Source organism: Anabrus simplex, chromosome 7 (assembly GCF_040414725.1).
Source record: "Anabrus simplex isolate iqAnaSimp1 chromosome 7, ASM4041472v1, whole genome shotgun sequence".
Taxonomy (NCBI): domain Eukaryota; kingdom Metazoa; phylum Arthropoda; class Insecta; order Orthoptera; family Tettigoniidae; genus Anabrus; species Anabrus simplex.
In genome coordinates, this window is record NC_090271.1 from 256200727 (window position 1) to 256272815 (window position 72089).

The 72089-nt window shown below is 39.8% G+C and overlaps 1 protein-coding gene across 1 annotated transcript; it reads right to left on the bottom strand.

Annotated features, from left to right (window-relative positions):
* Positions 1-19844: 19844 nt before the first annotated feature.
* Positions 19845-57239, bottom strand: Trc8 (TRC8 ring finger protein). Its single transcript, XM_067151665.2, has 2 exons — positions 56814-57239; positions 19845-23387 (listed from the first exon to the last, which is right to left on the bottom strand). Exons 1-2 carry the CDS (start codon positions 57082-57084, stop codon positions 21556-21558), a joined length of 2103 nt encoding a protein of 700 aa, XP_067007766.1. The 5' UTR covers positions 57085-57239; the 3' UTR covers positions 19845-21555.
* Positions 57240-72089: the final 14850 nt, after the last annotated feature.

A 72089-nucleotide genomic window follows, 5' to 3' on the forward strand; every position in this document is an offset into this window, starting at 1 on the left:
GGCCAAGGAAGAGAAGGTAGTACAGTAGGAGAATTTGGACTGGGACAAAGGGACGAAAGAGGAAGTCGGCTGGTTGAATTCTGCACTGATCATAATTTAGTCCTTGCCAATACTTGGTTCAAACACCACAAATGACGGCTGTATATGTGGACGAGACCTGGAGACACTGGAAGGTATCAAATAGACTTCATTATGATTAGGCAAAGATTCAGAAACCAGGTGTTGGATTGCAAAACTTTCCCAGGAGCAGACGTGGACTCTGACCACAACTTGTTGGTCATGAAATGCCATCTGAAGTTGAAGAAATTGAAGAAAGGAAAGAATGCAAAAAGATGGGATCTAGACAAGTTGAAAGAAAAGAGTGTGAGGGATTGTTTCAAGGAACATGTTGCACAAGGACTAAATGAAAACGCTGAAGGAAACACTATAGAGGAAGAGTGGAGAGTCATGAAAAATGAAGTCAGCAGGGCTGCTGAAGAAATGTTAGGAAGGAAGAAAAGATCAACTAAGAATCAGTGGATAACTCAGGAGATACTAGACCTGATTGATGAACGACGAAAATACAAGAATGCTAGAAATGAAGAGGGCAGAAAAGAATACAGGCGATTAAAGAATCAAGTGGATAGAAAGTGCAAGATAGCTAAGGAAGACTAGCTGAAGGAGAAGTGCAAGGATATCGAAGGCTGTATGGTCCTGGGTAAGGTAGATGCTGCATACAGGAAAATCAAGGAAACCTTTGGAGAAAGAAAATCTAGGTGTATGAATATTAAGAGCTCAGATGGAAAACCACTTCTAGGGAAAGAAGACAAAGCAGAAAGATGGCAGGAGCATATCCAACAGTTGTATCAAGGTAAAGATGTAGATAATTTGGTTCTGGAACATGAAGAGGCTGTTGATGCTGATGAAATGGGAGACCCAATTTTGAGGTCAGAGTTTGACAGAGCTGTGAGTGACCTAAATAGGAACAAGGCACCTGGAATTGATGATATTCCCTCCGAATTACTGACTGCCTTAGGAGAAACCAGCATGGCAAGGTTATTTCATTTAGTGTGCAAGATGTATGAGACAGAAGTCCCATCCGATTTTCGGCAGAATGTTGTTATACCTATTCCCAAGAAAGCCGGTGCTGACAGGTGTGAAAACTACCACACCATTAGTTTAGTATCTCATGCCTGCAAAATTTTAACACGTATTATTTACAGAAGAATGGAAAAACAAGTTGAAGCTGAGTTGGGAGAAGATCAATTTGACTTCAGAAGAAATGTAGGAACACGTGAAGCAATCCTGACTTTACGTCTGATCTTAGAGGATCGAATCAAGAAGGACAAGCCCACATACATGGCATTCGTAGATCTAGAAAAGGCATTTGATAATGTTGATTGGACCAAGCTATTTATAATTCTGAAGATGATAGGGATCAGATACCGAGAATGAAGAATTATCTACAATCTGTATAAAAATCAGTCTGCAGTGATAAGAATCGAGGGCTTTGAAAAAGAAGCAGCAATCCAGAAAGGAGTGAGGCAATGCTGCAGTTTGTCCCCTCTCCTTTTCAATGTTTACATAGAACAGGCAGTAAAGGAAATCAAGGAGAAATTTGGAAAGGGAATCACAGTCCAAGGAGAGGAAATCAAAACCTTGAGATTTGCCGATGATATTGTTATTTTATCTGAGACTGCAGAAAATCTCGAGAAGTTGCTAAATGGTATGGATGAAGTCGTGGGTAAGGAGTACAAGATGAAAATAAATAAGTCCAAAACAAAAGTAATGGAGTGCAGTCGAACGAAGGCAGGTGATGTAGGAAATATTAGATTAGGAAACAAAGTCTTAAAGGAAGTAGATGAATATTGTTACTTGGGTAGTAAAATAACTAATGATGGCAGAAGTAAGGAGGACATAAAATGCAGACTAGCACAAGCAAGGAAGAGCTTTCTTAAGAAAAGAAATTTGCTCACTTCAAACATTGATATCGGAATTTGAAAGATGTTTTTGAAGACTTTCGTGTGGAGCGTGGCATTGTATGGAAGTGAAAGATGGACGATAACTAGCTCAGAAAGAAAGAGAATAGAAGCTTTTGAAATGTGGTGTTACAGAAGAATGCTGAAGGTGAGATAGATAGATCGAATTACGAATGAAGAGATACTGAATTGAATTGGTGAGAGGAGATCAATTTGGCTAAATTTGACGAGAAGAAGAGATAGAATGATAGGCCACATCTTAAGACACCCGGGACTTGTTCAGTTGGTTTTTGAAGTAAGTGTAGGTGGTAAGAATGGTAGGGGTAGACCAAGGTATGAATATGACAAGCAGATTAGAGCAGATGTAGAATGCAATAGTTACGTAGAAATGAAAAGGTTAGCACAGGATAGGGTGGCATGGAGAGCTGCATCAAATCAGTCTATGGACTGATGACTCAAACAACACAAATGCCTCATAAAATAGTTCCTACTAGGAGAAAATGGCACAAACTGACCCCTGTTAAGTAGAAATCAAATCACTAATGTTTCGCGTAGGTTGGCTGCAATGATAGGCTGCGGCAAAAACGCGCCGGAATCTCCATTAGAACAGCACATCTCTACTGTGCCTCTGATTGGCTTCCTCAAGGCCAGTCAAGTGGGATTTGGAGTGTTTGGTCCGCTATGAGAGGGCGTCCTGCTGCGCAGGGCCAGCAGTGCTTCGGGCCGCAGTACAGTACAACTCGCGCTCCAGCACCTCAGAGTCTCCGAAAACAATCAAAAGGTAGTTAGTGGGGCGAAAAAGCCAATAACAGTATTATTTTTAACACCCTCCTTACCTTGCAATGCAGCTTCAACATTGTCACCAGAACTCCTGCATATTTTGTTTTGTATTGCATGAACACATATGCACACTACGTCGACGACAATACTGTTAGCATGTACTGTACTTGTCTCCTCCACTGGCTGTCACGTACTGTATGACGCATGGCACAACGTACCCCCAGTCAAATACAGTTAAAGTAGGACCGAGGATCACCATCAACAAAACAAAATTTATCACCATCATCAGGGATGCACCCAACTCAATGCCTCTTGGAGACGAAAGACTAATTCCGTCAAATACCTCAAAGAACGGATAACCCCGAACATCAAAAAGGACTTGGCCACGAGCTACAGGTGCACAAAGCTCTGTAAGAACATGTACAGATCTAAATCTCTTTCCCTTACCGTCAAACTCAGACACTAGACACTGTATGCCACAGAATGCCTGACCATGGTCAGAAAGGGACAACTCTGAAAACTGGAACTGAAGGATTGAAAGAAAAATCTTGAGAAAAAAAATCATGGTTCTCATCAGAAAGGAAGATAAATATACAATCAGGCACAAGGAACTCTGCCGACAATTAGAGAGCATTACAACAGCTATGAGAAAGAGGAGACTAATCTTTTATGGCCACATAGTCAGAAAGGGCAACAAAAGTTTCGATTCAGGAGTCTTCAACACCATCTCTAGAGGTAAAGCGACAAATGACAAGTGGACGAGACTAGTTAGAAACTACACAGAACAACTAGAAATTGACCACGGTGAGCTCTACAACAGAAATAAGTACAGAATGTTGATAAGAACATCAGGCTCTTTTCTGTCAATAACAGCCAAAACAATGTACACTGGGAGAGGGGTGAAATGGGCTCAGGAATGTAAAGACATTCAAAACACAAAGATGAGAGAGTACTGGGCTAAGTAGAAAGCCAGCTAGAGTTAAGAACCACATGGTCCATAGTCATCCTAAAAATAATAAAATACAATAATCTGAGCCCTAATGGGTTAAATACATTTTAGAAGAAAGTTTAACTATTGAAATTGTTTGTAAACCCGAGCCAGACTGATATTTCCATTGTCATATTTGTGTTTAATACAGCACAGAAAATCACCACAGATAGGTTTCATTCACAAGACGCTTTTTGTTTAAAGGGGCCTAACATCTAGGTCATCGGTCCAAGATAAGTTTAATTCATGTCATATAAAAATACTGTGTTCACTATTTCTCACTTGAGGAAAATATTCATATACATTGGATCTTTGAAGGAAAAACCCCCAGGATATATCCCTGACAAACAAGTCTGAGAAATCTGATTTGTAACTGGTTGGGCAATCATAAAAATAGTTGTTATTTTGTGAGGAAAAAAAAGTAAGTTTTAAGAAAAGAATTTAGAACAGAAAGTAAAATATATTTTTAAAAGAATAATTAAAAAGTAGAAAATCTAACACATTTAGTACTGAAATAGAAATGAACACATTAACAGGGATAAGTTCCACTTCATGGGTCCTACATCTGGCACAGTATACAGTATTGAAGATGGTTATGAAAACAGAATGGCCTTCATGAACTTAATTGCAACATATGGTAGATTAACCACCGTATACTGTTAGGCAAAAATCTATAAGATGACTCAAATGCTAATAGTAATCATTTGTCGAATTCCGAAGTCAGTGTAGTGGTTGGAGGAAACAAAAGAATGGTCCATCCCAGGCTGTGTTCTTGTCCCAACCCTCTTTATTCATACAAATGATCAGCCTCTCCCAGAAGTGTTATATAGGGTATAACAAAAATAAAACTATTACAACAAAAACTGTTGAAATGTGCAACCTCCTTCAATACATGGTCTGCAACAATGTGCCATTGTCGAATAAGTGTTATGGTACAATACAAATTAAACTTATTCCTTTCAGAATAACATTAAATCACGGTACATGTTTTGTCCTCTTTGGAGGATATCTTCAACCATCAAAGTTCAAATATATATTTAAATTTTTAAAGATATGGAATATCAGTCACTACTGATCTGCATTTAGGGCAGTCGCCCAGGTGGCAGATTCCCGATCTGTTATTTTCCTAGCCTTTAATTAAATGATTGCAAATAAATTGGAAATTTAATGAACATCTCCTTTGGTAAGTTATTCCAATCCCTAACTCCCTTCCTATAACTGAATATTTGCCCCAATTTGTCCTCTTGAATTCCAACTTAATCTTCATATTGTGATCTTTCGCACTTTTAAAGACACCACTCAACTTATTCTTCTACTAATGTTATTCCATGCCATCTCCCCACTGACAGCTCGGAACATACCCCTTAGTACAGTATAGTGTAAAACAAAAGCTAAAGGTTTCCACCTATTCAATACTGTTCTTTTATTTTTTTATATCATGAAACAAATGGACATCTCAAACTCTTTCCCATCATCATCATTCTGTTCATACTTGTTTCAGCTGAGCTGAGTTCTAGAAGATTCCTCAAGTGCTGGTATTTTAAGTGCTTCTTCAAAGATCCATATTGGAAACAAATGAACATCTCAACACTCCCATCAACATCATGCTGTTCACACTTGTTTCAGCTGAGCTGACTTCTAGATTTCTCAAGTGCTGATATTTTAGTGCTTCACCTGGTCTCCTGTAAGGTGCAGTCTTTAAATTGGAGGAAAGCTGAGAGCTTGCACAGTACATGTGATTGTGATGAGTGTTTTTCCCACACAGCTGATTATCTTACCAAATAATTACCAATCAGCATCAGCGCTATCCTTTTCCGGTCTGTACACTCCAAAGACATCAACTTGGCTTATCCTTTGAGATGAGCCTTGCACCTAGGATTTAATGTTTGTCATCTTTAACTTTTTCGTAGCTTACAAATTCTTCTTTCATCAGAATGAATACTCTTCCCTCCTACCCTACGTCTTCGATATATACTCCAGTTGAAATTGATGTTGATTCCCATAGGGAACCTGAAATATTTGTCCCGAATGAGTGACAAATATTTCAGGTTCCCTATGGGAAACAACATCTATAAGATCTGATGGCCAGGCAGGCATCAATTTTTGGAAATGAGACAAAGTCCCTCATAGTGTATAGGCACTGTTGGCGGCTCCAGTAGCGTACGCAGTGGCCTCCACGGTATGCACTAGTCATGCGTCGGTGGTTGTGCTATCTACCAACTGATGAGCCCAATTTAGCACACTAGGACGAAACGCTGGCAACCAGGAATGAGTTAGCTGGAAAATTTATAATGTCCAATGACAGACCAACTACATTGGTATTACATACTCCAGTTCTGTGAAAAAATTTCTGATTCTATATATCGTATCTCAGTCACAATTCAACTCCTATTTCAATATCTGGTAAGTATGTATCTATTAAATTGCTCAGTTCTATTCCTTTCTTTACAATACTTCTACAATCCAACATTTTTATGTCATTCCTACTTGACTTCCAGATCCCCGTACCCTTATCACCACTCCTTACACCACCCCATATCTCTGAATGTACCTCCCTATAACTCTTCTAAGCCAATTTCCTAATTTATACGTACCACTGCGGTTTAAGTGAAGACCATCTGAGTGCAGATCCCTATCTCCTACTCACACATTCGGGTTTCCCACATACTCACTCCATGTTGTTGTTGTTTGAGTCATCAGTCCATAGACTGGTTTGATGCAGCTCTCCATGCCACCCTATCCTGTGCTAACTTTTCATTTCTACGTAACTATTGCATCCTACGTCTGCTCTAATCTGCTTGTCATATTCATACCTTGGCCTACCCCTACCGTTCTTACCCCCTACACTTCCTTCAAAAACCAACTGAACAAGTCCTGGGTGTCTTAAGATGTGTCCTATCATTCTAACTCTTCTTCTCGTCAAATTTAGCCAGATTGATCTCCTCTCACCAATTCGATTCAGTATCTCTTCATTCGTGATTCGATCTATCCATCTCACCTTCAGCATTCTTCTGTAACACCACATTTCAAAAGCTTCTATTCTCTTTCTTTCTGAGCCAGTTATTGTCCATGTTTCACTTCCATACAATGCCACGCTCCACACGAACGTCTTCAAAAACATCTTTCTAATTCCGATATCAATGTTTGAAGTGAGCAAATTTCTTTTCTTAAGAAAGCTCTTCCTTGCTTGTGCTAGTCTGCATTTTATGTCCTCCTTACTTCTGCCATCGTTAGTTATTTTACTACCCAAGTAACAATATTCATCTACTTCCTTTAAGACTTCATTTCCTAATCTAATATTTCCCGCATCACCTGCCTTCGTTCGACTGCACTCCATTACTTTTGTTTTGGACTTATTTATTTTCATCTTGTACTCCTTACCCAAGACTTCATCCATACCATTCAGCAACTTCTCGAGATCTTCTGCAGTCTCAGATAAAATAACAATATCATCGGCAAATCTCAAGGTTTTGATTTCTTCTCCTTGGACTGTGATTCCCTTTCCAAATTTCTCTTTGATTTCCCTTACTGCCTGTTCTATGTAAACATTGAAAAGGAGAGGGGACAAACTGCAGCCTTGCCTCACTCCTTTCTGGATTGCTGCTTCTTTTTCAAAGCCCTTGATTCTTATCACTGCAGACTGATTTTTATACAGATTGTAGATAATTCTTCGTTCTCGGTATCTGATCCCCATCAACTTCAGAATCATAAATAGCTTGGTCCAATCAACATTATCGAATGCCTTTTCTAGATCTACGAATGCCATGTACGTGGGCTTGTCCTTCTTGATTCGATCCTCTAAGATCAGACGTAAAGTCAGGATTGCTTCACGTGTTCCTACATTTCTTCTGAAGCCAAATTGATCATCTTCCAACTCAGCTTCAACTTGTTTTTCCATTCTTCTGTAAATAATACGTGTTAAAATTTTGCAGGCATGAGATACTAAACTAATGGTGCGGTAGTTTTCACACCTGTCAGCACCGGCTTTCTTGGGAATAGGTATAACAACATTCTTCTGAAAATCGGATGGGACTTCTCCTGTCTCATACATCTTGCACACTAAATGAAATAACCTTACCATGCTGGTTTCTCCTAAGGCAGTCAGTAATTCAGAGGGAATGTCATCAATTCCAGGTGCCTTGTTCCTATTTAGGTCGCTTACAGCTCTGTCAAACTCTGACCTCAAAATTGGGTCTCCCATTTCATCAGCATCAACAGCCTCTTCATGTTCCAGAACTAAATTATCTACATCTTTACCTTGATACAACTGTTGGATATGCTCCTGCCATCTTTCTGCTTTGTCTTCTTTCCCTAGAAGTGGTTTTCCATCTGAGCTCTTAATATTCATACACCTAGATTTCCTTTCTCCAAAGGTTTCCTTAATTTTCCTGTATGCAGCATCTACCTTTCCCAGGACCATACAGCCTTCGACATCCTTGCACTTCTCCTTCAGCCATTCTTCCTTAGCTATCTTGCACTTTCTATCCACTTGATTCTTTAATCGCCTGTATTCTTTTCTGCCCTCTTCATTTCTAGCATTCTTGTATTTTCGTCGTTCATCAATCAGGTCTAGTATCTCCTGAGTTATCCACTGATTCTTAGTTGATCTTTTCTTCCTTCCTAACATTTCTTCAGCAGCCCTACTGACTTCATTTTTCATGACTCTCCACTCTTCCTCTATAGTCTTTCCTTCAGCCTTTTTATTTAGTCCTTGTGCAACATGTTTCTTGAAACAATCCCTCACACTCTTTTCTTTCAACTTGTCTAGATCCCATCTTTTTGCATTCTTTCCTTTCTTCAATTTCTTCAACTTCAGATGGCATTTCATGACCAACAAGTTGTGGTCAGAGTCCACGTCTGCTCCTGGGAAAGTTTTGCAATCCAACACCTGGTTTCTGAATCTCTGCCTAATCATAATGAAGTCTATTTTATACCTTCCAGTGTCTCCAGGTCTCGTCCACGTATACAGCCGTCGTTTGTGGTGTTTGAACCAAGTATTGGCAAGGACTAAATTATGATCAGTGCCGAATTCAACCAGCCAACTTCCTCTTTCGTTCCTTTGTCCCAATCCAAATTCTCCTACTGTACTAACTTCTCTTCCTTGGCCTACCACTGCATTCCAGTCTCCCATCACAATTAGATTCTCGTCACCTTTTACATATTGTATTAAATCTTCTATCTCCTCATATATTCTTTCGATTTCTTCATCATCCGCTGAACTAGTAGGCATACAGACCTGCACTATTGTGGTGGACATTGGTTTTGTGTCTATCTTGACGACAATAATTCTTTCACTATGCTGGTCGTAGTAGCTTACCCGCTGCCCTATTTTCTTATTCATTATTAAACCAACTCCTGCATTTCCTCTGTTTGATTTTGTGTTGATAATTCGGTAGTCGCCTGACCAAAAATCTTGTACTTCCTGCCAACGTACTTCACTTATGCCAACTACATCTAACTTTAGCCTATCCATCTCCCTTTTCAGATTCTCTAACCTACCACAACGATTCAAACTTCTAACATTCCACGCTCCGACTCGCAGAATGTCAGTATCCATCTTCCTGATGATCGCCCCCTCTCGTGTAGTCCCCACCCGGAGATCCGAATGGGGGACTAGTTTACCTCCGGAATATTTTACCCGGGAGGAAGCCATCATCAGTACATCATTCATACAGAGAGAGCTGCATGTCCTCGGGAGTTAGTTACGGCTGTAGTTTCCCGTTGCTTTCAGCCGTGTAGCAGTATCAACACCGCTAAGCCATGTTGAGTATTATTACAAGGCCGTATCAGTCAATCATCTAGACTGCCGCCCTTGCAACTACCGAAAGGCTGCTACCCCCCTTTCGATGAACCATTCGTTAGTCTGGTCTCTCAACAGATACCCATCCGATATGGTTGCACCTGCGGCTCGGCTATCTGCATCATTGGGACACGCAAGCCTCCCCACCACGGCAAGGTCACATGGTTCGCAGAGGAGGACTCACTCCATAGTCTCATTTAAATCCCCAAACACCTTCCAGTCAGTATCCCTCCTACGCAGTATTCCACTGATAACAATCTCCGCTTCCTTAAATTTAACCTGTGCTGCGTTTACCACATCCCACACATTCCCAACTATGTTGGTACTTATACCTGCTTGCTATACATTGTTGGTACCAATGTGAAACACTACCACCTTCTCTTTCCCTCCTCATTCTCTTCTACTTCCCTCAACATCTGCCTTAACGTAATTCCTGGATAACACTCTACCCTGGTTCCCTTTCCTCCACATGTCTAACAATGGAATTCCCCATGACCAAAGCCTCTCCTCCTGGTCAGCTCTATCTTTCCTGATGGCTACAGAAGCTCATTCCTCCTCCCTTTTCTCCCTCTAATGGCCCCGTTTCACCTGTCTTTTCCTATCCTCTACTCTACATTTCCCTTTCCTCCTACTTCCACACTTCTCAGCAACAGTTCCCTGTTGCTCATCTTCCCTCTGTTGTTCTACCTGCAGTGACTCGTACCGATTTCTCTCGGACACCTGTCCTGAATTCTGATCCTAAATAGAGCCCTAAGCCTGCAATGTCCTTCCCTGTAGAACATTAGACCACCTATCTTCTACAATTCCCCCCTTTACTTCCGATCCCTCTTTTACACCTGCTGTATCCTGTACATTGTTTGAGGGTGGCCTACTTTCCTTCCTGTCCTCCGAGAGAATCCTAATTATCTCCCTCAAACTCTCCAACTCCACTCTCATACCCCCTAATGCCTGGCCACACCCACAGTACCTACACTTGCACTCCTTAGCCACTCTTTACGGAATAATGAAAATAACTTATTCTGCGCACACAAAAAAAATGAAAGGAAAGAAATATTGTCTAGGATAGAACACAAAAATCACACGACAATAATGTAATTAATATACTACTACACTACAATACTAATTAGTCATACTGTATTTTTATCCTACAACACCCTAACAGGATGAGACCTGCCATTAATTACGAATACCGAAAGAGAAGTTCCCCCTCAAGAACATAGCCTTCAGCAAAAGTGTTAAATGTATTTTTTCTAAAACTTGTTTCAGACAATTAATGACAGATTTCACTTTAACACCACAATTTATTTTCATACGTGTAAAATGTGGGTTATTGAAGTTGTGTTTTATAATGATGTTTTCTGACTAAACTTTATGGTTTTTAATTCAAGATGCATGCGTATCTGATTGGTATCTGATCCTATGTGCACCGATCAAAATTTATCACATAAAATATTGTCACACTATTGTTAAAATCTTAAGGTGTTTTTTACAATTAAGGAGCATTTTTTCAAAACTCGATAAATGCAAACATTTTCAAAATTGAGTAATGCATGCTAATGTAATCAGTTTGACTATGCACACCATCCTGCGCAATAATCTTTTGCATAAGTCGATATTTGTCGTGTATAGAAGTGGTTGAAATCACTAGATTTTTTCATAAGTCGATATATGCTCTTGGAAAGTTAAAGCAAAACTCGACAAATGCAGTTAACTATTAATCATGTGGAATTCTCATGGAAATTTTTTTTAATAGTGTGATATTGAGAAATGTAGGTGTTTGAGTACTTACATCCTTGCTGGACTCACATCAGCCTGTGCGCTGCCTTGAGTTGAACTGCAGACAGCTAATTGCTTGTTTGGAGTAGTGAAAGTACAGGGGGAGTGGGTGGAGGGGTTGAGGGGAGTGTGAAAGAGGAGCCAGAGATATAGGTTGCACGTTCTTGCAGTGTTTACAAAAAGTTTTTAAATGATCTCTTCAAATAAGATGTTAATATTTCTACTTTTTCCATGTAGTGCCATTGTCTGTCGTACATGTTCAAAGACACCTGGCATGTGTAGAAAAGTGTATGTAGTTGCAAGTACCTGAGCAATGAGTTCTTCTTGAATTAAACTGGAATCTCACACACTTTCTTGCTCTGGTCTAAAGTAACGAAAATGTACTGTGCGTTGTCACAGCATTTTGATGTCTAGATATGTACAGAATATATAATATTCATTGCTTTGAAGAATGAGTCATAATATACACCCTCATAGTACAGTTTCTGATTTTGTCAGTCAATAAAATCTGTTCCAGACCCAGGGTTACAAAAAAAAAAAAAAAAAAAAATCGTTTCATTTTCCCATCATCTGTATTAGTTGGATTATTGGATTTTGATACAACCTGTATATGCAGATGAGCCGGCCCTGTAGTGGAGGAGTAGCATACCCACCTCTTAGCTGGAGACCCTGGATTCAATACATAGCCAGGTCAGGGATTTTTACCTGGATCTAAGGGCTTGGTTAAAGGTTTACTCAGCCTACCTGATTACAACTGAGGAGTTATCTGTGAGATAGTGGCCCTGCTCTACAATGATACAGATGTTGATTTCCATAGGGAACCTGAAATATTTGTCCCGAATGAGTAAATTTATAATACCAATATAAATGGTCCGTTATTGGACATTGTAAGTTTTCTAGCTAATTCATTCCTGGTTGCCAGTGTTTCGCCCCAGTGTGATAAGTTGGGCTCATCAGCTGGTAATTAGCACACCCGTCAAGACGCATGGCAAGTGCATACCGTGGAGGCCACTGCGTAGGCTAATTGGAGCCTCTGGCAGTGCCAATGCACTATGAGAGACTGTTTCATTACCAAACATTAATGCCTGCCTGGCATCAGATGATAGAGATGTTGATTCCCATAGGGAACCTGAAATATTTGTCCCGAATAAGTAAATTTATACTACCAATATAAATGGTCTCCTGTCGAGAGGATTCATCGTGCCAACCACACAGCACCTTGTGATCTGCAGGCCTTCGGGCTGAGCAGCAGTCGCTTGGTAGGCCATAGCTCTTCAGGGCTGTTGTGCTGTGGGGTGGTTTTTATTTTTATATATGCAGATGATCAAGCCATGGCAACTCAGGCACCCCACTTTCAAGTGTGTGGAAGAAAATCTCTCATAAGCACTAGTTGAACTCACCCACTGCTACTAAGAAAATGAACTGAAGCCTAATCCTTCAAAAATTCAAGTATATGCCTTCCACATCATGAACAGGCAGTCTTTAAGGAAATTGCTCGTAACCTGGGAGAAAATTCCGTTAACCACTGTGCTGAACACCTATTTAGGTTTAAAATTGGACCATATTTTCTCACTTACGAAAGAGATTGTATAAACACCAAACAGAAGGTAACAGCTAGAAATAACATTCTTTGGAAAATGTCTGGAACTAACCAAAGATGCTGTAAACTACTGCCTTGACTCTCTGGTACTCTGCTGCAAAGCATGCTTGCCGTCTTTGGTACAGATCCAGTCACTGATTGTTTGAGACCAACACCACGTGATAAAGCTTATTGTCCAGCACGCACCACTTCACTTGATGTCAGAAGAGAAGTAATGGCCAAGAACATGAGATCCAAAGCAGTAATTGTTTCAGGTGTGTGCCCATTATATGAGTATCAACCTGCTCATCAACAGTTGAAGTCTAAATTAATCACCTCAGACAGCAAGGTTAAGAATACTGAGGACAAGAAACACTCACCTTGTATGTTAGAAGTTTTCTTTTCAACATCTCTCTTCAGATCTTGAGGAGCACATGTTATTGTTAGATCCAGAAAGAGTATGATAAAGTGAAGTTTCCCTAGTTTGTCCAGGCTTTGTGTATGTGGTGAAGATCAAACAATGGCTCATTTTATGAACTGCAGCAGTGTCTTTTAAGCTGTACAATGGAAGAATTGGATGCCTGCAACACCTAATGCCTATGATTTGGCCGAATTCTGGGCAGGCGCTACTTATTGTTCTATGTTTATTTAGTTTTTGTTGGTAGTTAAACTAAGCACCATTGTAAATATACTGTATTTTTATAATTGTTTAAAAATATAATTATTGTGCAGTGTTTGCTTCTGATATAAATAAATATATCAAAAGAGAATACACATTTGAAATTTAGAACAAAGCATAAAGCCCACCCTCATTCAAAAAAAAAAAAAAAAATTACACTGGAGAGAGAGAGAGAGAGTGAAAGAGACATACAGCAACTTGTGTATATATATATATATATATATATAAAAAAAAAAAAAAAAAACAACTGAACAAGTCCTGGGTGTCTTAAGATGTGTCCTATCATTCTTACTCTTCTTCTCATCAAATTTAGCCAAAATCGAGTTCTCCTCTCACCAATTCGATTTATCTCTTCATTCGTGATTTGATCTATCCATCTCACCTTCAGCATTCTTCTGTAACACCACATTTCAAAAGCTTCTATTCTCTTTCTTTCTGAGTTATCGTCCATGCTTCACTTCCATACAGTGCCACACTCCAGATGAAAGTCTTCACAAACATGTTTCTAATTCCTATCTCAATGTTTGAAGTGAGCAAATTTCTTTTCTTAAGAAAGCTCTTCCTTGCTTGTGCTAATCTGCATTTTATGTCATCCTTACTTCTGCCATCATTAGTTATTTTACTGCCCAAGTAACAATATTCATCTACTTCCTTTAAGACTTCATTTCCTAATTTCATATTTCCTGCATCACCCGCCTTCGTTCGACTGCACTCAATTACACTTTTGTTTTGGACTTATTTTCATCTTGTACTCCTTACCCAAGACTTCGACCATACCATTCAGCAAATTCGAGATCTTCTGCAGTCTCAGATAAAATAACAATATCATCGGCAAATCTCAAGGTTTTGATTTCCTCTCCTTGGATTGTGATTCCCTTTCCAAATTCCTCTTTGATTTCCTTTACTGCCTGTTCTATGTAAACATCAAAAAAGGAGGGGGACAAACTGCAGCCTTGCCTTCTGGATTGCTGATTCTTTTTCAAAGCCCTTGATTCTTATCAGTGCAGACTGATTTTTATACAGATTGTAGATAATTCTTCGTTCTCGGTACCTGATCCCAATCACCTTCAGAATCTTAAATAGCTTGGTCCAGTCAACATTATCGAATGCCTTTTCTAGATCTACAAATGCCATGTATGTGGGCTTGTCCTTCTTGATTCGATTCCCCAAGATCAGACATAAAGTCAGGATTGCTTCACATGTTCCTACATTTCTTCTGAAGCCAAATTGATCTTCTTTAAATAATATGTGTAAAAATTTTGCAGGCATGAGATACTAAACTAATGGTGTGGTAGTTTTCACACCTGTCAGCACCGGCTTTCTTGGGAATAGGTATAACAACATTCTGCACACTAAATGGAATAACCTTGCTGTGCTGCAGTCAGTAATTCAGAGGGAATGTCATCAATTCCAGGTGCCTTGTTCCTATTTAGGTCGCCCACAGCTCTGTCAAACTCTGACCTCAAAGTTGGGTCTCTCATTTCATCAGCATCAACAGCCTCTTCTTGTTCCAGAACGAAATTATCTACATCTTTAACTTGATACAACTGTTGGATATGTTCCTGCCATCTTTCTGCTTTGCCTTCTTTCCCTAGAAGTGGCTTTCCATCTGAGCTCTTAATATTCATACACCTAGATTTCTTTTCTCCAAACATTTCCTTGATTTTCCTGTATGCAGCACCTACCTTTCCTAGGACAATACAACCTTCGACATCCTTGCACTTGATTGAAATAATAACATTAAGTTATTTATTAGACCACCTAATCAATACAAAATCTTCTTGGATGATTTACATAAATTTGTTAGCTAATAGTGGTACACTTCTCCTTCAGCTAGTCTTCCTTAGCTACCTTGCACTTTCTATTTACTTCATTCTTTAATCACTTGTATTCTTCTCTGCCCTCTTCCTTTCTAGCATTCTTGTATTTTCGTCGTTCATCAATCAGGTCTAGTATCTCCTGAGTTATCCACTGATTCTTAGTTGATCTTTTCTTCCTTCCTAACATTTCTTCAGCAGCCTACTGACTTCATTTTTCATGACTATCCATTCTTCCTCTATTGTGTTTCCTTCAGCGTTTTCATTTAGTCCTTGTGCAACATGTTCCTTGAAACAATCCTTACACTCTTTTCTTTCAACTTGTCTAGATCCCATCTTTTTGCATTCTTTCCTTTCTTCAGTTTCTTCAGTTTCAGATGGCATTTCATGACCAACAAGTTGTGGTCAGAGTCCACGTCTGCTCCTGGGAAAGTTTTGCAATCCAACACCTGGTTTCTGAATCTCTGCCTAATCATAATGAAGTCTATTTAATACCTTCCAGTGTCTCCAGGTCTTGTCCACGTATAAAGCCGTCGTTTGTGGTGTTTGAACCAAGTATTGGCAAGGACTAAATTACGATCAATGCAGAATTCAACCAGCCGACTTCCTCTTTTGTTCCTTTGTCCCAATCCGAATTCTCCTAATGTATTGCCTTCTCTTCCTTGGCCTACCACTGCATTCCAGTCTCCCATCACAATTAGATTCTCGTCACCTTTTACATATTGTATTAAATCTTTTATCTCTTCATATGTTCTTTCAATTTCCTCATCGTCCGCTGAGGTAGTAGGCATATAGTCCTGCACTATTGTGGTGGGCATTGGTTTTGTGTCTATCTTGATGACAATAATATCTTTCACTATGCTGGTCGTAGTAGCTTATCCGCTGCCCTATTTTCTTACTCATTATTAAACCAACTCCTGTGTTGATAATTCGGTGGTCGCCTGAACAAAAATCCTGTTCTTCCTTCCAACGTACTTCACTTATACCAACTGCATCTAACTTTAGTCTATCCATCTCCCTTTTCAGATTCTCTAATCTACCACAATGATTCAAACTTCTAACATTCCACTCTCTGACTCGCAGAATGTCAGTATCCATTTTCCTGATGATCGCCCCCTCTCGTGTAGACACCACCCGGAGATCCGAATGGGGGACTACTTTACCTCCAGAATATTTTACCCGGGAGGAAGCCATCATCAGTACATCATTCATACAGAGAGAGCTGCATGTCCTCGGGAGTTAGTTACAGCTGCTTTCAGCCGCGTAGCAGTATCAGCACAGCTAAGCCATGTTGAGCATTATTACAAGGCCATATCAGTCAATCATCCAGACTGCCACCCTTGCAACTTCTGAAAGGCTGCTACCCCCCATTCGATGAGCCATTCCTTAGTCTAGTCTCTCAACAGATACCCATCCGATATGGTTGCACCTGCGGCTCGGCTATCTGCTTCATTGGGACACGCATGCCTCCCCACCGCAGCAAGGTCACATGGTTCGCAGGAGAGGTTCCAATACTTATCTTTCCTTATATTTAGGATATAAACATTACAACTGGTGCTGTAAGTTGGGACATGTTTCGCTTAACTGTCGTAAGCATCATCAGCTGAAATAAATTTTAGCCTAAAGTTAGGCCAGCGCCCCGAACCTGTCCTCAGATATTCAAGGTGTTTTTGTCCGCATAGGTCAGAAAATCCCGCACGATAACTTGTATTCGTTTCTGCAGTTGTAGTCACTATCTCTTCGGTTGTGCCTGCATGCATCCACAATGCAAATTCCGCAGTCATAGTCCGAGTGTTGCTCTCTTCCTTTTGCAGTTCAAATGAAATGGCGTATGGCTTTTAGTGCCGGAAATGCCCAAGGGCATATTCGGCTTGCCAGGTGCAGGTCTTTTGAGTTGACGCCCGTAGGTAACCTGCATGTAGTGACGAGGATGAAATGATGAAGACGACACATACACCCAGCCCCTGTGCCAGCGAAATTAACCAATGATGGTTAAAATTCCGGGAATCGAACCCAGGACACCTGTGACCAAAGGCCAGCACGCTAACCTTTTAGCCATGGAGCCGGACAGTTCAGTTAGCATTACAGAAACCTGGATGGTGTTTTCTGAACACCATTTGCAGACAATTGTGGAAGCCTTTCTACAGATTATTTGTTCGGTGTTCATTATTATTCAATGTGGAACTGAACTTGTTCCACAATATTTTATCACATCGCAGAGGTGCAGCACCTTGCACTCTGCCACGAGCTAGTGTGCCACTGATATATGTGACATCAAATAGGAAGGACCTCATCCAAAACTTCATCATGGAGTTATTCAAAACATCGAAGCACATCTCCAACTGGCACAACAAAATGAAAATTTAATGTCGCCTAAAGTTAGTCATCTCGTGACAACGTGCACATTGTCACTTCATGTCTTGATTGAAAACTCGCAATATGTAGGCCTACTTTTAATGAATCTGTCCCATATATTACGAAAATTGAATAGAAAATGTAATTTTGGACTACGGCTTTTGAAAATTTGATTCTGGTAAATAGCATTCGGGTAAAGGTAGCTTCAGGAAAACGTCTATTCGAGATTGTGGATTTGGGAAAATGGGTGGGAACATAAGAAACCATCAGTGACACTGGATGATGGGCTCTGTGGATTTTTGGAGCCACCTGACGAGTTGTGACTGTATCTGGGATCTGGGGTACAGTCTTCATCATTAGAATGCTTAAAATGCTCTTCAATTGTGAAAACCTTTTCATCAGTAAGGATATTTTGCCAATGAGCATTTTGTGTGAACTGCTTCAATAGGGCTCAGCATTAGACTAGCCTCTACTTCTTCAACTGAATTGTTAGGAAGTGTCCCAGAGCTGCAACAAAGTACTTGAAGACAAAGGTCACTTCTTAGCCCCTTTGACACAGTGTGTCTCAAACCGTTCATCTCTTTTGCCATTACCTTTTGTTTTCACACGTTTTTGGTGATTTTTTTGTATCATGGCATCGACAAGCTGCGGTCTCCTAGCAGACTTCGAATGGCCTGAACAGCGGCGGTCAGACCTTGGTCTCACTGAAATGAAATGATTGATTGTTCAATGGACGAACATTCTGCTGATGCCAAGCTTCTTCAGGATATCGAAGATATCTGAAGGCTGTCTTTCTACCTAATACAGTGCATTACCACAATATGATTCTCACAATTGCCCCATTCCATGATGATGAGACACTGGATGCACAAGAATTACTTTGGAGATAATGCACACCGTTTGCACAAGGGGTCCTCCTCATATATGCTACCAAATGGTGTAGCAAGAAAAACGATGAAACTTGGTGGTAAACTGAAACAGTATTTATGGCCAAACCAAGTGCATGAGACTGGCCAATTCGTCAGGGTGTCATGTCCTTGAGAAATATAAATCCATTGAGCTGTTGAGTAACATGCATTATGTGAGGCACTGCTGAAGAAGAAACTGATCAATTACACCTCAATTTGGACTACTTGGACTACATTTGACAAAGGAAGTGTTCAAGATGGACTCGAGTGGCCAAGATCGATCTATGACAAGCAAAGTGCTAGACCGTATTAGTATGGTTTATACTGCTAAATGCAGCTGGAACCTACAAAAAAAGACCAGAAGGGCATTTTTAAGACCCAGCAGCAATAATAAAATTTATGAGAAGTTACAGAAGATAAGGAGAGAGCAAGAAATGAAGGTATACAGAAATAAAGGTAGAAAAGCAATATGAAAAAAATAGATTAATACGCTTTCAATATATTAAATGGATAAATGAGGAAATAATGTGAAAAAAAGTATGGAATGACAAATGAAAGGAAAGAGAGGAAGACCCAGATTGTTATGGAGGGATTTGGTTTAGAACAGCATAAAACCACTGAAACACAGCAGGCAGTGTCTTGTTCTCCAGATTAGGGGCAGTCTCATTGCAACCTGGGATTGAGGTATAAAATGTCTTTGAGTGTGATGAGCCCATTATAATAATAACAACCAATATGAAGCATCAAAGTGGATCAGAACAAAGACCTAACCAGTACCCCAGAAGTGATGTAAATCTCTTAAGTCTCCAGGGAGGTGTGAGCAGGAGCTCCCTGGATAAGGGTGATTGAGGAAGAAGGTAACGGGACCTGGCCTGGAACAAGGTAGTGGATGCAGAGAGGAATAACATCTGCACTGATACAGCTGAATTTAGATACAGGGTAATGACAAGAAACTGGAAGAACATGAAGAACAAGCACAAGCCTTTGAAAATAAAAACGAAGTCATATCATCATTTATAACCAACATTAATTTGATGCATAAAATATTAGGTTTTTGAGTTCAAAGGTCATTCCATTCCTCAGTTGTTTGCAGCAGTTGTATTTGTAACACTTTGGAAAGGGAAGCAAGAAGAGAAAGTAATAAGTTCAAGAATTACAGAGTTACGAGGAACAACATGAGCACAAGGTAAGTAATAAGTATTGATTAAAACATTCTAATGTAATGTAAATATTTAACACAATGATAAAAAAATTGTTTTGATATCTGAGACACACATAATTCGTAACAATGTTTTCAATATTTTCTTGAACCAAAGTATCAAAGAAATTTAAAAATAAGGGAATCTGGAATATAATAAAAGAACATTCTTTATTGATAGGTGTAATAACTATCATTTCAGAAATAAATAAAAGAAAATGAATAGCAAAGGGAATCCACTATGCAATTTGTAACATTTGAAAGAACAGACGTGGCCAGTCAAGGGTTAATAAGTAAATTAAACGTATAACAAGAGAAGAGTTCAGGAAATCATTCAGCACACTTCAGATATTTTTACCCTTTAATTTGTTAAAAGTTTGAATTTAAAAATTCAGTATCTGAAAAACTTCAAAGGTCTTTTACCTTCAAACGAAGGCTGAAGTAATTTGTGATCACTATCATTCAAAGTCTTTGATGTGTTCACTTGAGAAGCAAGTTGATATAAATATGAAAAGCAATAAATCTACAGCTTAGCTACATAAATATCAATCAGGAAAACAGCACTGAAATTAGCAGGGATACTTATAAGTAGTATCCTAATTCTTAAGATCTGTGTCAAAAAGACATGCAAAATAAAAAAATATATTTCTTTATTTTCTTCTGAACTTTTAACAGTACTTGGACTAAAAAAGTAAGTAGTGTAATTTATTGCATTACTTGGTACTTTTAAATCACAAGCTCAACAGCATATATTTAAACATTAAAATAAAAAAGGAAAATATATAAATTAATATTATCACAATACTTTGTGTATATAAAACAAAGGAAAAAATTTTAACTCTTCAGATTTTTTGAAAAATAAACTTTGGTTGCAATCTTTTCAGCAACATCTGTAATTTAGTGCAGTAATAAATATTAAGTACTGGTATTCATAGTCAAATGTACTACTTTATGTGCACATTGATATAACTTGTGTACTTTGACAGAACTTCGCAATTACACAGGTCATGAGAAAGGAGAACATATCAAATTAACAAGATGATATTAAAAACAAAAAGGATTCATTCACAATATACAGAATATATATACAGAAATACATACAATGTGCAGCATACATACTCTTTACATTCAAAACATACAATCAAATATAGCTTCACACATAAAAACAGGAAGCACCATTTTGAACTCTCACCCAACAAAAGGCAAACTAAACAAAATGTTGACTACATGTGGCTCTCACTAATATTTGGCATCAGCACATGATGTTCTCGACATTAAGAAAACTAATCACAGAATTAAAAAAAGAAATTTAAAAATAACGCCATTTCTCTACGTCAACAATTTTAGATTTTAAAGTTCCAGTGTGTTGAAAGAATATATAACAAGTTCAATTTACAGAGAAATATTTTTAGACTATTTTAGGAAAAATATTTGTGGTTACAGGTTCCTGTAGTCTTTCATACTCAGGACTTCCCAACATCGAATAAAATTCTGGGAAACTATATCTCAACATAATCTGAGATACCCATGAATTGTAAAAAAAAAGAACATGTAACTTCCTTGATGTAGCTGGAAGATACAGACAGTTAGGTTCCTATTCCAGTAAGTTATATATGAATAATTGCACTGTCTCATCTGCTGTCTTCCTCACACAATCAACAAGGGAACTGGTGTTATCATTTATACGTTATGAAAAATCCAGGTATAATATTAACTGTTAGTCTCTGCTTAGCCGGTTTTGAAGATTCGCTTGTAAAACGTCAAGCTCCTCATGTTCTTCTGGGGTCACCACTGGTGAAGGGGAAGGTGGAGGTGGCGGAGGGGCACCGGCTTCATTTTGTAACTGCTCTCCAGGGTTATCTTCTTGGCCATGATTCTCACCTTCTTTGGGTGGCTCAGTGTCCACTTTGTACAGTATGTCATGGCAAAGGGGGCAACGATCTTGGACGTACAACCACTTCCTCAAGCACACACCATGGAAAAAGTGGTTACAACGTGTTATCTTAGCACTTTTCATCTCTTGATAACAGATTGCACATACATCGTCTAGTCTGTGTAACTGATCAGGATTTGCTTCAGGGAGGGAGTTGATCTTATTGACAGCAGTACGCCTTTTCATGAACACGCTCCAGCCTGCACGAGCTTCACACCAAATGTTAAAATATGCATGAATGCACATCATAATGGCTCTTATTGCACCTCCAGATTCAAAAATCAGAATCCATGCTCCATTGAAGAAGAGGAAAATACCAAAACAAAATTCAACAGTATTACCAAATGCTCGAATGTAATACACATAATCATCCAATTTCTCCCAGAAAGTACTTCGGTAAGCATCAATTAAGAACAAGGAATAAATCATGAGAGAAACAACAACTTTGACTATAACCTCAATACTGAATGCAGATACAGCCAACAGCCAAGTACTCATTGCGTGCTGAGACCAGAGATAGGTGAGTAAGGAAACTGGGAAAAGAATTAAGAATGCACAAACTGATAAGGCTCGTACGTGACGGTGAAGAGACGGATTATGAGAGGCACTCAGGGACATAAGAAGTGGATTTACAATATTATGAATGAAATGTAGAAGAGCTGTAAATAAAAGGCAAAAATTCCGACAAAGGCGAATAAAACGCTTCTCTGGATCCAAGCCAGTCAACCCCGTCTGAAGAGCCAAGATGTAGAACAATATAGCTGATACTGTACCAATACTTTTATCATCATCATCTTCAGTTAGTAAAACCCACTGAAAGAAACAACCAATATAATGACAAATATATGACACAATACTCGTCATACCCAAAACTGCTGTAAGAGTTTCACAGCCACTCACCAAGAGATTTTTAGTCATATCTAACAAGGTTCCCATAGCAACTAAACTTCGAAAACCTTGGTTACCCGAAGCAAAGTGATCTATTATAAGTGTACTAGCATGTTCTGATACCCTAAGAATCCAGAACGTTCGCAATACAGTTGGAACATTGAGCCGAAGCCATTCTGTTTCAACAAGAGCCGAAAGTCCAAAGTTACTAACAAAGTTCCGGGCATGTTGATACCCGCTGTACACAGTTTGTATCACAGTTAACGCACTATACCACAGGACAAATTTAACAAGAGCTAAAGGTAGTAATGCAGCAAACACAGGAGCATGATGTAGAACAGAAATGGGCAGCGGCAATATAGCAAGGATGGATGGTGCCATAAAACTGAGGGGCAAGAGTTTTTGCACCACAGAATATCGAGGGCCAAGATGGATGAAAGTAAACACAAGTGCTAGTAAACACTGAATGACATAATTTTCGATGACGACAAAGCCACATCCCTGGGGATCCAGAAGTCTAGTTAGGTTTAAGGATAAAACGTCTTCCAATATACTTGCAGTAACTCCACTCGATGTTCCATTTGCTGTCAAGGCTGCTATCACAGTTTTCATGGTGCTCACATTCGTCCAGTATGATACAAACACAATGCCCACAGACATCAAATACATATACACGATGACAAGATGTTTAGTCAACAGCATGAACACACACATGGCAGCAACAATACCTGAAAAAAGATAATAAAAGCATTAGGCATAAATTGAGAACATGTTTTGGCTCATGTTCTCATGGTTCAGAATAAGAAAATAGATAGCCTTCAGGGTTCATCTGTGGGCGGAAAAAAAAAAGGTCGGGATACCTTAATACACATAATTTACTTCTGAAGAAGAGAAAGACATTCATGAAATGACATTATGTCTTGTTTCAAACAACATATATCCTGAAGACTACCACGTCAAGAAAATATCTTCACACAGATCAAGTTACAAAAAAATATATATATATATATATCCACAATGTCTTGGATATAGCCATCAGATATGGGGGTAAGCTGCAAATAAGAGGAAACCTGAATAGGCAGTTTTAGATAAAGATGACATCGTCGGAAAATCATGGAGGAGCCCAGAGGTGTGGGAGCTCCATTAAAAGCCATGTATGCTCCAAACACTACAGTGTGAAATAGCGAGCCTTCACTGCCATAAAATAAGTTAGCCCAACTGCTGCCTTGTAGAGAGGAGAGAACCTCAAAGGCTACGGGGAAGAAACCTCAAAAGAAAACCTAGCAGGCCGAGGGCTACGAGAGAGGCAGCCTCTCCCACAAGGCTTCCAAACTTGGCATCCGGCCAAATGGCAAAAGGATACATCTCCAGAATTTGATCTACCTCACCCACTATGGGGCAACTTAAATCAAATGTGACCTGCCTTGGCAGTTTGGTGGGGCTGTAAACATCAGCTACCTATCACTGTGGAAACAATAAGCAGACTATTCACCACATTACCTTTAAATGTTCTTTCAGGTGTTACCGTGGCAACAAGCAAGACTTTGAATTACTCCTGAAGTCAGCTGATTGGTTGAAAAATCTTGACTGTCACCATTAAGGACTGCTGGGCCAGCAAATGTCATATTGGTTTTCTACATTATTTATTACTTAATGTTACTGCTCACTTTCGAACAAACAAACAAACAAACAAACAAACAAACAAACAAACAAACAAACAAACAAGCCCTATGTATTTAGATCTTTACTGAAATTTTGTTTGAAAAATGTAAATGCTTGGTATCTGAATTTATTATTTTATAAGATGCCAAATATATAAGGGATTGATTTCAGATTTAAGTCATACCTAACAGGAACAAGAAAAATAAACACAACTGGAAATTCCAAGAAAAGTGAGAATTACATACGATGATGCTGATGATGCTTGTTGTTTAAAGGGGCCTAACATCTACGTCATTGGCCCAGGAGAATTACATATCCTTGTACTAATGGGTCATAGAAAACAATTCATTCTACAAGCTTAGATTGATTTTTGGATATCAGACTGAGTAGACATTTTGAAAGTGCGGACATTTCAGCTACACTGTGGTAGCCCTCGTCAAGACGAAATTACAAAGGCTGGTGTGCGCCCATACTTTTAAAATATCTGAAGGCTAGCTGGCGACAACAGTCATCATGTTTTATTATCTCCACAGCTTATCATAGAAATTAGATGCTATTTTTGGGTGGTAGTCAGAACCGTGGTTTTCTCAAATTTTACCTCATGATCTAGGAAAGAGAGAGTGTTTTGCCACTGCAGACTTTTCACGTTGGATGTTCCTTCAGCCTGTGTTAATGCTGTGTTTGGTGGTACCATTAAAAACCTTCCTATATGAACAGGAAATATCGTACACACCTGTGCTGAAGAGAGGATCCGCAGGGTCCTTAGCTAAGCTTAAATGCTGGGATATTTTCTTTGTAGTTACAAAGGCGGTCTAGATGTTGTGAGCTTTAACCTTACCAATTCTGTCCGAAATCACTGGATTGTCACAAAGAAATATCTTTTATTCGTGTGGCTCTTCTGTTTCTCCTCAGATCATTCTGATCATGGAGGAGATTCTCAACAGCCCTCTTGATCTCAGGTTTGCTTTATCAATGAGCTTGTAAAGTCAAGAAGAGATGCTACACTTCGCTCTGGTACAGATCTGGTTGACAGTCTCTTGGCTGACTCAAACAGCAACCTCAACATTGCCCATTTCTATTTTTTTTTTTGCTTTACGTCGCACCGACACGAATAGGTCTTATGGCGACGATGGGACAGGGGAAGAGCTAGGAGTTGGAAGGAAGCGGCCGTGGCCTTAAGGTACAGCTCCAGCATTTGCTTGGTGTGAAAATGGGAAACCACGGAAAACCATCTTCAGGGCTGCCGACAGTGGGGTTCGAACCTACTATCTCCTGAATACTGGATACTGGCTGCACTTAAGCGACTGCAGCTATCGAGCTCGGTCCATTTCTATTTGGGGTGATGGTTGGAGTCCTTACTGAGACAGCAGTCTGTATGTGTAGGTTTCCTGTACAGCGTGGGGTAGATGGTGGCTTTCTCTCTTCTCTTTTTCGTCAAGTTCTGCAAATCACTTAACCTTGATCAGGCATTAATATGTTGCAGGGACAGCCTTGAAATAATCAAAATCCTGAAGAACCATATCCCCCAAAATTTTTAATGATACAAATTGTCAAATATAATAATTAACCATTATGTAATCAACTCACATTTACTTAAAAAAAAAATTACCTTGTATTTGTATACTTTGTCCCCAGGGACAATCTCCAGTTGGGAAAAGTATAAATAAATAAATAAATAAATGAATGAATAAATAAATAAATAAATAAATAAATAAATAAATAAATAAATAAATAAATAAATAAATTACATTTTTGCCATTATTATACATAATGGCTGAGTAGTGGCGCTAAGAAGCTCGGGGCCCACCTCACAATAATTGAAAATGGGCCCCTCGTTTCCTGATAAGCAACATTGCAAATTTATTTCCTAGTACAAGGTTGTATATTATTACAATGAACAGCAACGATGATAATACTAATAATAAGTTACACAATTTAGTTTTCAAATCCAAAGGAATTAAAATAATACACTTACATGGTACAAACGCACGCACGCACGCACATACACACACAAGAAATGCATATTCCAATTATAGTAACCAAAAGACGCTGACCGTCACAATAATAATCTTGTTCCTAGGACCAAACAATTTACAACTCAATTGTCCACCATAAGCCTACTTAGCTATGCTGACTGCTGAGAGTTATAAACAGGCACGAAACTTCAGTATTTAGAGTTTACAATAGATAAGGAGGATATCTTTGTTACTGCATCTTTGCTGACTACTGGGTTCTCACAACTGGAACATTACTTCAAGAGCCTTATTGATTGTTGTGAGTGACAGCAAGGGATGGTTATTATTGGAACAGGTTGGGAAACCTACATTCTTTCAGAAATAACTACCGTACTCCTATTGAGGAAAGAAGCTCTGCACTACGGCGGTCAAAGTTCGGAATAACCTTCTGTAATACAAATAATACTGTATTGTTTGCTATAACTTTATCAATATGTAAACTCACTCTTCAGCTACTGAAATAACAGTCATGGGGCCCTCACAAGCAATGGGTCCCCCGTCCCGCAGGGTCCATATCACCACCACCACTGCATTGGCTGTGTATGGAGCACCACTGTCATCTTACAAAAACAGAGTGCTAGCCTCAGATTGTTGATTATGAGGTTCACAAGCAGCAGCATCAAGAAGTTCATCCTCTGAAGACATCACTACTCTACAACTTCACGGTAATACTTCAAATCACTATCTTCTCCTCAGGAATTCCCATAGTGTTTGCTTAAGAACAACTTCAACAACTTTGCTTCTGAAACAGCAATTCCCTTAAATGTTACAGCTATAGCTTATATGCCTTTCCTTTTTTTATTTTTAATGTTCTGGGTCAGATTTACTTCATCCTGAAAAGAACTGATCCCCATTCTTGTATGCAGAATATTCATTTGATTTTGGATATCGCAAAATGCAAAAACAATGAACTTTTTATAACTGTCCTCCAGTCATCTCTCCAACTGTTCCAATCATCACCACTTCAGTGTTCTACTGAGGTTTTATGATTTCATCCATTTCTTAAACTTCCTACTCTGCACTTGTAGGCCTATAGGTTTTCCATTAGATACAGTTTAACAATAAAAAATTGACGTATGAAACATTTTGAAGTCTACATTAGGTATCATCGTCCTTGGGTGAGGTGATAATAGCTACAACAAAAAGTGACGCATTTCACTAATTGTTAAAAGACACGTACCTGACAAAATAAGACTGCCCACATATCAGAATAACATTTAAAGAATACAATGAAATGGACGAGAAACTGCCATAACGGTTAAATAAATATGTGAAGTGAGGGACATGCCTGGCAAGTGAAGCTCGATGTGAAACACTTCACATCAAGTCAACGTTAGTGTAGGGGAAAGGTCCATGGTTATCAACCAACTGGTATTGGTTTCTTACCATACTCCGTTACTGTATTGCGTAATTGTACCATACTAACAGTCTTTGCTTGAAAGACAGTTACAGAGGTGTAAATATGTTCTGTACCATGCACAGCGGGGAACAGTCTTACAATATTAGGCATGTTCATGCAAGTGCCACTTAGTTCCGAGGAAGCGTACCCGCCTGTCAAAGTGAGAGCTAGGGTTCGAGTCCTGCTCTATACATAACTTTTTTTAAAAACTTTTAGAGTGTTGCATTAACCAAATAATGTATACTTCTATTCACTGTGAAATCTGGCATTGTGCTTTTAATTTTGTTAGTCCTGAAAAGGACTGTTTTGGACATGACTTAATAGCTCGTTCAGTATCCACTGGCTTGAATAAGTTGTTGGAGTCGATGATGGCACTGACTCAACCCTCCTAAAGTATTCCTCATTGAGGATGTTCTTCTCCCATGCATCCAACATAATACTCCAAGAACAGTCATGTGAACACAGGGAAGGGTGAGGCCAGTGTTTCCACCTTGCCCATACATGTTTAATGAGGTTCAGGTCTGGAGCTTCAGGGATGCAATCGAGCAGTTCAATGGAGTCCTGCTCAGAAAACCAGCCCTGAACATGACCGCTCTTGTGAAGTGAGGCGTTGTCTTGCACGAACCGAATAATTACCTCATCTGGATAGCGTTACCAACACAACACAGATATGCAGCCACTGCGTCAACACTTTGCTATATACACACTGCCTGACAAAAAAGTTAAGCACCCAGAAGGAGTGGTTGAAAGTGAATAAAACTACATACATCGAAAGACCATGTGCCTTTATTGAATTGTACAATATGGGATGAAAGAGACAAGGCTGTTGGCAGTTATAGATGGAATATTAGCACTAGGTCAGTAGGGTGTCGCACCTCCCACCCCCGGCCGTAATGCATGCCCTTATGCGGTTCAGAATAATGTCAAACAGCCTTTGGATCCTCTCCTGAGGCAAGTTCATCCCACATTTGTTGCAGTTGTCCTTCCAGATCCCGCAAGTTGGAATTGGGACGGAGTCCCCTTCAAATGTCATCCCACCCATGTTCAATGATGGAGAGGTCCGGGGATCTTGCTGGCCATAGGAGGACTCCAACAGGCTCTAGGCAGTCCATAGACACATGTATTGTGTGTGGACGTGCATTATCTTGTTGGAATACTGTTCCAGGGTGCTGTGCCATAAGGGGTGGAACGTGCGGATGCAGAATGTCTGTGACGTATCGCTGTGCCGCCAAAGTCTGCTGAAGCACTATTACAGGTGACCTGAACGCATATCCTATGGCTCCCCACACCATGATGTCAGGGATTATGCTTGTGTCTCTTCCCACAATATGGGTAGATCTACCCTCTGCCCTCAACGCTGCCAAACCCTAACACGATTGTCATCAGAGGTTATAGAAAAGCGGGACTCATCACTGAACATGATGCGACGCCAGTCATCCTCTGTCCATACCTCCTGGGCAATGCACCACTACAAACGCAAGTGTTGGTGTTCTGGTGTCAACGGCAACCAACGCATGGGGCGGTAGGAACCCAATCCGGCAGATACAAGTTGTTGAGACACTGTGCAGGAGGGAACTCACAAGATGTTGTACAGTCTCCAGTACATGTTCATGGATGATGGGTGCTGAAGTTATGGGAACCCACAATGCTTGGCGCACCATACGATGGTCCTACCTTGGTCGACCCGAACGTGCACAATATGATTGGGTGCCCTCATGTACCCATTGAGTCCAACATCGGACCACTATGACACCTGAATGGTCCACATGCCTGGCAATTGCACGGCACGACCAACCGGCCTCATGCAATCCCACAATGTGGCCTCTGTCATATACTGTCAATTGGTGGATAGGCTGTCTAACACGTCTGCGAGGAATCACAGGTGCTTCGTACTGTATGTAGTCCTCTCTGCACATCTTGCTTAACTGTCTGACCCACAGCAGTTGACTGGTAACAGGACGGTGCCATCAAGAATACACTCTGGTAGGCGTTCTACACATTACAGATCCTTGTAAATCTAATCATTTACTCATGCATCAATGGTATGCATGTATACTGAAATGGGATAATATTGGACCACTCCTTCTGGGTGCTTAATTTCTTTTTGTCAAGTAGTGTATATATATTTTATCCATTGGGCTCCCTGAGGACTGTAAAAATGAGCTGTCCCGACCTCCGCTGAACTGAAAGAAGTCTTGTCAGAGAAGATCCCACGATCTCAATTGCAATTTAACTCAATCGCCCAATCGACCATCTGTTCATCGGAGAGATACTTTTTGCTGACAACTTTTCTGCAATGGAGTCCAGCTTCTCGTAATCGTCTATGGACCATGTATGGGCATCCAGGAAAATTGGTCGCCTGCATGGGTTCTCCTGTGAAGTCTCAACTAATCTGTTGTCTGCTTCCCTAGTAGAAACCAGATTTAAAACAGTACCCGGTACACGTACAATGTCTCCTGACAACCACCACTGCTGTATCTATCTTTGAGCAGCCCCAGGTGAAATGCCACACTAAAGTGTTGCCTCATAAATGATTAAATTCTTGTTGTGTTGGACAAGAGCCAGCACTTGCTCTCTTAACGCACGTGTATAATGTCCCATGTCAGAATGGAGTAAAGTATTTAGCACTGAGGTTAGCTCAGCCAAACTTTGTGTGTTCATAGCCTGATGTCATCACATGAATTCAATCAGTGGGAGATTATCACTCATGCCAGGATTCGAACCTAAGCTGTTATGGTAGGCATGAATCTTGTAACTAACAGCTGACCCAGTGCACTACATGGGAGTGTGCCATGTGCTTATAATTTCACAGTATATGCAAGGCATGTTATGAGGCAATAGAGGAGAGAGGGAATAGAGTAGAGTGAGAGCGAATGCCACGAGTGAGAACTACGGGCTGTGTTGCAAAATGCAACCAGCTGACTGTAAAACGCCGAACACAGCTGAAGTGGACTTTCTTATATTTCATGTCTCCAGATATGCAACCATTTTAGATTGTTCACCTGTACATTTTGATTCAGACTTTTAATTCTACCTCTATGCATTAGCCGGCCCCACGGTGTAGGGGTAGTGTGCCTGCCCCTTACCCGGAGGCCCTGGGTTCGCTTCCTGGCCAGGTCAGGGATTTTTACCTGTATCTGAGGGCTGGTTTGAGGTCCGCTCAACCTACGTGATTACAATTAAGGAGCTATCTGATGGTGAGATGGCGGCCCCGGTCTAGAAAGCCAAGAATAACAGCCGAGAGGATTCGCCGTGCTGACCACGTCACCTCGTAATCTGCAGGCCTTCGGTCTGAGCAGCGGTAGCTTGGTAGGCCTTCAGGGCTGTAACACCATGGGGTTTCTATGTATTAAGCAAGTTTTGCAATGGAGCCCGTATTTCACTGGTTACTTGAATGAAGAATATGGTTTATTTTGATATGGGCAATTACTGCATTTATTACAGTGAGTGCACTCTGCTATCCATAACTCAACATAACCTAAAACTGCAATAAGCAGATTCTGGCCCAGACTACCTCAATTACTGTCAGCTACAATACCCCCAGCCATACTGTGCTATTCTTCACTGTATTTTCTTCAACATTTTAGTGAGTAGGAGACTACATGCACCGATTTCTCACTCAATATACACAAGTTAAAACTTATGGTGTATTTACTATAAACAGAGTGCAGGATAATACATTTGTTAAATAGCTCAAGAAAAAGATGTGTCCTAATTGGCTACTTCTAAGATTTTTCAATGTTTCGATGCTTTGCCTCATTTTGGATGTATAACTCCTCAACCCTAATCAATCATGTGATACAATTTCTTGAATAGTGTATTTAATGCACCATTCCATGCACTTGAAGGGTACGGAATTCCTGTTGAGATCATATCTCAGTAAGACGAACCCTAAGGACAGCAGTAAGAAAATCATGAGTTGGCTATGCAGTACAGGTGATGTAGTAGTAAGCTATCATTTGGGAGCTGCAGGTTTCAAATTCCAATGATGGCAACCCCGAAGAAGGTTTTAAGTGGTTCCCCAATGTTCAAACCAGGCAAATTCCAAGCTATCTCTGTACAGGCCATGAAGGCACTCGGAGAGCTTTAACCTTCCATAACCTCAGTGCTAAGCGAGATAAGAGTTGTTAGCCTCATGTCCAGAAGCCTTTGCTTTCAGGAATTCAACCTGGTAGGCTGAGTGAACCTCAAGGCAATGTTCTGCTCCAGAAGCGGAAATCTTGTTTTTTAAATTTTTCGACTTCCTGATGGGGGAATAAAACCCATGTCCTTCTGGGTGAACCAAGTACGACTTTACCGCCTTGGTTAGGCAGCCCCTAGGCAAATACCTGGTTGTACCAAAGCCATGTCTGCTTCTTTCCCAATCTTAGCCCTTTTACATCTTTTTGTTACTGAAAACCTGAATGTGTTAGTATGCCATTAAACCGCTAGCAATAGCAAGAAAACATTGCCAGCACCCTACCATAGTCAGGCACTTGTCTCCTGTATTCAAGGTTGTGTGATCTGTTCCCAGCAAAGCCAAATTCTTGTAAGTCTATGATTGTATGTATGTATGTATGTATGTATGTATGTATGTAGAGTATTGCAAATATCACACCAATATTTAAAAATGGAAAGAGGTTGGATATCACAAACTATCACCTAAGCTCTAGCCTATATTACCTGCTTTGTGAAAAGAATATTCGCCAGTGTTTGCTTTCGTTTACCATTCCATACATATCTCGCAGCAGTATGGTTTAATCCCTGGAAGTTCTTGAGTAACTAACTTGGATATCCTCCTCTATCATGCCACGTCTGCCATACACGTGGGTTCTCAACTTTATGTATGCTATATCGATACTGCGAAGGCTTTTGATACCGTATACCATGTGCTTCTCTCCCATAAACTCTCTGAATGTTTCAACGTGCACGGGAGATCCTAGCACTCATTCAAAGCTTTCTGAGTGAAATACAACGTATTACAGCGCATGGCCCTTGACAGATGCAATTTTTCTCCTACCACCACTCTCTCTGGTGTCTTGCAGGGTGCCCTAGGTCACCTTTTGCACTGTTTACTGATGATATTATTGATATTGTTTCCCCCACTTTACATAAAATTCTTCTCGTTGTCGATGATTGTACAATCTTGAAGTAGATCGATTCTCTCGCAGATAAAATCTACCTGCAAAGATACATTTGATTCACTGTCACATTGGTGCACTACACGGTCTCCAAATGTTCCAGATTCGTTCATGCTTCATAAATGCCCCAAATTTCACAAATATCACCTGCTGAACCAACCAATTTCAATTGTTGATAATCGAAAAGACTTGGGAGTGCATTCTGATGGTAAATTATTGTTTCTTTCCCACATAAACAGGGTCACCTCATGTGTTATGTCATTCCTTGGTTTACTCCATAGGTTTTCTAACACCAACAGATATAAATGCCCCCAGAGCATTCAATGTTTTCTGTGTATTACCAGTTGTTGAATATGCCTTTCCAGTCTGGTCCATTTCTTCTTGTTCAAATCTTAGCCACCTTGACTGTGTGTACATTTTTTCATTTTTATGTGCAATCAACAGAACCAGGGCCCCTGCCTGTCACTACTTCAACATTAACCAAGTGCTAAGGAAATTAAACCTCAAAACGCTTTCTTCTCAGGGGAAAGTAGCGGACCTCAAGCTACTATACAAAGCAGCTAATAGTGTAAGGTCACCTGAATTAGTTTCCTTCTTCCCCCTCCACGTCCCATCCCTTAACCCTCCAAGTGCTATCATCTCGCTATGAGACGATTCGGGTCCCGGCTAAAGTGCTATCATCTCGCAGTGAGACGATTCGGGTCCCGGCTAAAGTGCTATCATCTCGCTATGAGACGATTCGGGTCCCGGCTAAAGTGCTATCATCTCGCAGTGAGACGATTCGGGTCCCGGCTAAAGTGCTATCATCTCGCAGTGAGACGATTCGGGTCCCGGCTAAAGTGCTATCATCTCGCAGTGAGACGATTCGGGTCCCGGCTAAAGTGCTATCATCTCGCTATGAGACGATTCGGGTCCCGGCTAAAGTACTATCATCTCGCAGTGAGACGATTCGTAAAATCGGTATAACAACTCGTAAAATCGGTATAAACAACTCATAAAATCAGTATAACAATCAATTTTACGAATATTCTCACTGCGAAATGAAATTCTCTATCTGTAGGCCATGCAAGTTGGTCTTTGGTTGGGGAAGGAAAGCAGTAAGCAGCGATTTTGTCAGCTGTGAACTGGTCTTTGTTTACGTCTACTCAAACTGTCCAGTTGCTTTGAGCGTTTGAAGATTATAGCTTGCTAATCAATTTGTGATAATTGTGTGCCTGATATACTTTATTTTAATTGGTTTATTCTAGTTTAGTGGTTATTATAATATAAACATGAGTGAACTAATTGGTTCAAGTGCAATTAGAGAAGCATTGGAGGAGCTTGAGAGTGATGAAAGTGAAGACGACATTGGTAATGTAGAAGATTTTCCTGATTATTTATAATTAGATGATTTTTCTTCTGGAAGTGGGAAAGAAATATGACCCTAATTTAGATACCCATGACTATAGTGATGCGTCAAGTAGTGATGCAGACAATCCAAACGTACAAACCCTACCAGGTACATACAGACCTAATGAACTACCACAACAGACTCTCTCCGAATCTTTTTACCTGTAACTTTTTTATTATTCATTGAAGTTTCTATTATTATATATCATTATGCTTGTAATGAAATTTGACACATTTTGTATATCTTGGAATTTAATTTCAGATAATGTAGTAAAATAGGAAGAAAAACTGGATAGGGCATAATCTAAGATACAACACTTTACTATGAGTAACAATTGAAGGGATGATAAAAGGAAAACGAGGAAGAGGAAGGAGACGATATCAGTTATTAGACAGCATTAGAAAAAGAATGGAAGATTATGCAGAAGTGAAGAAGAGGGCACAAGATTGAGAGATTCGGAGGTCATAGCCATGATTGGACCTGCAGGTGGCAGAACAACCTATGATGAGTGCTTGTTACCAACCTCAAAAAAAGGGAATATTTTTTAATTAAAAAAAAAATGACTAATCATCCATTATAGTTTTACTGGATACTTGTAAGTAAAACATCCTACTATTATCTTATTCTCTAATTCTTCCTGAACAAATTTATATATAATATGCCATATGTAGTTACAAATTTGTATTTATTATAATTATTTTAAATGTATCTGCACGCTGCCTTTAGAATGCTCAGCACTTAAGAGTGAAACCATCAGCACTAGGAGGGTTAATACCAGAATGGAGACCATCTTCCATATTCCCCAATCCCACCTTTCTCTGACCCAAAGGTCTGACTATAATACCTTATCTCTCAATAGGAACCTAGATATCTCCTTATTATATCCTTCTTACTGTCATAATCTTCCATTCTCTGTCTCTTCTCTTGTATAAGAGAATTTTCCTTTGTTTATGTCAATGCTTACCTAAATACGTAAAATATAGGGCTGTACAGTTAATTTTGTGTATTGTACATTTGTAAATGTCTGTATATTTTCATTTTAGACAAATATAGTACATATTATGGATCTTTTTAATTCAGCACTATGCTATTTTGACTTTAAAACAAATATCACCAATAAGTGTTATAATTCTGACAGGATTGGATGAGAAAAAGAGGGATCATGGGAGGACAGAGAGAAAAGATGAAAGTAAGGAATCTGACAGTTATAAGTGGAAGCAATGCCAGGCTCACTTTTTTGTTGGTGATTAAACGCCGCACTAACACATTGAAGGTTTCGAGTGACACAAGGATGGGCAAGGGATGGGATTGGGAAGATAGCGATCATGGCCTTAATTAAGGTACAGCCCCGACATTTGTCTGGTGTGAAAATGGAAAACCACAGAAAACCATCTTCAGGGCTGCCGATGGTGGGATTCAAACCTACCATCTCCCAAATGCAAGCTATGTGTCCCTAACTGCACCAACAACTCGCTCAGTAGACTCAGCTAGGGGCCCTCTGCTAGCCACATCACACTCTCAAACTGATACCCCTTAAGGGGGACAGCCACCTCAAACTATGTAACAATCAGAACACTGCTCGAAAAGAAAATCTGGTCAATTTTTTATGAAATGCATACATAATGATATGAAAACAGACACGCAATGACTTTGCAACAATTAAGAATTAAAATGAAAAGTGTTATTTGGACACTGTCAGTACGGTAACTGTCAGTTCACACCAGCCAAATGCTGGGGCTGTACCTTAAATAAGGCCACGGCCGCTTCTTTCCCACTCCTAGCCCTTTCTTATCCCATTATTGCCATAAGTGGCTACGTGATAATTAAGCATTTTAATGAGGAATAGTGCCACTCCTTGCATGAATAACAGCTTCACAAAGCCTTCTCATGCTTCTGAAAAGGCGCTGCACATTCAGTTGAGACAGATGACCTCATTCTTTCAAAAGAGTGTCGTCAAGGGCTTGTACTATTTTGGGCGGTGGCGTTCTTGCTCTGATGCATTGTCCCAGTTAGTCGCAGACTTGTTCGATTAGATTCAGGTTGGGACTCCTGGATGGTGACTCCATTCATTGCTCACGGTGATCTTGCAGGAATCTCTGAATGATGTTGGCATCATGTGCTCTAGCATGAATACTGCATTTGCTCCAAGATGCTTCATGTGAGGAATCACACGTGACACTAAGATCTTGATAATGTACCGTCGAGCAGTTAAGGATCCATTATGAATTATCGGATCAATTTTTGCATCAAGATTTATGCCTGCCTACATCATAACAGATTCACTTCAAAAAGCAACAGTAGACTGTACAGTTGCTGAATGAGATCTCTCCCCAGAACTTCTCCAGACTAAACGATATAAGGTGGGTCAGAATTCATCCGAGAGCAGCACAAGAGGTCATTTTCTTAGCTGCCAGTGTAGATAATCTCTAATGAACCGTCACGATGTCGCCTGTGCAGTGCAGGTACTTTATGAATGATTTAATGATGAGACGTGTGGAACTAAACAAGGCCACAGAGCTAGATGCTAGTTGCAAGGATTGTGGTGGTGCTTAGTTCATTTACAGAGGCTTGCAGATGGAACACAAAGCTATAACAATCTATAATGAAGATGTTTGTATAATAATGATGGATTGCTCCATCAAAAACTAAGGATGATCAAATTTCATGTTTAGAAGCGTCCGCATTTCAAAATATAAAATTCAATTTAAAGATGAGAAATAGAATTTCTGAGGTCCTGTGTAACAAAGCTTCCCCCATCGCCCACTTGAATACAGGGCATGTTGAATAATACAATGTCTGTCAAGTTTAATGGAACGAGAATTCTATTATATATAATCGCTGTTCATCATCACATGGGCATATTCCCTTCTATAAGATTCTCTCTTTGGAGTGACATTTCCGATGAAGTACTTCATGGTATCCGTGACTTTCCACGACCAAATTAAACTTATCCGACTTCTCCCTGATTACCACTGACTTTTTTTTTTGCTAGTGGTTTTACGTTGCACCGAAACAGATAGGCCTTATGGCGACGATGGGATAGGAAAGGCCTAGGAGTTGGAAGGAAGCAGTCGTGGCCTTAATTAAGTTACAGCCCCAGCATTTGCTTGGTGTGAAAATGGGAAACCATGGAAAAACATCTTCAGGGCTGCCGACAGTGGAATTCAAACCCACTATCTCCCGGATGCAAGCTCACAGCCGCGCGCCCCCCTAACTGCACGGCCAACTTGCCCGGTACCCACTGACTTTCAAGAATGTGGACACCAATCAATGTGAACATCCTAGACAGAGCACTGTCAAAGAAAAATGCATAAAATAGACAGCATAAGAGGAATGAAATGTCAGTATTTTAAACAGAGGGAATCTTTTAAGAGTCTGTGATTGTGTGAACGACTCAGGTCACCAAAGAAAAATGCATAAAATAGACAGCATAAGAGGAATGAAATGTCAGTATTTTAAACAGAGGGAATCTTTTAAGAGTCTGTGATTGTGTGAACGACTCAGGTCACCATAAGGAAAAATCAGGCTATTATAAATGACAAGCAACATTACCCGACATTGGAAATCACAGATATACTTCTCGAGACATTACTGTTTGCTTTTGATGTGGCACTGATCAGCGTAATGTGGTGTTACTTCAAGAGATAGTTGAAAAATGACGACAATGCTAGAAGACAATGGAAGAGGTGAGCTGCTCAAAGACGAACAACTTCGCTGCACTTTTAAAGATCCTGTGGCTTTAACACCAAACATTTTGCTTGAATCCCAAACACTCCTTAAATGTTGCAGTTTTAAATACCTCATTTCTGTGGTGGAATAACTGTGTGGATGTGATGAGGATTTAAATCACAGGATCAGTGTAGGATGGCTGAAGTGGAAATCTCTACACGACAATGGTGAGTCCTGCACTGACTTATGCTTTGAAATGCTGGACATTCTACTAACACCACAAGCGTCGTCTACATGCCACGGAGATGAAGATGCTGGGAACGTTTGAGAGAGAGTGTTTTTAAGAAAGTTCACATCCAAAATCACGTTACCTGTGAAGGAGATAGTTGTGGAGAAGGTTTAGCGTAGGTGGGTGACATGGTTCAAGAAGGTGAACTGGAAGAAAGCTATGTAGCTAGAAGAACCCTTGACCTTCAGCTACCTAGGGTATGAGCAGCTGGGCCCAACAGATGAGGCGACAAACACATTATGGCCCCAATGATGCTGAAACACAAGCAGCTGCCAACAACAAAGTGCAACTGCATTCTGCTAATCCTGGAGGAGCTCCACAACTAGGACGTCATCAATGAAGATATATCGATGACAAAGCGAGGAAAAAAGAAGACGACCCACCAATGTCCCTTATTGAACTTCTGAAATTCTGGAAAATCTACACTTTGCATTTCTTAATCTTACATGCAAAGAAGAAGAAAATCTATTATTTATAAACATACTGTCACCAACATCATTAAATTCTTAAATTCTATTTAGTCACAAATTTTCTATTCTAAATTATGAGGATAGAATCTATCCTTATACACAGTTACATGTCTAGGCCAATACACAAATACAATTTGATAAGCCATTTTCCAGTATTGGAAATAGTGAGAAAACTGCTGAATCAACGAGTGACTGCCCGTTTTAAAGCTTATAATCTGAAGATCCTCCGTAAAATAGCATTTTTCATATGATTGCGAATTTTCCTACATTTCTTTCTAACTTCCTTATTTCTTCAAGTAGTTACAAAGTCTTTTACAAACTTAGGCAGCTAATTTCACTACATAAAACCTACCATAGCCTGTGTATATGAAAGAAATATTAGGCCCTAATCCATTTATGGTGAAAATCTTCTCATACAGTATCTATATATATAAAATAAGAGTTTTGTCTGTACATTGCTCAGAATTTGAAAATAATGGTATTTCTGTATCGGTCATGTCCATAGTAACAAGAAAATGCACTTTTTACTTTTGCGTAATTTCTGTCTGTCTGTCTGTATGTACACGCATCACGAGAAAACGGTTGAAGAGAATTTAATGAAAATCGGTGTGTGAAGTCGGGGGATGAGCCTCTACAATCTAGGCTATAAATCATTTTGCTCACGCTCAGTGAAATGGTAGTTTAGGGGAAGACCTAAAATTGAATTCTCAACTATTTATGTTATTAGTGGTCTAATGAAAATCGGTATGTGAAGTCGGGGGATGAGCCTCTACAATCTAGGCTATAAATCATTTTACTCACGCTGAGTGAAATGGTAGTTTAGGGGAAGGCCCAAAATTTAATTCTCAAATATTGTTGTTATTAGTAGTCCTTTCTTGATGAAAATCGGTATGCAAAGTCAGGAAATAAGTTGCTATATTCTAGGCTGTAAATTATTTTATTCACGCTGAGTGAAATGGTAGTTTAAGGGAAGGCCTAAAATGTAATTCTCGAATATTTCTTATTAGAGGTGTAATCGATGAATGCTACATAACTAAGGTTATATAGTATTAAATTTCCTATTATTCATGTCTTATACATTGTTACTGTACTGGCTATGATCACAAAGATATTCATGAATTTGGATTTTTGTTACTAAGTCCATATCAGCGCCGAGTAACGAGAAAATGGGTAAACAGTATTTAATGAAAATCGGTATGTAAAGTCGGAGAATAAGAAACTACAGTTTATGGTATAAAATATTTTACAAATCACAGAGTCAAAAGAAAACTAAATGTGAAGGCCTACAATATAGAAAGCTCATAACATTGATCAACAATAACATTACATTGACCATTGTTTGTCGTGATGTGCTTTGTGTCTTCTGTTGCCCCTCATCTCCGGTAGATAGGATTACTGCTGCGTACAGAGTATTTTTTATGTGATTTACGTTGCACCGACATAGATAGGTTTTTATGGCGACGATGGGATACGAAAGGGCTAGGAGTGCCTTAGGCCTTAATTAAGGTACAGGCCCAGCATTTGACTGGTGTGAAAGTGGGAAACTACGGAATACCATCTTCAGCGCTGCCGACAATGGGGTTCGAATCCACTATCTCTCGGATGCAAGCTCACAGCTGCGCACCGCTAACCACACCGTCAACTCGCCCAGTCGTACAGAGTGTATAAGCCTGTCTGAATATTGATGGGAAGTAGCTGGGGAGTTAGATAACTCTTCTTTAGCATGCCATTCCCCTGGTTTATAAATTTGCTGATACTACTGGTGCGTAACACACTGGATCATCATAGCATTCGGGCTATTCAATCCCTACTCTGAGGCACTGATTGGAATGAACAGTGTGCATATTTAGCGGAATAATGGCAGATGAGTGTTCATGGCAATCTGCGGCCTGGTGATCCCAGCTCTGGAACTTTGGACTATTAGATTGGCACCGCAATCTAATCTAACCGCAGCACTGTTCGCTAAAAGTGATAAAACGTGCGGCTTTCCATTTGATCGAGTATTTTATATGAAAGCATTGCTTTTAATCGCTACATTCATACTTACGTTTTTGTAATGACCTACGTTGATTTCAGGTTAGGAAAACCACAAAGTCAGTCTTTCTGAGAATCCCGTAGCGAAGCACGGGTACATCAGCTAGTATTTAAATAAAAGGTAGAATGGATTAGAAGAGGAAGCAATCAATGTCAGGATGAGGAAGTTAGACCAGGCATACCAAATGACAAAGAATATCTATAATAAAAAGACTATGCGTATAGGGGCCAAGTTCCGACACTACAACACAGTTGTAAAACCTGAGGGATTATATGCGTTTGAAACTTTGACCTTAAGTAGTAAAGGTCAAGTTGACCGGCTGGAAAAAAGAGAGCGCAGGATACTAAGAAAAATACTAGGTAATATGTGGGTTGATAGAACCTCTCACAGCGTCAATTAAGAATGGCTATTATTTTACCGTCATCTCTTGAGGATGACTGATGATCGACTAACAAAAAGAATATGGAATTTTATTCAATCTAAGGCAACAAGGACGAGATGGTTCCAGGAATGCAAAAAAGATCTGAGGCAGATTGGTATTTTAGACCAAGAAATTCATGACAGGAACGCATTCAGAAGATTGGTGAACAACTATCAAGGTTTCAAAATGGCATCAACTTCCAGAAGACGGAAAAAGACCTTTGTCTGAAGAGCATAAACAGGCACTTGACGCTGGGCTCAGAAGATACTGGCAGGAAGTCAAAGCCGGAACAAGAACAAGACCTAGACACTAAAATGAAGTTGGTTGTTATCACGCAGTCCATAGAGGCTCAACTCGATGTTTAAAAAAAAAAGGCATTTCTTTACAAAATCACATACCTATGAAATATAGGCTAATGATTTATTTAAATCCAAGCTTATCTAGAGATAACTATTTTCAATGAGGACTTGTTAATAGGATTTCACCATTGAAATATTTGATCTTAGAAAAAAGAAACTGTCAATAGTAACCTTTGGTAAGTAGAGAAAGATTAAGTATGGAACTGATATATTGTAATTCTATTCTTAATGCATGCCTAATTCAACACTCAATATTCTAAAATAATATATCCATGCAGTTTAATAAACAATTTATTCTCAACCATTACTAACAATATGGAAAAGAAACTCATCCACATGATGATGTACAGTATAGTCATAATTATAACTAAATAAACTGGTTCCTTTTATGAACTAGCAAAAAAGCAAAACTTCTTACTTGATATAGCCTATCTTGTCACTACCATTTACTCCTGGTAGTATAAATTAACATACACTGATGAGCAACCAAATCAGAGATACATGGCTAGTTGCAGGTAGCACCCCATTTCAGCCTAACAATAATATCAATGTAGCGTGACAGGGACTCCACAAGATACAGGATGTATGGGAAGTTATACTATTCTATGACCATTGCAAAGCCTCTTCTAAAGCAAAGACATTGTTTGGAGCAGGGTCATTGGTGTACATCTCTCTCAAAAGCAACCTAGATGTGCTCAATAGGACTGAGGTCAGCAGATCTTAGGGACTGGGCAAGAATCCTTGCGTCTATGGAGTGTTCATTGAACCAATAAACCACAATTCAAGAACTACTGGACGGTGCATTGTCTTACTCTATGAACAGGTCTCCTGCAGTGTGCTCTAGGTGAACAAATGGGTGGACATGATTTGACAGCATGTTCCTGTATCGTTTGCAGGTAAGGGACATCGTCAGATGAACCAGGGGTGCCATTTCATCCCATGTGAACAGTTCCATACCATGATGCAACCACCTTCGGCCTGAACTCTGAACTGTACTCAGCTGACAAGAGAATCCATTGCCTTGAGTGCTTAGCGAGGCACTCGTACCTTACATGTAATTAATCTCACAATAGAACCGTGCTGAGATGATATATTAAAATTATTGTATTGAATAGGTGGTTGTAAATAAAGAATTTTATAATTTTAATAAAGCACTCGTACCTTGCCATTGGTGTGTACAAACTGGAACCATGTCTCGTTTGTCCAGGTGATCTTTCTCTATACTTTTGAGAATAAAATGGAGGTGTTCTGTGCCATTCTTTGTGCTTTGTGACATGCAATAAGCAGTGGTACCCAAGTGGAACGTATTCCGTACCTCATTACGAGAAAGTCTTATGGCTACTCACACTCTGTTATTATTTAGCACTGAATTCACAAGTAATATGTTGCACTGTGATCTGTCTATCCGCTTTTACCATCCACGTCAGTCAATAGTGACCCACATCAACATGGCAGTTGACCCTGGCGACAGTTACTCTGGACACGGTGGTCCATGGAAGGCCCACTGACTGCACAACTTTGGAGATGGAATAACCCACATGTAGGAAATCGACAATCTGGCTGGGATCACACATGCTGAGATCTTGTGCTCACCTGTTACTCACACAGCCAGGAGGAGGTCAGATGACATCACAGTCATGTACCACGCAAAACCATTACATTCGCTGGGTTGACCACAGAGTCATCTCTAATTCAATCGTTCATCAGCGTACATACATCTTCATTATAATAATAAATAATCTTTGTGATTGGTTTTACGACCCACCAACTACTTTCGTGGTTTTTTTATAGGCGCTGAGATGCCAAAATTTTGTCCCGTAGGAGTGATTTGGTAAATCTACCGACATGAGGTTAGGTATTTGTTTCAGCACCTTCAGATGCCACCGGACTGAGCCACGATCAAACCTGCCGACTTAAGAGTTAGAGGGCTAGTGCTCTACCTCTTCATTATAGACTGTGATGCCTTTGGCATTCAGTCTGCAAGCCTTCGTGAAATAACTAAATACCTCAACAATCCTCTATTTGTAACTGGCTCTGTGACGTCATTTATTTCAATACCTCCTATCTTTAAATCATTAAAAAATGACTATTGACCCTTGGTTTAACTCTACTTCTTTTACCCTCCACAATCAAGTCCATTATTCCTCCGGGCAACCTATTCTCCTCCTTTGTCTCACATGACCCAACCACCGAAGCCAGTCTAGGAGTACAGCTTCATACATCAAGTTAATTTCTAACAGTTTTTATCTCCTCATTCTGAGTAACATCCTGTCATTGTTCCCACCTGTTTGTATTAGCAATCATTCTCATTACTTTCATGTCTGTTACTTCTAATTTACTCGAATCTTATCGAATAAGATATGTCTAGTACAGCCAGCTTTCATTCCCGTACAACAAAGTCTGTCTAAAAACAGATCGGTCTAAAGATAGTTTTGTTCATTCTTGTAGAATACTACTGATCACAACTGCAAGCTCACTACATTAGCTCAGTAACACCTTGATTCACTTTCACTTGGCCTACTCCCATCCTGGGAGAATACACATGCTAAATACTGTATCGTACTTGAAATGATATACCCATTCCAGTAGAGTAATCTCAAAATTAAATTAAAATCAGTATATAAGTCTATTTATATTTAGAGTTCAGGCCATACCAAGAAAAACCTTTGTGAGAAGATAAGCAAAAAAAAAAAAAAAAAAAACTACCAGGAAAGACATTCCAGGACTCATTAATGAACAAGTGGAGTCTACTGTACATGTGAAATTTACAGAAGATAGAAGTATTTAGTAATGTCGGTCCTGTGGTCTAGGGTTAGCATGCCTGCCTCTCACCAGAGGCCTTTGGTTCGATTCCCAGTTAGGTCAGGGACTTCTACCTGTATTTGAAGGCTGGTTCGAGGTACACTCAGCCCACGTAATTTACAATTGAGGAGCTATCTGATGGTGAGATCACAACCCCGGTCTAGAAAGCCAAGAATAATGTTCAAGAGGATTTGTTGCACTGATTATGCATCACTTTGTAATCTGCAGGTCGTCGGGCCAAGCAGTGATCGCTTGGTAGGCCAAGGCCCTTCAGGGCTGTAGTTCCACAGGATTGGTTGTTTGTTTAGAAGTATTTAGTCAGAAGTATGTAAAGCTAGTTTGACACAAGGACGATGTCCATGCAGAGGCAATCAATCAATCAATCAATCAATCAATCAATCAATCAATCAATCAATCACTACTGATCTGCATTTAGGGCAGTCGCCCGAACTCCCCTTCCTGTAAATGAATATTTGCCTGAATTTGTCCTCTTGAATTCCAACTTTATCTTCATACTGTGTTCTTTTCTATTTTAAAAAACCACTCAACCTTATTCTTCTACTAATGTCATTCCAAGCCATCTCTCCACTGACAGCTCGGAACATACCACCTAAACAAAGATATCTGTAGCTGATGATATTTATAACAGAACAAAATATGTAGTACTATTAATTTGTGAACTTAAGACACACAACATATTGTACTGATAAGGTAGAACAATAAATGCTGTCAATTTGTTAAATTACATACCACTTAATCGAGCAGCTCATCTCCTTTCTCCCAAGTCTCCCCAGCCCAAAGTTTACAGCATTTCGTAACACTACTATTTTGTCGCAAATCACCCAGAACAAATCAAGCTGTTTTTCTTTGGATTTTTTCCAGTTCTTGAATCAAGTAATTGTAGTGAGGGTCCCATACTCTGGAACCCTACTCTAGTTGGGGTCTTACCAGAGACTTTTGCCTCTGCTTTACGTTCTTACTACAACTTCTAAATACCCTCATAACCATGTGCAGAGATCTGTATCCTTTATTTAGAATCTCATTTATGTGATTACCCCAATGAAGATCTTTTTTATATTAACACCTAGGTACTTACAGTGATCCCTATAAGGAACTTTCACCCCATCAATGCAGTAATTAAAACTGAGAGGACTTTTCCTATTAGTGAAACTCACAACCTGACTTTTAACCCCATTTGTCATCATACCATTACCTACTGCCCGTCTCACAACATTGTCGAGGTCTTTTTGCAGTTGCTCACAATCTTGTAACTTATTTATTACTCTATATGGAATAACATCATCATTATCTCTGATTCCACCAGTTCTTTTTTATTTTCCAATTTGCTTTACGTTGCACCGACACAGACAGGTCTTATGGTGACAATGAGATAGGATAGGAAGCGGCTGTGGCATTAATTAAGGTACATCCCCAGCATTTGCCTCGTCTGAAAATGGGAAACCACAGAAAACCATCTTCAAGGCTGCCAACAATGTGGTTCGAACCCACTATCTCCTGGATGCAAGCTCACAGCTGCGCGCCACTAAACGCACGGACAACTCACCCGGTATTCCAGTTCTTTACACATGACATTTCTATATATATATATATATTCTATAAATATATAAAAAAGTATAAAGGTACAATAATACAGTCTTGAGGAATTCCCCTCTTAATGATTACAGGATCAGATAATGCTTCACCTACTCTTAATTCTCTGAGTCCTATTTTCTAGAAATATAGCCACGTATTCCATCACTCTTTTGTCTAGTCCAAACTGCATTCATTTTTGTCAGGACCCAGCCTCCTATGATCCACCCTATCAAATGCCTAGATAGATCAATCGCCATACAGTCCGTTTGACCTTCTGAATCCAAGATATCTGCTATATCTTGCTGGAATCCTACAAGTTGAGATTCAGTGGAATAACCTTCCCTAAACCTGAACTGCCTTCTATTGAACCAGTTATTCATTTTACAATCATGTCTAATATAATCAGAAAAACTGCTTTCCCAAAGTATACATGCAACACACTGCAAAGTGACTGGCTTATAATTTTTAGCTTTATGTCTATCACCCTTTCCTTTATACACAAGGGCAACTCTCCAGTCATTTGGTATAGCTCCTTTGGGCAAACAGTAACCAAAATAAGTACTTCAGGTATGGTACTACATCCCAATCCATTGTCTTTATACATATCCCCAGAAATTGTATCAATTTGCTTTTCTAGTTTTTAACTTTTGTATCTTATTGTAAATGTCTTTGTTATCATAGGTAAATATCAATACTTTGTTAGTATTAGTCAGCTCCTCTACCTGGACATTTTCCTTGTATCCAACAATCTTTAAATACTGCTGACTGAATACTTCTGCCTTCTGTACATCCTCCCATACACACTCCACTTGTTCTTTAATGATTTCTGGAATGTCCTTCTTGGAACCTGTTTCTGCCTAAAAATAACTTATACATACCCTTCCATTATTCACTAAAATTTGTATGACTGCCAATTATGCTTGCCATCATGTTATCCTTAGCTGACTTCTTTGCCAGATTCAACTTTCTAGTAAGTTCCTTCAATTTCTCCTTACTTCCACACAACCATTTCTAACTATTTCTTTACAACCCACACCTCCTTCTTAGTCTCTTTACTTTTCTGTTATAATATAGTGGGTCTTTACCACCTCTAAAGGTACATACCTGTTTTCACATTCCTCAACAATAACTTTAAACCAATCCCATAGTTTGTTTACATTTTTATATACCGTTTTCCACCAAGCATAATTGCTTTTTAAAAACTCCCTCACATCTGTCTTATCAGTCATCAGATCTTCCTTTCTATCACGTTTATTTTCAACTACAACAAAACCAGCTTTGTGTTCACTAATACCATGTGTTACTTCAGTTTCTCTACAGAGCTCATCTGGTTTTACCAGCACCACGTCCAGAATATTCGTCCCTCTAGTTTGTGTCATCACTTTCTGATTCAGCTGTCTTTTCCAGATTAACTTATTTGCCATTTGTTTTGGTCACGTTTCCTATCATTCGCATTTTCTTCCTAATTGACATTTGTCTAAATTGAGAACACCTGCTACAATTACCTTCCTTTCCATATAATTTCTCACCTGATTATCTTACCAAACAATTCAGAATCAGTGCCTGAGCCACCCTTTCCAGGTCTGTACACTCCAAAAACATCAAGTTGCCTACTATTTTTAGAGATGAGCCTTACAATTAGAATTTCACGTTTGACACCTTTAACATTTTCGTAGCTTATAAATTCTTCTTTCATTCCTATCCAATCTCTATGATAAATATTCCAGTTCCATGAGAAAATTTCTGCAACCATTATATCATTTCTCAGCCATGATTCAACTCGTATTACAATATCCGGTTAAGTATATATCTATTAAATTAATTCTATTTCTTTCTTTTCAATACCCTTACTTCTACAGTTCAACACTAACATTTTTATGTCATCCCTACTTGACTTCCAGATTCCTGTACCCTTATCCACTCCATTTTTCTTAATGTACCTTCCTATTACCCTTCTAAACCAATTTCCTATCTTATATGTATCTCCGCAGTTCAAGTGAAGGCCATCTGAGCGCAGATCCCTATCCCCTATCCACCCATTAGGATCTAGAAATCTCGCTCCCAGTTTCCCCTCATACCCAGTCCATTGTCTCATTTAAATCTCCAGTCACCTTCCCGTCAGTATCCCTCTTACACAGTATTCCACTGATAACAATCTCCGCTTTCTTAAACTTCATGTGTGCTGCATTTACCAGATTCCACACATCCCTAACTATGTTGGTACCGGTACTCATACCTGCTTGCCTTACGTTGTTGGTACCAATGTGAAACACTTACCATCTTCTCCTTTCGCTCCTCCTTCTCTTCTACTTTCCTCACTATTGGCCTTAACCTAATTCCTGGATAACACTCTACCCTGGTCCCTTTCTTTCACAAACTTTCCCCATATGTCTGACAATGAAATCCCCCATGACCAGAGCCTTGACCCTCCCCACCTCATTTGATCCTCTCCCCTCCTGGTGTCCCCTATCTGTCCTGATGGCTGCAGAAGCTACTTCCTCCTCCTTTTTCTCCCTCCCAAGAACCTGTTCCCCCTTTCCTTTCCTATCCTCTACATTTTCCTTTCCTCCTACCTCCACACTCCTCAGTACAGTTTCCTGTTCGTCACCTTCCCTTTGTTGGTTCTAACTGTAGTGACTCATACCGATTTCTCACAGACACCTGTCCTGAAATCTACTCCTGAATAGGGCCCTTAACCTGCAATATCAGTTCCCTTTAAAAATTTGACCACCTGTCTTCTACAATTCCCCCCCTTTCCTTCCCATTCTTTTGTACACCTACCATATCCCATACATTATTTGAGGAAACCCTACCTTCCTTCCTGTCATCTGAGAGAATCCTAATTATCTCCCTCAAACTCTCCAACTCCTCCCTCATACTTCTTAATGCCTGGCCACACCCACAGTTCCTACGCCTACATTCCTTAGCCATTCTTTATGGGATAATAAGAAAGGCAAAGATAAAATAACTTATTACATGCAAAAAAATGAAGGAAAGAAATATAAGCTAGGATAGGAAACAAAGATCACATGACAATAAGGTAATTAATATACTAACTGCACTACAATACTACTTAATCGTATAATATTTACCTAAAAAGCCCTAACAGAATGAAAACTGCTGTTAATTACTGAATATTGAAAGGAATACAAAAGAATTACACAATTCTAAACTGCAGTTAAGCCTATCGTAATTACAACAGAATTATAGTAAGAGCCAAGTTTTTAGAGAGATATTTCTCCTACTACACAAATCTACATAAATATTTCACAATAATTGTACCGAGAGGTACACCTCAATGCCGTGCATTCCAAATTAGCACCTAGAATAAACTCCCCTATCAAACAAAAGTGGAAACTACTACAGTAGGAACTTATAACTTTAATCAGAAGATGTCATCACTGAAGAATCTAGTAATTGTTTTGTTGTGAAGTTTCCTAAACTGACTGAATTTCTCCTTGTTTTGTTTGCCACACATCAAGAAGTTTGGACATTCTTCCATAGATGACACTACCAAAAAACTATGATCGTGCACCCTGGTGCGAGGTGTAAGAAATTATAATTTAAAGAAGTTTTGTATTTCTAGGTTTTTGTAATTGATTGATGTTCATTTATTTTTGGATTGGCAATATTTCCTTTTTCTTTCTGCCAGTTTTGAACCTGACCAATGAAAATTTCTGTAATTAATTTTCAACCTATCACAGGCTTCTTGTTCGATTTTGAGTGTTACTTTTGAATTCAACCAATAAAATTAAGAGGGTGCGGCTGATTTAGTCTTGAATGATCTCGAACCTTCCCTGAGGGTTTATAACCTGCGGCTTTTCACGTTTCTTGGCCAACTGATCGTCGTCTATCAGAGTGTGTGTGCATAAGCAGGAGGCGGACAGCCTCTTTCGTCGGCAGCAGAACATCTATAAGGTAATGGCCACATAAACTACATCTTTCTTGTTGTAACTACCTCTGCAGATTATTCCAAGGGGAAGGTCCGAATCTTTAACCATGTAACCTACGTTTCTAAAATGTAACTTTCTTCCGGCTAGTGTAAAACTTCATAAAACCTTTAACTGTAAATCGGGAATAGAGAGTGAATTACCCTCTTGAGCTCCCCTTCATCTTGGTTTGAGGTGACTACGTTTTGTACCTGTTTTTCCTTCTGTAATGTGTTAAAGTAATTTCTATATGAGTCACCTCAGTAGTGTGGAAATAGCCTCTGTTTCATCGGCCTAGAGCCCTTTAAGTTTTTAAGTTTTCATTATCTTGGAGCGCAGTGCACGCCTCTATTCCTTTTGTGTTTGGGCCAGGTATTTAACCTGTTCTTTTCCATGTAGGCCCCGTAGGTTGGGTATTATATACCCCTGTAAAAATAAGTTCAATTTGTAAATGGTGGTTTGAGAGACCAGAGATTGATGTAATGATGCCTTGAGTAGGCAGTAAGAAACTGAGAGCCTGTTAGCTCTTTTTCAAGTTGTGTAATTGTAACGAGTGCCCCTGAAAGGCTACATATTGTATTTTGGGAGCAAGTGCTCTTGATCTGGGGGATTTCTGCCCTTGACTTAATGGGTCCCAATTTTTAAATTAAATTGTGTAAACTGGATCCGGTATCTCCAGAAGTATAAAACTAGGGGCTTGAAGCCCATAATCTGTAAATATCAATAATCTTGGTTTTTCCCAATCTTGTTTAATGATTGCTATTTGTACCTGTAATATTGTTATGAAAAAGATTGTTAAGTTTGTTTTCGGAAAAGAAATATAATCTTCTAAAGTTTTAACTCAATTTTTGACATTGCAGTTAGACCCATTCAAGCTCGCACCTTCTTTCACCTCTGCGTTCCACAGACACCCCGAAACAACAATAAAATAAGCATGCTAATTTCTAATAAAATAACTAGGCCTACAGTACAATAATTATAAACTGTGTTCAAATGTATACTAATTACAGTAAGTTATTACTAAGTGCAAACAGAAATGAAAATTGCAATTAACATTCGAAATTTCCAACAACTACTTAAGTATTACCAACAAAGCCAAATGCGTTGACGGATTATTATTACTCTTACTTTACCCTACGATGCTCTATTAGAAATGAAAACTACCGTTTAGTTAGATGCTGAAATATCGAGAGGGTTACCGAACATAAGGATACACACAAATATAGCAGTCAGGATACTATATAACATACGGTAATATTGACACTACAATTCTCAACTGAAATGTGGTTATGTGTTATTACAGCTAGTAGAATACCTACTATTATTTTCCCTACTATGCAGGACGGAGATTAAAACTGTCCTTAAATGCGGGTAAATAAGAGGATATCTACAATACTTTCTCAAAAACTTCTGTCAAAACTAGCAAGGTACTATGATGATAAAAGATATTTACAAAAAGATACAAAAGTTGAAAGATAACAAGGCAGCTGCAATTGACAAGATTTCTGGGGATATACTAAAGGCAATGAGTTGAGATACATTCCCATACCTGAAGAACTTATCTGATTACTATTTGCTTGAAAGAGCTATACCAAATGAATGGAGAGCTGCAATAATAGCCCCAGTGTACAAAGGAAAGGGTGATAAACCTAAAGTAGATTATTACAGGTCAGTCAGCTTGACAGGTTGATTATATGAGAGACGATTGTGAAATTTTTACAACCTGTTTTACGTCGCACCAACACAGACATATCTTATGGCGATGATGGGATACGAAAGGGCTAGGAGTGGGACTGAAGTGGCCGTGGTCTTAATCGTTTGTAAAATTACTAACTTGTTTGACAGAAAGGAGCCCATGTTCAGGAAAGGTTATTCCAGTGAAGCTCAACTTACAGGATTCCAGGAAGATATTTTAGATTCATTAGGTCAAATGGACTGCGCCAATATTGATCTATCCAAGACTTTTGATAGAGTAGGCCATAGAAGACTACTGACAAAAATGAGGGCTACTGAATGAGATAAAAGTGTGACTGAATAGGTGACTAAATTTCTAGAAAATAGAACTCAAGAAGTGAAGCATTATCTGATCCTGGAATGCTTAAAAGGGAGGTTCCACAAGGCAGTATTATTGCTTGCTTGTTGTTTAAAGGGGCCTAACATGAACAAATATAGGATACGAGTAAAGAACTACAATCACAAATAATGCTTTTGTGTGGATGTTACACTGAATAGAATAATGAGTACGTTATATGATTGTGACTGCAATAAGACCTCGACAATGTTGCAAGATGGATAGCAAACAATGGCATGATGGTAAATGGGGTGAAAAAAGTCAGACTTGAAGTTTCGCCAACAGTAAAAGTTTTCTCAGTTTTAATTATTGTATAGATGGAGTGAATGTACCTCATGGGAAACATTATAAGTACTTACGTACATTTATATGTTCAGTAAATTTCCAATTTCTTTGCACTCATAAGAAAAAAGGCTTGGAAAACAACAGACAGGGAATCTGCCATCTGGGTAACTGCCCTAAATCCAGATCAGTAGTGACCAGGGGCGGCGTGTGGTATTGTTGGAGTGTTGCACAACTCCCAGTAACTTTGCACTTCATTTGTCGTCTTTTCTTCTGATGTTTTAGTTTAATAAACCTAACATGTATTCGAGAACATGTTAAAATCGTCTTTGGTCGTTCGCTGTACTAATGCTTCGTAACGGACCAATAAACACCGCTGGCTTCGAATCAGACTCAGGGGGTTTGCTTTCCTACAGCAACTCCATAGCGGACAGCGCGCTGCCATGTACCTCAGCAGGGACAAGCCTAAGCCTGTATAGCATCCAGTAGCATGCTCGCCAGTATCGTTCTCAGGGAGCTGCAGGAGCCTAGTAAGTCTCCTATTGAGAAACAGTTCCAAATGTCCCCATTAGATTGCGCCATACTGCAGAGATTACTTCATTCCTACTTTCTCTTCTCTCGCAAAGGTAATTTCATTTCCATTTTTTAAATTTACAATTTTTTGCTTTACGTTGTACCGACGCAGACGCAACGATGGGATAGGAGTTGGAAGGAAGCGACCGTGGCTTTGATTAAGGCACAGCCACAGCATTTGCCTGGTGTGAAAATGGGAAACCGCGGAAAACCATCTTCAGAGTTTCCGAGAATGGTGTTCGAACCCACTATCCTCCAAATGCAAGCTCACAGCTACGCGAACCTAACCGCATGGCCAACTTGCTGGGTAATTTCTTGTCCACGCCATGCCAGACCACCCACAATATTACCAACATCTTGCTTCAATGAAAAACAGGAGGGCAAATTTTCAATTAAAGTGAGGCAAAAGTAACTGTGCTCGGCTGAGTGGTTCAGACGGTTGAGGCTCTGGCCTTCTGACCCCAATGTGGCAGGTTCGATCCTGGCTCAGTCCGGTGGTATTTGAAGGTGCTCAAATACGTCAGCCTCGTGTGAGTAGATTTACTGGCATGTAAAAGAACTACTGCGGGGCTAAATTCTGGCACCTTGGCATCTCCAAAAACCGTAAGAAGTCATTAGTGGGACGTAAGCCAACAAACTGGAGAAACTGTAGTTACAGTGTATAATTAGCCTCTTATTTTCTGGGTTGTAACTGCCAGATAATAAAATTTCTTGTTATTTCTGTAAGCTATAAAAATGTGAAACAAAATTTGGTGCAACACCCAGCTTCAGATACCACCAGCCACCACTGGTAGAGACTGACAGATTGATTGATTTATATAAGGAAAGATCTTTATTGGGGTAATCACATTGTAACAAGGTTATAAAGGTTACAAATATCTTCATACGGTTATGAAGGTATTTAGTGGTTGTAGAAAGGATGTAAAGGAGAGGGCATATAAGTCACTGGTACGACCCCAACTACAGAAGGGTACGGCACCAGTGTATGAGACCCTTGCTAGGATTACCTGATACGAGAACTGGGAAAGAGTATGGGTGATTTCCGACAAAAGAAAACGTTATAGATGTTTATTCCCATAGGGAACATGAAATATTTGTCCTGAATGAGTAAATTTATAGTACCAATATAAATGTTTCAAACTTCGGACGGGTTGGTAAGACTTGGGAGCAAGAAGCCAAGCTCAACTAAGTGGTATGTGTAATCTATCAGTTTCATGTCCGTATTGATACTTGGTATTCACAATCACAAAGAATGGGTACCCATTCCTTGTGATTGTGAAATAAGTGGAAATAGTGGAAATAATAATATTAATAATAATAATGTTATTTGCTTTACGTCCAACTAACTACTTTTTAAGGTCTTCGGAGACGCCGAGGTGCCGGAATTTAGTCCCGCAGGAGTTCTTTTACGTGCCAGTAGATCTAATGACACGGGGCAGTCGTATTTGAGCACCTTCAAATACCACCGGACTGAGCCAGGATCGAACCTGCCAAGTTGGGGTTAGAAGGCCAGCGCCTTAAGAGTCTGAGCCACTCAGCCCGGCCATAGTGGAAAGATTGCATGGAATGATTTTTTTGTTAGTGGTTTAATGTGGCACTAACATACTGAAGGTTTTTGGCGGCGCAAGGCTCGGAAAGTTAGTGGTCATGGCCTTAATTAAGGTACAGTCTCGTGTGAAAATGGGGAAATCACAGAAAACCATCTACAGAGCTGCTGATGGTGGGATTCGGACCTACCATCTCCCGAATGCAAGCTCACAGCTACGTGACCGTAACAGCATGGCCAACTTGCTTGGTACAAGTTTGAAGGGAGTTTTTAAAAGTAGAAGAAATTATAACATTACGATCAATTTGGAATTCAGAGGATGAATTGGGGAAAATATTTATTTGTAGAAAGAGGTTTTACGGATTGGAATAATGTGAAATGGTGATATTAGATAAATTTCCAACTTCTTAGAAAGCATTTAAGAAAAGACTATGTAAGTAAATGATAGGGAATCTGCCACAAGGGCTACAACCTTAAATGCAGATCAGTGGTGATTGAAGATTTAATACATCACAATTCTGCCAAATAAAAGGTTATATAAGCCTAATATTGAGGTGAGGTTAGGTTATGATGGCTGTGGAAAGGACAAGGTAATTTTGTTCAAATTATTCTTGTAAGTTACCCAAGATGATATAAGGGCTAATTACAATTCATGAGACATAGTCATTAATACGGTTATACTTTTATTAGAAGAAAGCATTCTAATAGCTTTTCATAAAAAAAAATCAAGGAGTTATTTTATGCTGATCAAAATGGGCACATCCTCGATGTTTATTCCTACCACAAAACACATATCGTTATCATTATTCGATTCCTTCTGGATTCCCTCCACACTTGCTTCAACATTGTGGGTACCCTCATTCTACTAATTATATTGATAATCATGATAATAATGCTATTGGCTTTACGTCCCACTAACTACTTTTATGGTTCCTGCAGTTCTTTTACTTCCGATAAATCTACCGACACGAGGCTGATGTATTTGAGCACCTTCAAACACCACCGGACTGAGCCAGGATCGAACCTGTCAAGTTAGGGTCAGGAGGCCAGAGCCTCAACCGTTTGAGCCACTCAGCCCAGCATAATTTTATTGAGATAGCTTACACATTGGTATATTTCAATAAATATGCCAAAGTAGCCCAAACGGTCACCTTTTACCCAATTTATTCTTCTTAATACTTTGTTTTGATCCAGCACCCTGTCTTGGCTTGTTTCGTTTAAATAACTATAGTAGGCCAACATTAAGTAACCTCTAGGGAGAAAAAAGAAGCAGATGAGTTCTCACAGAGCATCAGTTTTCTAGACCTGGTGTTTCCCTAAGCATCAAAATAAAAAACACTGACTCTCTAAAGTGAGTTGGATGGCGTTATATGATAATGGCTCTTAAACTGAGTGCATGTACCGGTACTGATCACTAAATATAACCTAAGTGATATCAAACCATCAGCCTACTTTGAGGAAATTAATTGTTTTTATGTCGGACCAATTCACACAGGTTTTATGGCGACGATGGGATAGGTTACAGGTCGGTTACAGGCTCAGCATTTTCCTGGTGCAAAAATGAGAAACCATGAAAATCTATATTCAGAACTGCCAACAAATGCAAGCTAACAGCTACACAACCCTAACCGCGCATGAAACACAACTTCAGAGCAAAGTTTACTTCCCTTAATTTACTCTTGATAATACATTTCTGTGTCCACTATTTAAGCCTACTGCAGATAAATTATACTAATTTTCAGGGATGCTTCGGATCACAAGCTACCAGCTGATGTTTTACATGTAATAATAGGCCTACACCAGATAAATACATGAAACTAAAGAAATATAAATGCTTTATAAAAGTGTTACTAAAGTTTATATTATGTTATGCATCTTAATCATGAATTATGTACAGCAGGATGTTCCTTATATGAACTTAACCAAACAGCTTCCACATTACCATGATAATTATCCCAGACATTGAGGATAACCGCAGGCCTAATCCACTTCAGCAAGGGCAAGAAGTACAATTTCTACCAACAACACAAGTCATGATATGTCCCATATATGTTTTGCAAATTCACATATGTAAAGCAGCTGTTAAAGTGTTACACAGCATCAATTCTTACTTGGCATTCCATAAAACTAAAGGAGATGATTATCAAGTATCAAGTTACATTACTACTGCATTTATCTAACTCTTGTGAATTAACATAACTTCTGAGAGCCACGAATTACCACACCACAGCCAGCCAGGTGTACACATTTACTAACCATAGGATATTTCTGTCATCCGTATGCAATAAATTATAAGATCGCTAAAGACAGCAAGTTTATGGCCAGAAAAATGTATTGATATTGTGAACTTACATACTAGAAAGACACTCATTATGGCTTTTTCATGTCACTTTAATGGTTAGTAGTAACTGTCAACCAATGTCATAAATAAAAGTAAGGTAGATACTCTCTAAAGTCATTAAACACAATAATGATGTAATCGCGTATATACATCATAAATATTGATAATCTGGAAGTGGTAAAACTTACCTAAACACGAAAAGATGAACTTAAGGAGAGTAATAAAGAAGACTTTATAGAACTGAGCATCATATTGGGATATGGGTGTAGAATATTCAGGAATGTTCGGAGATTCCAATACCGGTATCGTCGTGTCATCGACATCATACGATGAGTTATCATAATTATTGTCTCCTTGAGGAAGTCCAAGCCCAATTCTTAGCAACTCATCCATGATGAAAAGAGGAGGAACTCTTAAAATGACGTCCACAAAGCTTAATAATTTCATTCGGATAGACATTTGAAACACTAAGGAATTTCAATATTTTTACGATCGACCAAATGTTTAGTGCTGTTACTTCTTTTTTTTTAATGTTATCGTCCTCGAGTCTTACTTCGCAGAGCAATGATCTTGTAAACATAAAAGAAACGGTAAATCAAAACACTAAACAGATGGTGCTGGTGACCATGCACTAATACCAATAGTTGAATATTCGCCACATGGTTGGAGGAAACAAACGAAATACAATTTGCAAGAGAGGAAATTATTATTTCAGCAATTGGCACAACACAGCTATGATGACGCCATCTATAGAAGATATTAATGCTACTGTAACAAACTACAGATATAGTTTATTCTATCGCTAACAGATAGCGAATGCAGCAAGATTTTGACAGCAGGAGCCGCATACGATATCTGGTGTCTCCGCTCATGGAGAAATTTGAACCTGCTACCTATCATCTTGGTGATTTTCGCATTAGCGTTTTCTTTTTCGGCTCTGGATAGCACTAACGTCCAACCAGACTAAAGATCTCTAGAGTCTAGTTTCTGGTCTTGGCGAGTTGATGAGGCCACGACTGCCAACCCTCTCACCCAGTAGCGGTGATTGAGAATTTAAAGTGGGGGAGGGGAGGGGCACAAAATTATATTGACAACAAAAAGATCCGTGTCCAAGGGATATAACAGGGGCGGGGGGATATAGACATCAACAACGAAAAGATTGCTATAAAATGGTGTCTGATGCTCTCTGAGAGAATTTCGATAGAGACGTAAATGTTGACAGTCCACCAACTTAAGTGCGGTAATAATCGTACTATACGATAAAACTTTCACCAATGGAACAATAGTTACGCATGTATTATAATTAAATAGAAGTACGACGTGACTGTACAATTAAAATTCGTTTAGTCTTTGTCTACACACTAACAAGGTAACAGACACTAGATAGAACTATATACACGGACACATACAGTAAGATTGCCACACTGACGAATGCGAGCGAGCAGCGTATACGAGTCCAACACTCGGCCACCTGGATTCTTCGCTGCACACCAGGACGAATAGAAATGAATAGTGTGACGACTCCCTCTGAATCACATGTTAACAGACACGGTGTACATGTTCTCCGCCACCTGCAGCGCTGCTGTCGATAAAAGGGCCAAGTACGCGCGCTTTTCGTCGGCTTACTGTGGAAGTGTGCAAACAGTTTGTGGTCTTTTTCAGTAGTTTTATACGTCCTCCAGTGTATAAGTGCAAAATAGCTAGCATTAACTTTTCATGAACTGAAAAGTGAAAAAGATTATGCATTTGAGAAGTAGGACGTATACTTTGACATATGCTTCAATTTACTACCGCATGTGAATATGCCAACTTGCAATGTCCCGGATTGTAATTCGGGTTACAATAAACATTCGAATTATAAGCGTCATTTTTGTTTCACCCCCAAAAGATCCCACTCTGTTCTCAAAGTGGTCGAAGGCTATCCCACGTCAACATCTGCTTTTAAAGTGATAGTACCCTTAACATAATTTTTCAGTCAGATTAGAGCTATGGCAAAAGCTGTTGTCAAAGAGAATGCCAAAATCACAAATACAGCTCAGGAAAAAAATTGCAACACGCTTACCTTTGATCAGTCCGACTCGTTGGCTGAACGGTCAGCGTACTGGCCTTCGGTTCAGAGGGTCCTGGGTTCGATTCCCGGCCGGGTCGGGGATTTTAACCTTAATTGGTTAATTCCAACGGCACGGGGGCTGGGTGTATGTGTTGTCTTCATCATCATTTCATCCTCATCACGACGCGCAGGTCGCCTACGGGAGTCAACTCGAAAGACCTGCACCTGGCGAGCCGAACATGTCTTCGGACACTCCCGGCACTAAAAGCCATACACCATTTCATTTTTTTCACCTTTGATCAGCCACAATTATCTTTTTTCATTTTTTGCTAGTTGCTTTACGTCACACCGACACAGGTAGGTCTTATAGGAACGATAGGATAGGAAAGGCCTAGGAGTTGGAAGGAAGCGGCCGTGGCCTTAATTAAGGTACAGTCCCAGAATTTGCCTGGTGGGAAAATGGGAAACCATGGAAAACCATCTTCAGGGCTGCCAAAAGTGGGATTCGAACCCACTATCTCCCGGATGCAAGCTCACAGCCGCGTGCCCCTAACCGCATGGCCAACTAGCTCGGTCCACCATTATCAAGTTGGGAAGATGAACAAATAGCTCCTTTCACCAGTTCAAAAATTAATGTCATTCATCAGTTCTGTGGGTATATTGTTAAACATGCAAGCGAAGTGATAGGCTGTACAGCATGTATTGGTTCTATGCAAAACAATACAGAGGAGGACCTAACAAGTCTAGAAGAATATTTTAACGCATCCAACTATCTTATTTATCCATCGAGTTTTAATGTGTTTATATTACGCAGCATGTACACTAACAGTCGAACATGTGTTTTTTAAAGGTTATAGCGGATAATTGCAACTGAACTTGATTTTGTGGTGAATTAATGAAATAGCTCTGACATATTCGTTAAGACACTGACGAGCCAATTTCAGAAGTAATGCCATTAAATCATTACTAAATGTAAAATATTTCCTATGAATTTGTCACATATTACTTTCAAAACAAGGAACACTATATCTTAATTTGCACGAAACACAGATCGCACATAAACACAGTCAGCGGTGAGTAAAGAGAATGCACATTCCTGAAACATAGCAATAATAAACACACGGTTTTGAATAATTTATTTAAACGATGAATTCCGAATTAAGTCACATCAGATCTCATTTAAAATCACATGTTCAGGGACAGCTGATCCCTGTTTACCTACACCAGCGCCGCGTAGTGTAGGAACATAACAAACAGCAGAAGTCGTCACACTATGTACTTCTATTCGTCCTGCCTCTGCCTTATTATTACCATATATATTTCACCGAACTCGTGCGCTCATGTTCATCGACAGTACTGATTATATAGGCTACTTGCTGAACGTATTTCTAATTATTATGAAAGGTGTTGTCAATATAATTTGAGGTTAGGTATATACATAATTCCTAATGATGTTGACAGGAAGGAAATATCCATGTAATATCCATCTGCGGTGTTAAAAGAATCTGTTGAAGTAAATTTAAAAAAATAGTGTATGGTACATATAGCATACTTGAATAATATTTTATATTGATTTAAAGATGGCGTCCGCGGTATGTTCGATCTCTAACCTAAGTTTCGCCGAGTGGGTACCGTAAGTTTTACCGATAGATATATACATTAATTCACTTTGGAAGCTCTTAATCTGTTCTCTCTGGTTACTGCGCAACGCTACGAAGTACTTCCCTCTAAAAATTCAAATCAACGACCCTTGCCGCCAAACGCTAGGGAGTAGAACGGGGTGAAAATCCAAATTCGCTAGGAAATAGTACGCGACAGAAATGCGAATCGCCGGCTATTACCGCCATTCTAATAGTTTAGCTTTAGTTGAATGCTGACAGATGGCACATACAAAACACACCTTTAACGCTCACACGGCTATTACTGAAATCTAGATTCCTTACCGCTCCTAACAAGTATTCTCTTTGCTTACAAGTTGTGCAGAAAAGAGGGTGTGCAGCGAGGAATCCAGGTGGCCGAGTGTTGTACTCGTATACGCTACTTGCGAGCGGCAAGCGTGCGACCTTGGCAAAAATATACCCCTGCTACCCTTCGTCGCAGAACATGCTACACATTGCTCCGCGGGTCTCCGCTACTTGCTGTGGCGCTGTAGAATTCGGTTAGCCGCGACGAACGACATTTTGCATTTTGTGCGTGTTTCCGCTAAGTATTTTTCTTAATAATTGTATAAATTAAATGAAAGAAATGGCTGAAAAGACAACAGGGTTTATACAAATTGTCTTTCAAATAATTCCCAGTTTCAGGCGGCTAAAATGGGAAAAAAATTAATTTTTTCTCCACAAAGTGGGAGGTGACTGCCCCCTCCTCGCCGCCCCCCTCCTCAAATTCGCCGCTACTACCCTCACCTTCTCTGCACTACAAATCACCACCACCACAAATCTCCCTGTCCTGAGAGAGGCCCGCCACGACGGAATCAAAACTTGTGCAGTTAGTTGGTTTAATAACCCCGACCGAGTAGGCATCGCTTTAACAGTGATTACTAGGAGGCGGATGTTGTTGAAAATGTAATATTTTTTCTCGTCCGCCTCTGTGGTGTAGTGGTTAGTGTGATTAGCTGCCACCCCCGGAAGACCGAGTTCGATTCCCGGCTCTCCTATGAAATTTGAAAAGTGGTATGAGAGCTGGAACGCGGTCCACTCAGCCTTGGGAGGTCAACTGAGTAGAGGGGAGTTCGATTCCCTCCTCAGCCATCCTGGAAGTGGTTTTCCGTGGTTTCCCACTTCTCCTCCAGGAAAATGCCGGGATGGTACCTAACTTAAGGCACGGCCGCTTCCCTCCCTCTTCCTTGTCTATCCCTTCCAATCTTCGCATCCCCCCCCCGCAAGGCACTTGTTCAGCATAGCAGGTGAGGCCGCCTGGGCGAGGTACTGGTCATCCTCCCCAGTTGTATATTCCGACCCAGAGTCTGAAGCTCCAGGACACTGCCCTTGAGGCGGTAAAGGTGGGATCTCTCTCTGAGTCCGAGAGAAAAACCGAACCTCGAGGTAAACAGATGAAAAAGAATAAGATTAAAAGTTGCTCAGTAGTATAGAGATTCATTCTGGTAATAACGTGTTTTTATTTTGCATTCTTTTAATAATAGCTTTATTGCAGCCAATTGCCATGGTAATCACTGGTGCAAAGCTTCGACAGTGACACCGAGACGGAGCGTTTCTTACGTTCCAACACATGATAACTACCATATAGTTTTCCACACAGTAAACACTTACATTCTTCATTTGGATCATGAAAACTGGAGTTGACACTTATCTTGAACTGGTCACTAGATGTCTCTAAGTGTAGTTGGTTCCTTTCCAGTCCTTCCTTGTCATAGCGTCCGTGATATAAAAATCTTCCCATATTTCTGCTTTTTTTCTTTTGATGTTCGAAAATGATGCTTTCTTACGCTGGCGTGGATGGTAATGGTAGCCGTAAGCGTAGGTCTTCCAGCAGCATGGGTTCTCTGCTCAATTCATAGGCGATCCTCGAAGGCGAAAACCTCGACAGACATACCGGTAGTGCACGCTTTAGGAACATCGACCATTTTCCAAGTCCTTCGTCAGGTATTCTCAGACATTACAGATTCCATATGTGAGGATGGGAATTATTTTAGCTTCAGAAAGTTTCATTGCCGTTCCCAAAGAAAGTTTTGTCGCGTTTTTTATATCATTCATTGCGATTACCGCAGCTGCTACTCTGTCTCTGACATGGGCCGTGTATATGAATCCTTGTTGTTGCAGTGTTATACTTAAGTATTTGAATCTCTTCACAATAGTTAGTGGTTGACCTTCCATGTAGATTGAGTCGGATGCTGCTTCTTTGCCTCCTTTTTAAAATGTCATCATCACAGTTTTCGATCTGTTCAAATTTAGATCGTTGGACCGACCCCATACTACTAGTCGGTCAAAGGCTTCTTGTAAGGATTTCTGTGAGCGGGATGCCAAAACCATGTCATCTGTATATAAATAGATGTTCACTTCATCTGTTTTCGTTGCCTGTATTACATCATATGTCGCTATATTCAACAAAAGTGGACTTAGGGGATCTCCTTGAAGTGATCCAGCTGTCTGAACGATTGGGTCAGATAATGAAACCGTATCTTCAATCTAAACACTATTCTTTGCCACAATATATCTGATTAATCTATTTATAGGATTAGTTTTTCCTATAAAGCCTTCAAGTTTGGCTATCAGTTTTCTACTGTGAATTGTGTCGGACGCTTTCGTGTAACCTACAAACACCGTATGAAGTTTCCCTTTTGGGTATCTGAGTGCTTCTTGGATGTCATTTTGAAGGTATTGTACTGCTTGTAATGTTGAATGGTTCTTTCTAAAGCCGAATTGTTCCTCTGGGATGTGCTTGTCGACTAAGGATGTTAACCTCTCCGTGAGCATTTTTATTAGAATTTTAAGGATGGTGCACTCTAATGCTATACCTCTATATGAGTTTGGATCACTGATGTTGCCCTTCCCTTTATGTAACGTCTTGATCCTCGAAGTTCTCCATCGCTCAGGAATCCTTCCCTGTGACAAGCATTCGTTGAACAGGCCTGTCCAGATATTTTATCAACATTGGGGCTGCGTTTTACAAGTGTTCATTGAATATATTACCCGGTCCACAATCCTTCTTGTTTTTCAGCATTGAAATTACTGCCTGCACTTCTTGTGTAGTAAATGGCTCGATTGGAATTCGACCTTCTGTATCTCATGTTTCCTTGAGTGGCCTCGTGTCCTTGGTTGTCAAAACTTTGCTAAAGTGTTGGGTCCAAATTTCCATATGGATGTCCCTTGGAAACATCGGCTTCTTTTGCTTCAGGGCTATCTATGTATGGGTCTTTCTCTGCCTCTTCGATAATTCTTTCTGCTGTTTCTTCATAATATTTTAATTTTGTTTTTCTTATGAGATCTTTGTATCCTTTTCTTTCTTTAGAATACTCTTTCAAGTCTTCTTTCGATAGAGAGGTCATGGCATAATGAAGCTTTTGGAGGGCTGATCGTCTTACTCTATAACATGATTCGTTAAACCACGCGTTTGCTTTTTTCGGTAATAATAATAATAATAATAATAATAATAATAATAATAATAATAATAATAATAATAATAATAATAATAATAATAATAATAATATGGTTTTCATCTACCGTGTGCAGACATTTCAATTTAGCGCCATCTGGCTGTCTGATCGTCAATTTCGACGTTCCGTTTTACTCTATGCACACTAGATGGCAGACCGAGTAAACCGAAACTCTCTTGGGCGTCTATGGCTGAGATTTTAATGAATTTTTTCGGATAAACACCAAATGTGTCTCCAGAGATCTTTTACATCCCGACATCGTACGACGTGGAGTGTCGAATGGACTTTTTTCCGCCCTCCAAAAATCCGACTACCTCTGCCGGGTTAATTAATTAATTTATTTATTTAATAGCGCACAAATGTGCATTAAAAGGAAAATATATTAATCTTTCGCATATTCTAGTACTAGTAAAGATTTTGTTCTCTTGTTGCACTTGCTGAAACGATAGCGATCGCAATGTTTATCACACAACGTACACACACAATGTAGGGACGGTTCATGAAAGCCTGATCGCCGGCATAGACGATGGTGAAACCCATGTACCATCAGCCTATTCAAGGCACTTCTCATGTCATTATTTGGACCGGTCCAGCTGCGGTCAATCATAGCATCAGTTGAGTAAAAATCCAGACTGATTTCTGCCTGTTTTCTCTTTCTCTCTTGGAGAACTTATTCGTCTTGCTGCGTATGTGGAAGCTGCATTCTTATTTTCAAATCTCCCAGCAAAAGCGTTTCTTTGGATAATTCATACGCAAGTCGTGATGGTGACATCTTGGAGATGCCCAGTGTTCGTTTCAGAAATCTGGCCTTAACATTTCAATAGTCCGAAGGTCGGACACCGTTAGTCTTTCCCAAATAAGTTCCATACCACATGTGAGAAATGGGAGGACCTTAGCGTAAAATAAGGCCATGGACGTGCCTAGCGATAGTCTAGTCGGGTTTATAAAGTCATATATGCTTCTGATGGCTGCTAAAGATCTTTCTCATATGTGAATTCTAAATGAGGTGACTCGTAGGTTTTAAAGTGACACCCAGATATGAGAACGAATTCGTTATGTCTAGCTCTCCCCCCCCCCTCCGTACACTGTATTCTGTCACTAGCTGCGATTCTCTCCCCTATCCGGAAAACCATCTGAACTGTTTTATTTGTATTTATCACAAGGCTGTTGTTGGCTGCGTACTCTTCAAGTTTGTCCATCGATCTTTGTAGCTCTTCCCTGTTACTCGATATAATAATATCGTCTGCATAGAGATAAAGTACAACTGAAATGTTGTCAATGACCTGCATGATATCTGCTAAGGTTATGTTGAAGAGGAGAGGGCTTAAAGGGCCACCCTGCATTACTCCGTTTCCCTGAGTTATGGTGTTCGATGATGATTTCCCATCTTGCACTGTGATCTGATTGAAGGCTAGGATATTGTTGACTGCTATGGTTAGTGGATTATCTTGTCCAGTCATATTGGCCAATTTTGTAATTAGAATTTTTCTGTCAAGTAGATCAAATGCCTTTTGGAAGTCAAAAAAGACTGCGAAGAATTTTCCATTTTGATGTCTGATTGTATCATGTTTGCTGTCAATGAGGTTCGCTACTGCATGATATCCTCTTCCTTTCATAAAGCCGAACTGCTGTACTGGAGTCATTGTGTCAGTCTCTGCGACGAGTCTGTTCTCTAAAATCCTTGAGTACACTTTGTAGATGTTATTTCCTAGAGCAATTCCTCTATATTGAACCATTCTGTTCATGGACCAATAGTATAGATTTTAGTATTGGATATTGGGATTACATAAGACCACCCATGAAGTCATTGTCTTATAGTATATTTCATAAAAGATTCCAGAAGAAGCGTTCTCGTGTGAAGAGAGCTAGAGCGCCATTATGAAAATCTCCAGAACCTCATTAAAGGGAGTTATGTCTCAAGCCAAGCCTCTTAATGAAGATTGGGGACGCTTCCCGGATCCCGGCAAAACTAACCTTAGGAGGGAAGAAAGAATTAAATTAATATCTTTGGTTACGGAAGAGATGCATTGGATCTGATACAAGAATTGCAACCTGCATAATTTCTGCTTAATTTTGATATGCATTAGGGCTGCAATCATAAATGCATTCGTTAAGTAGGGTACTTGACGTGCTTTGTGCGGGAAAACATCGATTCGCGGGCGCGCGTATTCTGCACGCGATCAAGCGGCGTGGCTACGCTAACCTGATTATAAATGCAAGGCCGCCTGGCACATCAGCCTCATTCTTGGACCGTAAGGCTGCTTGAACGAAGCCGTCATGCTACAAGTCGGCACCGCGAACAACGTTTTATCTTCGAGCTGCACATACAACTAGTACTACTGAATCTGCGAGGAAGTAAGTAATCAACTTGCATATTCAGCTAAATTCTTGATATTACCTGTGTTGATATGCTATGGTGAGATGAGGTACTGCCCATAATAATCTGATGAACTAGTAGCTTCATATTTCTGTGAGGTCAAGTTGTAACTGACGTAATGCTAGAATAAATATAGGCTCAGGGTAGTTCTTCTAGCACTACATGTTGTCCGAGTGAAAGGATGGAATAACAGTGTTAATAAGAGTGGTGAAGAAACTATGGTGTACCAGGTTTAAAATTCAGAACAAGACTTGGTTAATGTAACGTGTGGGCACGATAGTAGTGGAAACAGGCATCGAGTCTGGACAGTCTGTAATAAATGAATTTGTTTTCAGTTACCCCTGCATCAAGCCAGAACGAGCTTCTATATCATCATTGCGAGGAAGCCACAACGGGAGCTGAAGCCGGCACGACATCGGGAATCGATCCAGGAACGTCGGGCGTACCTGATCAGCGCGACGTCGAAGGGGACATCTTCCAACCATCTAAGGAGCTGTACGAAGGACTCACGCAAGATAGAATGTCTCCAAGTGTTCACCAGTATCTGCTGCAAGCGTCGTAGTTTGTCATGATGTGGTAAATTCAGTGGTCCACAGGAAGGGCCGCTCCGTCATGTCATCAATCATCTAAGGTCAGAGCTTTCCAATTCTGTTTCAAGCATGTCATTTAAATTTAGATAGGAATAGGGGGGGCCGTCAGCCAACAGGTTAGTTTATGGTAGGAAAATTCTTGGTAATAAAGACCTAGGCCTCAAGCTTGAACCCCGTACATTAGGGTAGATGATAGTTTGTAGATTCCTTGTTGGTGTGTTTATATTTCATTTCGATAGTATTATATTAGCGTACGTGTTATCTTCATGGGTCAGGTCGAACTCCCTTGGTCATGGTAGGTTAGTCAAACAGGCAGGCACTATTTATTGTGTCGCGTTTAGGCATTTGCCTCTGCAGACGTAGGCTGTATAGTTGAGACCAGGATTTACCCCGTAATTCACCTAGCTTTACTGACAGGGCGAGCGAGTCCGAATGTTTGAGAGATGTGAGCATTATGCATGTAGCTGACTGTATGAATTGATATGAGAAAGCCCCAGCACAGTTTGAGAGTGTATTGGATGCATTTGAGATGCCTTATTATGGCCATGTGACTATAGCTTACTGATTTGTGCCTTTGTATTATCAAGGTTGAGCCCATGGGAGGCGGAAATAAGATTTGTTATATTGCTGGTGATATTGAGATGAGGGCGGATAGCCCGTGTGTATTTAAAAGAGTGTTTTTAGCAGCCACATTATGTGAGGTGTTTTGAAAGGCGCGGTTTCTTAGCACGCAGTCAGCTGAGCTCATAAATTGTGTGGGCTGCCGCTTGTCGAGTGTTCGACTGGTGAGGGTTATTGTGCCTGACGTCACAGTCTTGAAACTTGGTTATATGGCTGTCTGCAGCTTGTCGAGTGTGTAAGGGGGAGAAGACGACCTTGATGTTTTGAACGCAGGGAGAGATTTTTGTTCTGTTTGTTCTACTTTAATTTTAACACTGGCCCGTTTGATATTGACCCCTTGGACATGGTGGTTGTGTTCTTTTTATATTGTTTGTATATGAATATTCTACGCCTTACTCTTCATGGGACCAGGGTTCGAGACCGAGTCAGGACACTGTACATTATGTGTTTATATTTGTTTGCACCGTGGGCTCGATGGTACGAGGCATAGTAAATTTTATGGAAATTACTGTTAGATATGTATTTCAGCAGATATCCATTTTTCTAGATTTCATTACTTACACAATTGTCACATGCTTGTTACAGCACAGCTGTTTCGTGAAGGCAGTGAACTGGTTGTCATCGGCTCAACATTATCTTTACCCCAATCATATTTGAATGCTCTTATATTTGTAAATAGTATTTTTATGTAATAAATCCCTGATAGTAAAACTTTGAATGCAGCGATGTTTTCTGTTAGATATTTTTTTATTTTATTTTAGCTGATTCTTACCTGATTAGTCACATATCCTAGTGTTTTATCTTAATATTGCCCTTTGTTCACCCATGTTATCCCTGAGAAGTGCGCGATTATGCGGCTGAGCGTGGATATGTGTTCAGGTAAGACTATGTGCACGAGCTCACGTTTGTGAGAGTTCTTTCACTACTGTACTCTGGGTTCGAGACCGGCATTCACCAGGCCGGAACCATAGGGTCCTGTAGGGCACAATATGAATCAGGATCACCTCTGTCTCCCTTTCCTTTGTACACCATCTTTAAGTTTGATTGTCTCCAGATTTCCGGAATTTTCCCTGTAGTGAAACATTTATTGAACAGTCTCCATATATCCAGTAGTATATCGATAGTGTCTTTCTGATTTTCATTGAATATGCCGTCCGGTCCTACAGCTTTCTTATCCTTTGAGCTGAGTATTACTGCTTTAAGCTCGTCCTGTGTTATCGGCTCGGGCACTGCTTCCGTGTTCTCGCGAAGCGGGAGAGCTATTTGAAGATTTTTTGCGACCCTGAATTGCAGCAACATCGGCCGTGGTCATCGTTTGGATGGGTGACCGCAAAAAGACACTCCAGCCCTACCTGCCTTGCCCACTCACCACACCTTCCCCTCCTAACATCATCTCCTCCCACTTCGTCCTGCACTGCATCTTTATTTTTCTTCTTCTTCTTCTTCTTCTTCTTCTCTTTCTCTAAAACCGCCCTTTAGGGCGCACAGCACATCCTGTACAGTCATGAATGGAGAGATACAATCGGCCACCACGTAACAGAACGTCATCGTTAGCACTCAAAGTCATTGAATGAGGCTAATGGGCTAAAATCCTCACGGAGCAGGCCCTGTCTGCTCCAATGAGACGGCTGCTGCTGCTTAGAGAAATGTTGTTCCCATGATGCTTTATTTTCTTTAAAGCGATGAAGCGGTCTCTCTGACCAAGACCGACTACAATATATCAGACCGTAATATCAAAACCAAGATGGTGGACGTCGTGGGCGCAGTAGCTGCTGACTGATGAAGGTTAGGGTAGCAAGCATTCATTTCGACGATAAACCAACTCACGATTTTCGGAGATGTCGGAATTTAGTGTCGCAGGAGTTATTTTACCTGCCAGTAAATTTACCGTCACGAGGCTGACGTATTTGAGCACCTTCAAATACTACCAGACTGAGCCGGGATCAAACCCGCCAAGTTGGGATCAGAAGGCCACAGTTTCAACCATCTGAGCCACTCAGCCCGGTGTCACATTAAATTACTTGCGCTGATACCACTGAAAGAGCTACACAATATCTGCTTCAATCCGCCAGAAATTACGAAAAGATCACGTACATATTTTGCAAACGGTGGTAGGTAATTTAACATGATAAATGTAACATCATAGGGAAAATCACTGTTGCACCTATGAAAACGCTTCGCGAATAAGTACTCATCACATATAATCAACTAGAATCACACATATTCTGTTAGAATAGATGGACAACCCCGCAGCAAAAGAGAACAACAAGCTGATTATTTCGAAATTTCACTTAGTCAAATAACGTTTTCTCTTATATTACACTTCGCTGGGTAGATGGAAATACATTATAAAACTGTTAAAAATGATATTTATAACATCATTCTGAATGTTTAAAAATAATTTAAGGTGCGAAATTCCTCAATTTATTCACTCTCATAAGAACTATGAAACATAACGTGTTGCCTTAGTTTCGAATTGGTGGACAATTTCTAATGTTCAGCACTCGATGAAAATGAAGTACGCCCGAAATGATTATGCCAGCCCAATGAACAGCCCCGGTGTTGTTCAGCCTTCCTTACTGGAAACTTTTAAATCATATGTTGACATATGATATAGTAGCACTTCCAACCATGGTGGTAAACTTAGCAATGAAGCGTTCAGACATTAAAGATATAATAGGATCTTCTCCACTGAAGAACATGAGTAAAACAACTCTTGACTCTAAACAATGATGTCTTTAACCTACATGGACGAGCTACAATTTGGTGCAGACTGCTTGATAACAGATATCCACAGCATGAATCGGAAGGTATTGATACAATAAAACCCCTGGGTTACAAACAAAGCTAATCCCTGCAAGTCCCCCCTGTGGGTGGGGGCGGTAGAATAACACCCATGGTATCCCCTGCCTGTCGTAAGAGGCGACTAAAAGGGGCCCCAGGGGCTCTGAACTTTGGAGCGTAGGTTAGCGACCACGGGACCCTCAGCTGAGTCCTGACATTGCTTCCATTTACTTGTGCCAGGCTCCTCACTTTCATCTATCCTATCCGACCTCCCGACGGTATTACGTATGGATGCCTAGGGAGTCTTTCATTTTCATGCCCTTCGTGGCCCTTGTCTTCCTTCAGCCGATACCTTCATTTTTCGAAGTGTTGGACCCCTTCCATTCTTTCTCTGTGATTAGTGTTATATTGAGGATGGTTGCCTAGTTGTACTTTCTCTTAAAACAATAATCACCACCACCACCATCCCTGCAAGTCACTATTTCTTTTGTGTAACATTGTACAGATTGCTCCCTCTGTCACACTATAAGTTTTGTAATACACCAAGATCTAGCCAAATGTTCCCGCAGGCAAGCAAATATTCTTTCAAAATACAATTGCATCTAAATCACACGACACTTTGAAGCACATAGACACTGAAGGAACGCCACCTTATCAATTATCACTATCTAACTGAATTGGATTTTTTTCCGAGGAATACGAATAGGTCCACTCTTTAGAATTAGAAAATATAGTCTTCCCTAATCTCAGACTTACTCTCAGATGACATATGCACACTACTGTTTTGTAGAAATATTCACGATGTATGTTCCTAACCCACTTCTCTCATAAAGTTTTATTCCTTAGAGAACTTAAGAATAAATATATGAGAGGCTTGCCATAGTTCGATTTAAATCCGGTTCACAACACGATCGAAACAAACATATTCTCACATGACTGCGTATAATTACAGATCCTAGTGACCACTGACCCATATAAATACACTCACACACTTATATTCTACATAGAAACTTACTTATCGTCAACTTACATGAAATTACTCCGACTGAATAAGAAAACAAAAACGAATAGGTTCACCATTATCGGTTGGAAAGAGATCTTCCCTAACCACAAATTACAGTACATAGCCTACGATAGTTTGGTCTCTGACTTCCAAATTTTCTCGGTGAATATTCCTTATCCATTTCTCCTGTAGAGATCTATATTCTGGGAATTTAAAAGCTTCAGCAACGGTATAATTAGATCTACAAACACGAACGCAGCAGGAACGACCCATTTTGTGCTATGTTACAGCACGGCAATATAAACACTTATACATTAAAAATACCATCATATAAACTTCTAACAAAACACCATACTGATAAACCGTTATAGATTACTATTTTACCAAACATAAGTTATACTTCAATGACTCGATCAAAATACCACTCTTTAACAGAATGTAAACACAGAAATGAACCAACCACATGTCTCAAACGCTCGCCCACGAAGTCGCCATTTTCCTCCCAATCGATAGTAACATTAAGGTCTGATACAACGAGCTAGAAAGAGGACTATAGAGTGGCTATTGGACCACCATATTTGAATCTACTTGAAAGCCACGTCCGCCATATTGTAAGCGATCAAATCGAGTGGGCTTGTGATGAAGCAAGTACAGAGGCTGCGGGAAAAAATACCGTTTCACAGTTTTCTTTATTAGGGAAGCACTCAAAGATGCGCAATGTCTGTTTAAAAGGACATTAAAAATACAAGATACAGGCTACGTACTTACATATTGTATAAAGAAAGAAAATTAGCGCATTTCCAGTAGTCGGAATTACAAAACAAATCACAAGACATTGCCAAAAATTTAGACCCACTTACAGGGAATGAAAATATAGAACAGAAAACTTTGAGCAAAGTAATATAACATCGAGAAATAATTCATAT

What these genes read in the sequence shown, in the direction of transcription:
- Trc8 (XM_067151665.2), bottom strand. Translation starts at nt 57,084, where the DNA reads ATGTCTATCCGAATGAAATTATTAAGCTTTGTGGACGTCATTTTAAGA. An exon ending in GTTCATCTTTTCGTGTTTAG is followed by an intron (nt 23,388 to 56,813) that starts GTAAGTTTTACC and finishes ATCTTTTTTCAG; the next exon opens with GTATTGTTGCTGCCATGTGT.